At 37.0% G+C, this 72,089-nt stretch overlaps 1 pseudogene; it reads left to right on the top strand.

The window, feature by feature from the left end:
* The first annotated feature begins 32,736 nt into the window (after window positions 1-32,736).
* On the top strand, window positions 32,737-38,839 carry LOC114047779 (annotated as a pseudogene).
* The last annotated feature ends 33,250 nt before the right edge of the window (window positions 38,840-72,089 follow it).

Genomic DNA, 72,089 nt, shown 5'->3' with positions numbered 1-72,089 from the left:
ACTTTTCATTTTTGGCAGGAACTACATTACCAGAGAAAACAAGAAGTGATGCCAGGACTTGGCATTGAGTTTAAAAACAAACAAAACCAACAGCTGTCAATATTAATTTCAATGACCCCATTCAGTGGAGCTTTTCAGTCATCTCCTCTTGCTTGGTAATGAAGAGCAAGACTTGACCGCTAATCCAACAAGGTTAATTCAACCACTGATTTCATGATTGCCAATTTGGGTTATTAGCCTTGTTTAGACCTGGTCAGCTTCTCATTGAACATACGTTTAAGGTAACTTTTAAAACTCCACGTGTTAGACTCTGGGATTCTGATTTTAATGAAAGAGCCTGGGTTACCTTCAAAGTGAAGTTAAGCAGGGACACAGAAGCTCCAACCTTTGATTCAATCCAGGCCTCGTAGCCATGAATTTATTTATTATTTTTTGCTCATGCTGCTGTAACCCAGAAAATAATTTTACCAAGAGACCTATCCACTGAATGAGATTATCTCATTTGAAGTACAGTCCATAGTGGTTTGAGTGCAGTTAAAAAGCACTGAGAAGCAGCGGACATGGAGCATCCTGTGCAAATGTGTTAATGCCTGCTAGAAAGCAGCAGACACACAATATGTGGTGGGGAGGAGTGCAACAAGGTGACATCACTAAAGACACCAGCAGCTCTGCAGTGTCAGAAGCAGGAATTGCCAATCATGTTCCCTATACATGAAACTCTCCACATTGGTGCCTTGGTCACATGTGTTCCCCACACGTGTATTTTCTGTGCATGATCCCTATGCATGTCCACTCTTCCCACTAAGGATATGGGTACGTTCTGTTGTTTAATTACTAGGCTATTTCATTAAATGCTTTTGCTTTGAATTGTGTGTCCTCTGGATCCCTAGTGAAAATAAATAGATGACTGGGGGCTTATGATCAGTGCTTTGGTAAGAATTTTGCCCTAAAACACACCTAGAACCTGAGGTGGCTTTCTGGGGACCCCACCTTGAAAGAGTTTGCAGGGTACTTCACATCTGTCAAAGAATATTCTAAGGTTTTAATACATACATGGGAGACACCATGTTGGAGCAGACCTCTTCTACACTACCAAGTCAAATTCTTATTTGAAATCAAAAAACCATAAACAGAATTTTATATATAAATTATATATATAATATATAATACTACATTTATATAAAATATAAAAATATATTCTGGAAATTATATATGTACAAATTTATTTAAAACATAAATATTTAAGAATTTATATATAAACAGGTCTTACACTATGCATAATTCTTCACTTTTCTCCAGGCTGCCCTCCCAAACTTTTTCTACATTATCTAACAAACCTCGTCATCCTGGAAGTTCACTCCACCTCTGGGATTCCCATGTTGGAAGTACCCTCTGCCTCTTATGACTCTTCCTCTGATTAAGCTGGTTCCTTCTAGGACCTCCATTTTTTCCCTTAAGAAATATATATTCTACTGAAAATGGGTACGGTATGTTATTGTATTGGTGCAAATCAAAACAAATACATTTATGAGATTCTAATTATGTCCCACCAGTACCCCCAACAAAGGCAATGTGCTCAAACCATAACAAATCAAGTTTATTTTCCCAAAAGTTTATTCCTCCCTTTCCTCTACTAACCTCTCTATTCATACTAAAGGCATAACCATTCTCTAATTAAATGATTAAAATAGTAATAATATTATAATTTTTGACTGCTTAAGCACCAAGTAGAACCTTCATTTTTAAGGAGGAGGCCCAGAACAGCAAAGTCTTCATTCTTCTTCAGGTTAACACTTTGAATTTTCTGGACTTTCTCTCCAATGTCCCAGCTAGATACCTTCATCTTTTCCTTCTCCCACTTCCAGCTGTCTTTTATCTATTGTCTTCCCCCATTAGAATGTGAGCTCCTTAAGGGCATGGGCATTGACAGGAATATAGTAATCCCATAATAAATATTTTTTGATTTTATTTGCATACCTCTTAGTTAATTATGTAGCACAAACATTTTTTGGTTAAGGCAAATTGTTGGCCCTGTATGGAACATAGAGCAATGAAAAGAACATCTGGGTTAATGTTGAAATGCCCCAACATTTTAGCATAGGTTGAGGCATCCTTGGTTGGTTGGTAATGGACTTCATGAAGCTAGAGAATTTCAATGAAGTTAAATACTAGAAGTGTCCTACTATACTTAATGCCTAGGTTACCAAATTATTTGAAATGAAAACAGAAGAATGTAGAAAGTAATATGGTATGTATCTTGGCTGTGGAAAATAGAAATAATATTTCAAAGGTTAATTTTTCATTAAAAAAGGTAAAATCAAATTGGGCTAAAAGATGACAAACATAATAAAATAGCCATACACATGTCTTGTATGGGACTGTAACTTAAAAAGGGCATAATTTGAGTTACCTATGTAGCCTTATTGTAGTGACAGTTGGGATGTGAATGGGAATGGGTTCATAGGGCCATCCTAGAGAACATAGTATAGATTTCCACTGGAAGTTTCCAGGGACTCCACGGACATGTGTGACTCAATGATGAAGAGCCTTCTACTTTGGGATGATGGGCCAATATCCTTATTAGTAAGCAGGAAGAACTGAGGGTGTGAGATTTATGGATCTTTGAAAGGGAATGATAAACAGGACCAGTCTCTCTCTTTCTAGCTGTTGATTATGTCAGGACTATTTAAATCTATCTTGGAAGAGTGAAGAAAGAAGCTATTACCCTTCCCTCTATTTGAGTAGCAAGATAACCATTCCCACATGTCAACAAGAGGACATCGGCCTAAGAAGCTTGAGTCTAGATCTCTGGCTGCCTCTTGTGTTTTGTGTTCCTTCCCTGAGCATATGTGGCTGAATACCAATCTCAAGATGAACACATCAAATTTTGGAGGCAATGTTGTTAGTTTGAGAGGACCAGAGCTCCTGAGATCATTGTCTCATTGGCTGTAGCTGAATGATATCAGGGGAAGCTTCTATACTAAAGAGTGCTTGAACCAACATGAAGTGCTACCAACATGAAGAAGATGCCAAACTCTTGCTTAGTTAGCCAAAGAACTTGGATTTGGAAGGAAATGTTTGGACAAGATAGAGCTGAGTTGAAATGTAAAAATGTCTATTCCACAGTCTCCAAATGGTTTACATTTTGATGTTGTTGTTGTTATTTTTTTAGTCTCAGACTCCCAGGATAGTATAAAAATAGTCACAATTACTAAAACCTTTTATTTTATTTTTTAATACTAAAATCCTTTAAAGCCTTTCCATCACTGCATGCTTTGGTTATTTGTTGTTGTTAAGCATTACTTTTTCATAGAGGAAATAAATAGCTTTCCTATACCTGATTCATATTGTACACTGAATACCTTTCTACTCCCTGACTGGGGAGAGCCTGTACATGAACCAAACCTAAGGTATAAGTAATTTTCCCCAAGTTGTTGTGTTGTGTGGAGAGTGTAAGAGTCAAAGAATACGAGAAAAGGAGCCTAATTTTTTTCATTAGAAGTCAGGCTCCCCTAGGGTAGATCCTGGTCACAATATGCACAGGTAGAGAAGAACCTGATTGAAGACAAAGAAGGACAGCCCCAGCCCTTTGGGCCTACCAGCAGGTTCTAATTACTAGGCTCCTGTGTTGCTTTGTCATGATATAAAGTGCAACGTTTCTTTCAAAACTTTTTTATAAGAAGCAGTTAATGATGACAAGGGAAGAAAATGTGTTTTTCTATAAAGGAAGACATTTATTTTTATTCTCAAATGATGTGAGATATTTTCCCTTTTACAGATGAACATTGTGATGCCTAATAAGAGAGGAAAAATAACTTTTTAATTAAAAAATACACTGCTTAAATAGGTGCATGCTAAAACAGCTTTGAAATGGGATTTTGGACAGTTTTGGAGAGAAAGTGATCTGTTGTGTATATCTGAGGACTCAGAACTCATTATAAACAAGGTGGTGTGATCCTTGGCTTATGTGGGAGTAGTTTAATGTTATAAAATGTAAGAGAAAAATATATAATTTAGAAAAAAAACTACAGAAATGTGAGTGTGAAGAAATACAGCATCATAGGGAAAAAGAGACTGAGGTCTTTGGGGAGACTTCAGAACAAAAAAGTTCAATAGCTGTCAGCTAATTTGCATACTCATGTTTTATAACTAAAGAAGATAAAACTAAGAACATGAGAAATCAAATAAACATTTGACGACCGAGGCGTGATTTTTAAGAGCACTATCGATTTAATAGGGGAGTTTGTGGAGCTATGGCTTCTTAATCAACCAGTGAGTCACTGAGATTCAAAGGGTTCTTATTTAGACCATTTGAACATGAATTGCTGCAAAGACAGCAGCAGAAGAAGATCTTAGCTAGAGTAGAAGAGACAGCAGGGGCTGAGAAGCTGCTTCAGCTGACTTATAGCAGGTAGAAGCTGTCCACTGAGCTAAGACTTCACCTAAGTCACTGCTGATTGGTAGGAGAGAAATTATGTCACTGGCCAAGATATCTATTGTCAATCATTTCCATTTAATGTTAGAAAAAGGTGATGCTTTTCATAAAAGCTTGTTTCTCTTTGCTGCCACCTCTGCCTTTAAGAGGGAAAAATAGAGAAGATTTTGAAACTAAGGTATTATGGCAAGCTGGTTTAAAGAGTGAACCTGAAATGAGTTGCCATGAGCTCCATTCTGATTGGATAGTATAGATTCTGAGTAAGTGAATAAAGGGCCAGTCCTGTCTGTATTGGCCAGAGAAAGCCAGTTTGCTAAGCATGTATTATGTTACATTATGTTACATTATATTATGTTATGTTACATTACATTATTTTATATTATATCATATCATATTATATTTATTATATTATATTATATTATATTCTGGCTACGTCAGTTATGCTATATCATATAATATCATGTCATGTTATGTTATGTCATATATCAGATCATGTCATGGCACATCATAAATATAATAATATTATATTATGGTTATGTTGTATTATATTATATCATAGTTATATTATATTATGTTATATTTTTATTATATCATACCATATCATATTACACCAAATTTTCTGGCTTAAAGAGAAGTGCTAGATATAAACTAAGAGCTAACACTTTCTCAGTGTCCTTTAAGATGGTTGGTTAAGTTAAGTAAGTTATGAAGTCTATTTAAATTGTAAATTAAATTAAATTAAAGAAGAAAAGAAACATTCCCCATCTAAAGACTGGTAAATATTAATGGCCAAGCAGTGAGGATGGGAACAGTTTTGTGTGGTTCAGATAGTCCCAAATGGACTGATAATCCTATAGTCAAGGACTATAAGTTTCCCTAAGTACGTTAATTTTGCTTCCTTGTGTGTTCTCATGCCAAGTGTGCCCACTCTGCACCATAACTATTGAGTGCATTGGTGGAAGAATATAATCTGATTTTATATATGTATTGTATATTTGTTATTTATATTTACTTTAAAATTGTGGTATCTACAATATAATTATTTCTTTTAACTTATTAATAAGTAAGTGGTTATGTTTGAGGTCTAAAAGTATAATTATGAATGTCTAGTTATGTAAATATCACATACTGTGTGGAAGCATTGCTTTATGAGTGGTCTGTTGCATAGAAAGAAAGCATTTGTTGGCTGCTCAAGAGCTAAAGGAGTGAGCTTGGGAAGTATATATCAGTATTTCTCTTAGGACCTCAAGGAAGTATGAATGTACCTGTGTGGTGATGGCCTATCTCTGGGAACTTAAACCTATTGGTGTGGGAGCAGGTTAAAATATGTCAGTTAATCCCAGAAAGAAATGGGGTGTCTCACAGACCAAGTTAGAAATTAAGTCATTGATATAGACAGTAAAATCCCTTTGGATGGTTCTCTCTGTAACACGTTTAGATATGTTACCTTGTGGGGGTACTGGAATAGGTTATATACATTAAAGATATTACATTGGCCTCTAGGTGACCTTGGGTGTTCAGAAGCTATGCCAGTGGATTATAGTATCTAGAAGTTTCCACCATAATGGGAAGGCTTCATATATAGTCCCGGTGAGAAATTTGGTCTTCTGTCCTAGTGACTGACTTTCAGAACAGAAAAACTCTCCCTGAGTAGGGACATTATGAGGTGACAAATTCTTTGGTCATGGCAAACCATGAAAAAATAAAATTTAAAAACAGGCTTTAATTGTGTGTGTTTGTGTGTGTGTGTGTGTGTGTGTGTGTGTGTGTGGTGTGTGTGTGAGAGACCCCATTCTAATTCAACAGTGGTGGTAAAGGAGTGATAGAAAATAGGGCAAAGAATCACACATTTTTTAATCATCTATTAATTGCAAGTACTCTAAATGTCAAGTCTTTGTCTAATTGCCAACAAAAATTTGGAAAATGGAACATAAATATTAATATTCTCATGATAAACATAACCATGAGACAAGAGGCAGTTGCACCTGGATGAAAGGGCTGCTCAGAGATTTTCCTTGGAGAGGCAAAGAAAGAAGTTGGCAGAGTTGGTTTTATAAGGTGCCCAAAGGCAACAAGAAACATTATTTCACAGGATGCTTAGTCATCTTATCTTGAAGTCATCACGATGAGCACAAAAATATTTTTTTTAAAACATCACCATGAAGATTATCACAGATTAAGCACAAACTCCTCTTGTATAGGGTAAAGAGATAAAGAAGTTTTTAGAAGAATTGGACAGGATCCTGCAAACCAAGTTGACAGGTTATTTCATTTTTGATGACTTCATTGAGAGAAGAGGCATGGGGGGTTAAGGTGAGATGCAAGGAAATAGGTTGGAAAATAAGGTTTAAGGTTTACAAAATTAAATATTTGAAAATATATATGCTTATAGCCACATGCAAAACTCTCCTGTAGATAGATAGATAGATGATAGATAGATAGATAGATAAAGTTGATGAGTTAGAAGATGCATAGTTGATACTCAAATATCACACACACACACACACACACACACACACTAAAAATAAGAATATCTTAGTAGACAGGAAATGACACATTCCTGATCTGTTAATTATACCAAAATCATCTATTGGCTTCCTGTCAGAACATTGGTTAGTTAAAGCAAAGGTAAAATCATTAACAAATTAAAAGAAAGAGGATAGTGGATAAGCTGGCTCTAAAGTTAGGGATCTGAGTTCAAATTCTAGCTCTGCTATTTATTATCGATGGGATCTTGAGCAAGTCATTTAATTTCCTTGCCTTTCAGGTTCCTCAACTATAACAAATCAAAGTTAATCTAGATTGTTGATTCTATTACATGTGAACAATGAAACAGCTTCAACCTGAACCATTAAAACAGGCCAGGGGTGAGGAACCTTTTGACTGAGTCCAAGTTTTACAGAACAAATCCTTTTATTACAGGGATTTGTTCTATGAAGTTTGGATTCAGTCAAAAGGCTGCACTTGAGGACCTAGAGGACTACATGTGGCCTCGAGGCCACAGGTTCCCTACCCCTGAAATAGTCTACTAATGCCCAAAACACAAGAAACATTATAAAAATGAAATGACATTAATGTTGGTCACCATTTTCTGAAAAAAAAGTTTGATCAAACTAAAGCAATTCTCATGAGGAAAAGGTCAAAAATTACCAGAAATAGCCTTAACCAGCAAATATTTGAACTCTTTATCAAAGAGAGCAAAATGGCAGACAATGGTGACTCTAGCTTAAAATATAAATTTATTTGTTAGAAACTATAAACAAAGATATAATTATTAAGTTTTGTATTTGGGACAAGTAGTATAAATTGCACCATGGGTGATGCAAAATGTACCCTAATGGGAGATAGGCAGATGGGGAGGAGTACAACAGCATCATGGATGTAAGGAATTGAGGGTGGGGAAATCACAATCATCTAGCAGTTGGTTATTATAAATAATTATTCCTGTTTCTAAGTTGCAAAAGAACAAGTTCTGTAAAACCCCTATTAATATAGAACTCTGAAGCAAAACCCTAGTCACCTACATTAGTTATATCTCTGACTAAGAAGGAAAATAGAATATAAGAATTATTTCCTTATCAATAGCAAATAAACAAAAAACAGTGGAAATGAAAATAATGTACAAAGAAAATTGATGTGAGATACAACTGAGCCACACAATCCTGAGATCTTTCATAGAAGAAAATGGGAGATGTATAACAAATAAATGAAAAATAGAAGAAATGTATCTGATTTTCCATATTGGTTAATTTTCTTCACTAGTGAAACATCAGATTTGAACCCTTACAACTCAGTTCCTGCAATATTATATTAAGAAACTGACATAGCACTTAAGACAAAATTGAAAAGAATGGCTAGATCAGAAAGAAGTACATATTTAGGAAATCTATTTTGGATGTGGCACCATCTTGAAAGTATTAGGAGATTATTTTATAAGATAACTCCAGGAGGAGGAGTCATCAGAAGATGGAAAAATATTGGATGGCTTTATCTAAAAAAAGATGATTAAGATAACATCAAAATCTATGGACCCATCTGCCTAATTTCACACATACACATAATACACATATACACACATATACATACATACATGTATACATATATACACATATAGATATGCATATATATGTGTATATACACTCATATATATATATATATTTCCATAAATATAGATCAAAGGAATCTTTGATGAAAATGTGAAAAAGGAATAGGAACAGAAAGGTCTTGCAAATAGTTTTTCATGGCTGACCATGTGTGTAGCACTATGTGTATAGTAACACAGATGAATGACAGGTACATGGAATAGTATATTCCGCAGACTATATTTGTTGATTTAAAGAAATTAAAAAGCTAAAAGGCTCTTTTCCAACAAAAATATGTAGGTAGACCTTCAAATATGAATATATTTTACCTAGGTCTATGATTTTATCAGTGTAGGGAGCTCCTCAGAAAGGAAACTCTCTCTCCCAATGACAGGGTGTATTGACAGTTGGAGTTTCCTCACCTTAAGTTCCTTTTACCAATGGTTGAATAAACTTAAGTGCATTTACTAAGTAACTATCATGTACCAGGTACTATGCTAAGAATAAAAATACAAATGCCCTCAAGGAACTTGAATTTTAATGAAGGGAGACAAGGCATATAGGAGAGGATAGTCAGGGAAGGAAGTTTTGTTCTGGAGAGTGACAGGGATGATGAATAGAGTTATATGATAGTCAACTATCACATCCTTTCCAGAAGCAGGGGAAGTGTTGATTTGATTACTATTCATAGGTAGAAAGTATTAGAAATAGTTGAGCATGTTGTGAGGACTATGGGTTCAGGAAGATGACAAGATGTTTGAGGTTGGTTAGATGGGATGTAAAGCATGATCTGGGGTAAGTTAGGTAAAATCAATTAGATTAGTTTATGCTCATTTTTTACATAGCTATTTTAATGTTGTATCCTCCATTAGACTATGAGCTTCTTGGGAATAGGAACTTTCTTTGCCTTTCTTTGTATCCCCAGCACTTAGCAGAGTGTCTGGCACATAGCAGGCACTTAAAAATGTTTATTGACTGACTGACACCCTGAGTAGGCAAAATGCTGGAGAAGAAGGAATAGAATATGACTAAGGATGCCTTGACAAGAAAAAGAGACACCTCTTAATGTAAGAAAAGGGAGAAGGAGGAGATAGTGGGGTGATGATATCTGAGTGATTGATGTGAGATATGGAAGAGGAGAGCAGGAGATTATAATACACGGCCTCTTTGTTTTTCAGTGAAATTTGAGGCAAAGTCCTCAAATGAGAGAGTGGGGATCAGAGTAGTATTATAGGAATCTTGAGGAGGGTTACAAATGTTTTCCCTATCCCTGGAAACTATGACTCTGTGTGTGTGTGTGTGTGTGCCTTTAATTTTTCTTTATTTATTTTTAGTTTTCAACATTCACTTTTATAAGATTTTGAGTTCTAAATTTTTCCCCAAAATGGCATACAGTCTGACATAGCATACATATACAACTGCATTAAACATATTTTCACATTAATCATGTTGTGAAAGAGGTATTAGAACAAATGGGAAAAAACCATGAGAAAGAAAAAAAAAACAAAAGACAACAAAAGAAAGAGAAAATAGTATGCTTCAATCTGCATTCAGACTCCATAGTTCTTTCTCTGGATGTGGATAGCATTTTCCATTATGAGTCTTTTGGAAGTTTTAGACCATTGCATTGCTCAGAAGACCTAAGTCTTACAAAGCTGGTTATCACACAATGTGGCTATTACTGTGTATAATGTTCTCCTGGTTCTGCTCACTTCACTAAGCATCAGTTCATGAAAGTCTTTCCAGGTTTTTCTGTAGTCCACCTGTTCATATTTCTTATAGCACAATAGTATTCCATTACATTCATATATCACAACTTCTTCAGCCATTCCCCAATTGATGGGCATCCCCTCAATTTCCAATTCTTTGCCACCACAAAAAGAGCTTCTATAAATATTTTTTGGTACATGTGGATTCTTTTCCCTTTTTTTATGATCATTTGGGATACAGACCTAGTAGTGGTATTGCTGGATCAATGGGTATGCACAGTTTTATAGCCCTTTGGGCATAGTTCCAAATTGTTCTTCAGAATCAATGGATAAGTTCACAACTCCATCATCAATGCATTAGTGTTCCAATTTTCCTACATCTTCTCCAACATTTATTGTCTTCCTGTTTTGTCATGTTAGCCAGTCTGATAGGTATGAGGAGATATCTCAGAGTTGTTTTAATTTGTATTTCTCTAATCAATAGTGATTTAGAGCATTTTTATGTGACTATAGATAGCTTTAATTTCTTCATCTGAAAACTGCCTGTTAATATCCTTTGACTATTATTAGCTGAGGAATGACTTATATTTTTATAGATTTGATTCAGATCCCAATATAGAAATGATGCCTTTATCAGAGACACTAAAAAATTATTTCCCTTCTCCATAAATCTGACAGGTAAACTATTCTTTACCCTTCTAATTTGCTTATAGTTTCACCCTTTATGTCTCAAGCATGTACCTATTTTGACCTTATTTTGGTTTATGGTATAAAATGTTGCTGTATGCTGAGTTTCTGCCATACTGTTTTCCAGTTTTTCCAGCAGTTTTTGTCACATAGTGAGTTTTTATCACAGAAGCTGGAGCCTTTGGGTTTGTCAAACAGTACTGTAATCATTGACCACTGTGTCTTGTATACCTAACCTATTCCAGTGATCCACCACTCTATATCTTAGTCAGTACCAAGTAGTTTTGATGATTGCTGCTTTATAATACAGTTTTAGATCTGGTATGACTATATGCCTCTCTTAATGTAGCTGAAGATCACAAGATATGATCACATTCAGCTTTTTTTTGATTGCCATATTACATTGCTGACTCATTTTGCACTCATAATACACTAAACACCAAGATATTTTTCAAACAACTACTATTTTTTCTTACCTCTCTCTTGTCCTACATGTGAAGTTGATTTTTTTTTCTTTTTGCTCCTACATTAAAAGCTATATTTTTCCTATATAGTTTCATTTTAAAAAAATCAGCCTAATTCTCTAGCCTGTCAAAATCTTTTTGGGTCCTGACTTTGTTAACCACTATATTAACTGTCCCTGCTGGCTTTGTGTCTTCTGCAAATTTGATGACAGGGACATCTATTCCTTTATCTAAGTCATTGATCAAAAAAAAAAAAGTGCCACATCACAGAACCAACCCCAAATCCCTGCACTCTTTCACTAGAGATTTGGCGTGTGGTTCATGTTTAGTCAGTAAAATTGAATCACTAACAATCATTCTTTTAATCCAGCCAGTTTTGAATCTAATTGTAATGTTATCTAGTCTAATGTATCCATCTTCACCATAAAGATAGTATGAGATATTTTAACAAAAGCTGTGCTAAAATTTGGTGAATGATATATATCTATAGCATTTCCTAATCCACTACTTTAGGAAAACTGTCAAAAAAGGAATGGGGTTAGTCTGGCATGACCTGTTTTTGATTAAGCCATGATGGCTCTTTGTGATCATTATTTTCCTTTGTAGGTGTTCACTAACCATCTCTTTAATGATTAATGATCAGTTCTAGAATTTTCCAACTGATCATATACACTTACTGACTTATAGTTTTCAGATTCTGATGTCTTCCCTTTTTTGAGAATTCATATATCTGCCCTCTTCAATTTGGCACTACCTCTTCTGTTTTCCATGGTTTTTCGAATGGATCAGCAATCTCACCTAGCAGTTCTTTCAGTACCCATGGCTATAGTTCATATGTACCGGGTGACTTGATTTTATCCAAGGTGACTAGATGATTTCTCCTCATTATCTCCATACTCCTCTTGGCTACAAATGTCCTGTTAGTCATCTTTGTTATCATTTATGATGCAAAACATTATTCTTAGTAGATTAAACAGAAGCAAGAATGTATAGTGGGTACAAGTAGTTTTTAGTATATTGCCAAGGATGATCAGGACAGAATAAGGAATAATGGGTGGGAGACCTGAGTATTGTACTGGTACTCATGAATCATAAAGATACAGAGGATCATATAGGCAGGTAGGTGCTAAGATGAAAAGAGTATTGAACTTAGAGTCAGGAAGACCTGAGTTCAAATTCTCCCTCAGACACTTGCTAGTTGTGTGTCTCTGGGCAAGTCACTTAACTCCTTTAAGTCACATTTTCCTCATCTGCAAAATGGGGATAATAATAGCACCTACCTCACACAGTTGTTGCAAAGATCAAATAAAATGACATATTTAAAGTACTTTGCAATCCTTAAAGCACTATAGAAATGCTAATTGTTCAGACCATATATTTAGAGTTGGAAGGTAGCTTTGTGACCATCTAGCAGCTAGATTTAGCTAATTTAGCCCAACCCTTCATTTTACAAATGAGGAAGCTTAGGCCCAGAGAGTTATGTGAATTACTTAAGGTCTTACAGGTATTGACAGAATTAAGATTTAGAGTCCTCTGACTCTACACCCAGTTATCTTTCCAATGTACCATACTAGAAGGCCTCTAGTACTCTGGCTAGCTCCTGTATGGTCCATTTATGGGTTAATAGGACAAAAATGGCCTAAGACAGAAGGAGTAGATAGTTATCTTCCTCACAGATAGAGAGAATATAAATGTCAATGAGATCATGGAGCCATTCAAATACCAAGTATAGAAATATTTGGATTACATAAGGGTCTTTTCCTTTATAAAATGATTCACCTACACATGGTGAAGCTTCTCTAATGCTTCATGGATATTATTCAATTTACAAATGAAATAATTTACCAGTTATCAATTACTACGTGTGAATCACACTCATATTTCTTAGCTGGCATCCACCTTCCCTCTGTGTTTCCACAGGATGATTGTTTCATATAAGCATGACAAATTCACTATAAAGGGCACTGGGCTTAGGGCCAGCATCCAAATCATTTTGACTAAGTATGTATTTAACATCTTTTATATGAAATAAACTCCTTGAGACTCACTTATATGGCAAAGAACCTACACTCATGGAGCTTACACTCAGGCAGGAGAATGTGACACATATATAGATAATCATAAGACAAAATAGCATAGACATGTATAAGAGAAGAATACAAAATGTTATGTAAAGTTTGAGGGGAAAAAATTTCTGCCTGGGAGGGGTTGGGGAGTAATATCACTGAAAGCTTCATGGAGGAGTTCTAGTCTTTGGATATGTGACACTGGATAAGTTAGTTTTAGTTGTATTTAGGAGTCTCAGTTTTTTCACCTGTAAAATAGTATTATCTGTATTGACTTTCTCACTGGGTTGTTGTGAAAAGACAGGGGGCATGAAAGCATTGCTAAGGTGTGAGATCTATGAGTACAGAAACTATATTCCTTCACTTTAAAAAAAATAATCTCAATGCCCAGAGCAGTGCTCTGTATAGAGCAAAATTTTAATAAATGTTTCTTGAATTCATTAAATTGAATATCATTGATTTAAAAATAATTTAAATGAATTCATAACAAATTTCATGATTTATCTTTCATAATGAAATTATAAAAGAGGAGCCCTAATTAATTTACTAAAGATAGTTTTTATCCCCTTTGTTATAAATTGACCCAAAGCTGGTCTTGAGCAGCAACATATACATATTTAAATAGAAACTTTGTAAATTTAAATTTGGCAGCAATATACAATATAGTCTCAAAAAAACTGAAACTGAAGGTCACTCAAAGGACAATGGAGAGGTGCATGGTGGGCATATTAACAGGATGCAACCCATTGAAAATAAGGAATTGGGCAGAAGAATCAAAGTAAAGGATGTGATAAAAGCTATGTATGACCATAGAAATTAATTTTTAATAAAAACGGGCTGATTATGTAGGAAGAGCAAGGAAGAGCCTTTAAAAAGCTTTCTTTGTCTACTGGTATCCATATACAATATGAAAACCACTGGAGGAAGAATCTCAATACATTGAGTGGACCACCTACACTGAATTATGCAAAGAACAAGAATCAGGTAGGATAAGCAGAACAAGATCTGTATTATTGGAAGAAACATTTCTAGTTTATACTACTAGAAATACTACTAGAGATCACAAATCCATTTGAGTCTTGGAGCAAATGTTGACATTGTGATAAAAGACAATAACAAATGCTATTTATCATTGTGGGGGGATAGTACTTAAGTGGTATACAAATGGAATGATTTTCTTACATCTTATTTTTGTTTTTTACTTACTTGTTTCTTGCATTTTTCAGCAAAATAATATTTATATAAAGCTAACTCATGGTGTATGTATAAATTAAATTGGGAGAAATTTTGCAAATAAAAGTAACAGCAAATGAGAGCTGGGGAAAGAGGTGATTTTTCCCAGAGTTGCAAAGAAGAGAATAACATTTAGCATTTTCAAACAACTGGCCCAGCCCATCTGACTATAGATGGCACTTTTAATTAGGAAGTCTATTAGATAGTTCTCTAGTGAGCTCTTCAAATACCTTGCCTCTTTTAAAAAAAATTCCTTAATTATCTTTTGTCACAGTCCCCAACAAATCAGGTCCATCCTTATTAGCCTTAAAAGACAAAGAGTCAGAATCCTGTCTGCTACATGAACATAGAGCCAGATTGTCCATAGGACTGAGTTCAATATGAACATCATGTCCCAATGTTGCATAATATTCTAATAGGAAAATCATATCCTAATCATATTGTTTCACTAAAGGAGCATCAAACTCTTTTCTACACATGGTAATTGCTTAATAAATGTTGAACTCAATTGAATATGGGGGGAGGGGAGAGATAATAGAAACATTATCATTGATGAATAAAGAGGTTTATGGATTAGATCTTATCATAATTTATAGTTTCCTGAAACTTCTTAATTCTATTGCTTTTCCTGTCTTTATTTCCTATTTGTCATGTGTATATAATATAATATTATAACAATAATTAGCATGTATATAGCATTTACTACATACCATTCATTGTGATAAGCTCTTTACAATTTTTATCTCAATTGGTCTTTACAACACCCCTGTGAGATAGGTGCTATAATCATTCCCATTTTATAGATGAGGAAATTGAGGAAGAGGTTAAGTAACTTAACACAGGTCACACAGGTAATAAGTGTCTGAGGCTGAATTTGAACTCAGGTCTTCCTAACTCTAGGCTCAACATATTCAATGAGCTGAGAGAGAGAGAGAGACAGAGAGAGAGAGAGAGACAGAGAGAGAGAGAGAGAGACAGAGAGAGAGAGACAGAGAGACAGAGAGACAGAGAGAGAAGAGAAGAGAAGAGAAGGGAAGAGACATTTGTTTACTTATTATTTCTTTTATTAGATTGTGAGCCTCTCAAGGGCAGGGACTATCTTTTGCTTTTTTTGTACCCCTTAACACAGTGCCTGTCACATAGCAAATAATGCTTATTGACTTGCTGACACATAATCATTTGTTATATATTATTGATTCTATGCTTAAATGATATATTCCTCTCAGTAGAACATAAGCTCCCTGAGAGCAAGTGCTGTTTCTGTCTTTGTATCTTCAAACACAGTGCCTTGAATATAGTGGGAGTTTAATATATGCTTGTTGAATTGAACTAAATTAGAAAATCTGTGTTCTAAATAGAGCTGTGCCCAGTCAAATCAATTTCTACACTTTTGCCTTGATCTTGCATTAATGTTTGAACAATTACAGATATTTTAAAGTGCCTACCAGTCTGCAAATTCCATTTTTACATGGAATGACCCAGATCCTGCTGGGAAGAGAATAGCAAGAAACGCTATTATCTCATTATCTTGAGAAAGAGAGTGTCTAAAAATAAGGGAGTGAACCTGTACTGTTTTTGCTAGGCTGTCTCCTTTTGGTAAAAGTTATATTGAGTGAGAAGAAAAATAGATCTGGATTTTAAGAGGTATTTAATGGGACCTTACCTGCTGGCTATGGGTGTTATAAACCTTGTCTCTTTATTGTAGAACATTCTCATTTATATGAGATAACTAGATTCAAGAGAGAACTAGTGCTCCAATATGGGAGTGGATGTTTTAAATTGTAAATAGAGGTACTTGAGAAATAATAAAGTAAAACTTATGCTTTTGGAAAGTGCCTAATAGGTCTACCAGGCAGCTTCCTATAGAGCATTATTTCAATGACCCTTCAGTGACTTCCAGAAGAACCCCTTGTTCTCCAAAGAACTTTCCCCACTGGCTTGTTAATGACTCAAAAAACTATCATTCAACATTTATTAATTACTTTGTCTTAAAACTTTTTCTTTTCTTAAAATGCATTCTTTCTCCATTCATCCCAGCAAGGATTTCCTACTCTGTGGCAGGCAGTACAAGTGTTATTATTCCCATTTTCTAGGCCAGGAAATTGAAGGTCAAAAAAAATTGATTTTTTTTCAAAGTTATATAGCTAGTTAAGTAATAGAAATAGGACTTGGAATGTGATTTTTCTGTGTATGATACCTGGGCTCCTTTGGTCAGTTATTTACATCTTAGTGTGAATTGAAAAACTCTTTCCCCTAATATAAGGCTTGAAAGGAAGTGGGGTAAAATGAGCTTTGAAAATAATGAAATGAGATGGAAAGAAGCAAGGGAAAGGGAAGAAGCTGAAATAGCCTAGAAAAAGAGAGCTGAGATTTATTTTTGAGGAGATTGCATTCTATTAAGGCAGTCAGGATTAAAATAAAGGGAAAAAAAAAGAATACAAAAAACTACATGATGAAGCTAAAATAGCAGAACATAATTCTACAGTAAATCCTGAAGGATTTAGGGATAGAATCTGGTTACCAAATATTAGGAACTTCGTGACTCCCTATCTTATGACTCCTTCACTCTATTCAGGTGTGAAATTAATTTCAATTATGGTTTTAGTCCATTCACACCTTGAAATCAGGTCTAGGTAGGAACAAGAAGTCTGTCTATTAATGTAGAAGGCAAGTTGTGGCTGGTGCCTGACTTAATTCAGTATTAAGAACCAGGATCTGTTTATTAGATGCTCACCTATACCTGTTATGCATACCACCTAACACTAGATGGGGTGCTGGATAACTACCAGGTAGCCTTCTCTGACTTTTACAGAACTGGCTACATCTTTACCCTCAGCTCATTGTGTTTACTTGGTGTTATACGAATTACTAAATCAGATATCAATGTTAGTCCTCATTTTGACTCCTCCTGTTCATCACATCTCTAGTAGTGTTCTTTCAAAACAGTAACAGCAGCAACAACAAAACCTTGAAATATACCATATAAAATTTTAATAAGAATATTAGAAATGAATGAACTAAGTCATAATACAAGTTGGTATTTATATAGAACTCTTGGTTTCAAAAAGCTTTACATAGATTATTTTCTCTAATCCTTACAACTCCAGGAGGTAGATGCTATTAGAATTGCCATTTTACATACAAGGAAATTTAGAGGTTATAACACTTGCCCAAGGTCATATAGTTATTGAAGTCTGAAGCAGGATTCAAACTAAGGCTTTCCTGACTTGAAGCATCCAATGCCAGCACCCTCAGCCTTCATGATCCTCTTTAGAATAGACAACTATGCCATCTGCTCTATACCTTCACAGGACAAAAGCACAAGTCATCCTCTATACTTCTTTATCCCCATTTTCCCCACCTATATATTCTCCCCCCTCTGCCATGGCTACTTCACATGTGGAAAAATCAATAAGTAAACATCTCCCGAAAGGTTAGTGTCCAGTCTATTGAGGTGACTTAGTAACTTGGATAATTATTCTGATAGTTTCTCCTAAGGTGGCACAGACTCTGTAGGTACATTGCACTTGGCACTAATTTTGTATCCAGTCAGTCATGGGCCCCAGTGATTTTCAGGTGCTTTCAACTCTCTCTCTGCCTTTTTCACATCCTGTAAGGATGTAGGCCAAGGAAGGTGGTAGTAGTGGATTATTCCTGACAGGTGTGTGTGTGTGTGTGTGTGTGTGTGTGTGTGCATGTGTGTGTGTGTGTGTGTGTGTGAATTTTTAAAAGCTAACTATATTTCAATATACTTGCTTTCTTCGTAATCCTGTGTATTTTATTTTATGCATTTAAAATATTATTCTGAGGAGTCCCACAGCCTTCACTAGTGGTCTATGATATCCACAGGAAGCTTAAGAACCCCTTCTTACACAGAATACACTGCTAGAAAGTGTGAATACCAGGCTCTGCTAGCAGGGTGTCATTTCTACTCCCATCCTTTATCTTTAACAGTTCACATACTGCCCCACCTCTTGGTCAATAATCTTTTCTCTGCCATCCCTTCAAGTGCATCCAATCTGGAGATGCAAACCAGGTAAATAAAACTTGGATAAAATGTTGATTTATTGTCTGGGGCCTGTTACACAAAGAAACATTTTCTCAAATCCATTTCTTGCCACTCTATCCTGTATCAGCACAGCCTTGGGCTGAGACTTCTTTCCTCTTGTTACCCAGGTCATCTCTTTCAACCCTTGACCTGTTTTGTTTGGTTTTGACCTGAAGTTCTTGGTTTCTTAGGTTGAATTTATAATTCTTTACTCAACTGATTGACTTGGATCTGTGGAACTTGTTTACTCCTTCCTTGGGGTGCAGGCTACATTCCGGGAAGACCAGTACCTCTGGTTGGAGGGCTGCCTAGCCATTTTCAGGACTGCTTTCCACCTTTGGTGTTCACCTGTTCTACCTAACTCTCACCTGTGGCTCCAAGAACCTGTAGCACACACAGCTGCCACACTCTGGTAACAGTTCTGGCAGATGGGCTAAACTAGGTTGAGGGTAACTGAGGAGTCTTAAACCCATTGGTGAGTTAGAGAGTTGTCTACCCCAAGCATGCAAAGACTTCCCCTGGTGGAAGGCAGCTGAAGCAGACGTGGAGTGCTTAGAGCAGTGGTGGGAACCTGCAGTCTTGAAACCACATGTGGTCTTCTAGGTCCTCAGGTGTGGCCTTTTTACTGAGTCCAAGTTTTACAAAATGAATCCTTTTATTAAGGGGATTTGTTCTGTGAAGTTTGGATTTAATCAAAGGGGTACACTTGAGGACCTAGAGGGTCACATGTTTAAGGCCACAGGTTCCCCACAGCAGGCTTAGAACTTGGTTAGACATTGAGACATTGAGCCAAGGTCATTCACTGCATCTTGAGCCATCACCAGTCATCTTGACTCTGTTCTGCCACTGGACTGTGATGACTCTGGAAGAGAAAGTGAGGCTGACGACTTTGTGCAACTCTGCCTCACTTAAATCCAATTTACACATGAATCAAAAGACATCAACCATACCATTTTACAATTTTTACCTATCTCAAAGTCTTGTGGTGACAGGCAAGTGATGAAGCAGCAGGTGCAGATACAGTGGTAGCTATAGTCACAACCCTGAACATAGGTGCCCAGGGCATAGGGTTATCTTCTCACTGGAAGCAGCAGCAGGATTTGGTAGCTCCCTGGGGTCTGAGCAGTCTTTTAAAGATTACACTGCTCACCTCCCAGTGTGAGGAAGGGGCTAGAAAAGGCACCCTAAAAATTGTCTGCTTACCCACCCCTGGCCTGATTACCCTGGAAGGTGGGGATCCAACCTGGTGGCCAAAACATAAAAAAAGATGTTTCCACTCACCATTGGTACATGGAATGTGCACACACTTATAGACAACACAAAACCCAGTAGACTTGAAAGACAAACAGCTCTTGTTGCTAGAGAACTCGGTAGATATTTCATCTAAATAGTAGTCCTGCAAACAAGGCTGGCAAATAAAGTCCAGCTTACTGAATGTTGGAGCTGCATACACATTTCTGGAGTGGCTGTAGTGAAGGGCAGTGCTGTAAAGCTGTTGGAGGTTTTGCAATCAAAACTAATCTAGTCAGCAAGCTTGTATGGCTACCAAAAGGAATGAATGACAGGCTCATGACAATGAGATTGCCACTTGCAAGAAAACACCATGCCATCAAAACCAGTGCCTATACTCCTACCATAACAAACTCTGAAGAGGTCAAAGAAAAATTTTATGAAGACTGGAGACCCTCATCATCAATGTGCCAAAAGAAGACAAGCTTATAATTCTAGGAGACTTTAATGCTAGAGCAGGCTCAAACTACCAGATATGGCAGGGAGTCCTAGGGAGGAATGGAGTTGGAAACAGCAACAGCAGTGGTCACTTACTACCGAAGATCTGTGCATCTCGTGACCTCATCACCAACACTGTCTTCTATTTATCTAAATGCAATAAAACTTTGTTGATGCACTCTCACAGCAAACATTGGCAGCTAATAAACTATGTTATTGTAAGGACAAGGGACAAGCAGAATGTGAAAGTGACAAAGGTAAGGTGTGGTACAGAGTGCTGGACTGATCATAGCCTTATCTTCTCTAAGCTAAATATTTGCATGCAACAAAAGTGGTGGCCCCAAGGCAAAATGGCTACCAGAAGAATCAATGTCAGCAGACTTGAGTGCTTCTCTGAGCAGGAACAGTTTGTTGCTAACTTGGAGGGAAAGTTGAGCCAATACACAGTTGGCAACAGTGGAGCAGAAAAGGAGTGGGCAGCTTTCAGACACTTGCTATACAACACTGCATTTGCTCATCTGGGTCAGAACACTGACAAACATTAAAACTGGTTTGACAGAAATGATAGGGAAATTCAGAAGCTGCTAAATGAAATATGAGAACTCCACAGGGTTTCCCAATAGGATAGTTCATCCATCTCTAAGAAGGAAGAATTTAATGCTATCAAAGGTAAATGAGAAGTGAAGCTTAAAGAGATTCAAGATTCTTGGCTCAGTAAGAAGGCAAATGAAATTCAGTTTTATGCTGATAGTAATAATCCAAAATGCTTTTATGATGCCCTAAAAGCTTTTTATGGTCCAAAGACCTAAGGTGCATCTCAACTACTCAGTGCTGATGGAGCCACATTGATTAGTAATAAGGACATGATCCTAGAGAGATGGACTGAACACTTCCATAGTGTTCTCAACAGATCATCCTCAATCAATGCTGAAGCCATTGACTGTCCACCTCAGCTTGAAGTCAATCCCTCCTTACCTGAAATTCCAACTACAAAAAGAGATTTTGCTGATTCTATCCCAGCTGAGATTTACAAGGTAGGGGATCCACTGCTCCTACAAAAGTTGACTGAGATTTTTTGGATTATATGGCAAGAGGAGATTATCCCCTATGAGTTCAAAAATGCCTCCATTGCCCATCTCTATAATTATAAAGGAAATATATTGTCCTGTGATAATCACGAGGTAGGTGTCTGTCTACTCATCATTGCTGGAAAGATTCTTGCCAGAGTCCCCGTTAATAGGCTGATCCTTCACCTGGAAGATGGTCATCTACCTGAGAGCCAATGTGGCTTCAGAAAGGGCTGAGGAATGATTGATATAGTGTTTGCTGCCCAACAACTCCAAGAGAAATGCTTGGAGTAGGTCTGTACACAACATTTGTAGATCTGAACAAGGCCTTTGGTACTGTCAATCATGAAGGCTTATAGAAAATTATGTCAAAATTTGGTTGCCCAGAGAAGTTCATCAGCATTGTACATCAATTCCTTGATGTCATGCTTGCCCGGGCTCTGAATAATGGACAATGCTCACATGCTTTCCTAGTCACCAATGGAGTGAAACAAGGCTGTGTGATTGCTCCCATGCTTTTTAGCATGATGTTTTCGACTATGTTGTCAAATGTCTTCAATGAGGAGGAACACAGCATCAAGGTCAGCTACTGGACTGATGGTAAATTCTTCATCTTGAAAAAGCTATAAGCCAAGACCAAAGTGGAGGCAGTGTTAGTATATGATTTTCTGTTTGCAAATGAGTGTGCACTCAATGCAGCCTCTGAATCTGTGATGCAACAATGTATGAATCAATTCTTTCCTGCTTGTGCTGATTTTGGCCTAATGATTAACACCAAGAAAATACAGGTGCTCCATCAGTCAGCACAACACTATCCATATGTGGAGCCATTGAATACAGCAAATGGAGAAATTTTGAATGCTGTGCATAAGTGCACTTACCTTGGAAATATACTTTCCAGGGATGTACACATTGATAATGAGGTTGACAAACCTTTTGCCAGAGCTAGCTCAGTGTTTGGGAGGTTCTAAAGGAAAGTATGGGAAAAAAGAGGCATTAGACTAACTATCAGACTAAAGGTATACAAAGCCATTGTGCTGACCTCATTGTTGTATGCCTGTAAAACCTGGACAGTATACCAGTGCCATTCCAGGAAACTGAATCTCTTCTATTTGAATTGTCTTAGGAAGACTCTGAAGATCACCTGGCAGGATAAGATACCAGACACTGAGGTCCTTTCTTGAACTAAACTGACAAGAATTCAAACTCTACTGTAAAGAATGCAACCCTGATGGGCTGGCCATGTTGTTTGAATACCAAATATACACTTGCCAAAAAGACCATTTTATGAAGAACAAGCATTCATATGGTGGTCAGAAGAAGCAATACAAGGAGACTCTCAACGTGTTTCTTAAAAACTTTGGAATTGATTGGGTGACATGGGAGACACTGGCACAGGACTGCCCAGTATGGCATGCCCACATCAGAGAATGTGCTGTGCTATATGACCAAAGCAGAACTGAAGTAGCTCAAAAGAAACATGAAACATAGATTTAGAGAATCCACCGCAATGTTCACATGGACTGCTTTGCCAGACCTGTGGCAGAGCATTCCAAACTTGTATTAGTCTGATTAGCCGCACTCAGACACACTGTAACTTGACTCTAACATAGTGATGTTCTTTTGGTCCTCTTCAAGAACAAAGGACCACAACAAACCAACTCTTTCCTCCTTCTGACCTGACTCTATTCCACATGCTTTAATAGTAATATTAGGATAACGACTAGATCTGTGGTTTTGCAGTTCAAGGAAAGTCTTAGGCAAGTAAACACCATCCACCAATGTAGATTGTCACTTTTTGTGTACCTGCTAGTCTTTGAGAATTGCTGAGATCATTGAGAGGTTAAGTGACTTGTCCAGTACTGCATAGCCAATCTGTTTTAGATGCAGAGCTTCATCCTACATCTCCTTGGCTTCAAGAATCACTCTCTATCCACTAAGGTCATATTGAATAATAATTCATTTATATGGTAATTTATAGTAACAAATCAACTTCTATTAATTATCTCCCCTGACCCTTGAACAAGACTAGGAGGTAGATAATGAGTATCTCACTTTACATCATCTCCATTTTCTAGATGAGGAAAGTTACATGACTTATCCAAAGCCACATAGCCAACAAGTGACAGAACAGGATATAAACCTGAGTCTTCTGACTCTAATACTATTCAGATTGGTGTAGTGGATAGAACACTGGACTTTGTGTCATGAAGACCTGAGTTCAAATGTTACTTAACTAGCTGGGTAAGCCATTTAACTTCTCTTGGCCTCAATTTCCTCACCTATAAAATGGGAAGGGTTGAATTTAATGAACTCCAAGTTTTCTTCCACCTCTAAAACTATGACTCTATAATCCTGTCATCTTGTCACTTGCTCTCCTATCTTATTAAAACTCAAATCTTCTTCAACCCTAGTCCTTTTCTGTTGTCACTCAAGTGACAATGCATAAGGTTGGAGTGAGTCATGAAATAGGTGTGTATCTCTTAAATTAAGTTTTTAAGGAAGCAATAGGGTGGCTTGGCAGATAGCAAGGTTAGAATAGTTAGGTCAGAATAATGACATGTGCAGACACTTTGTGTCCTTAGTAACAGAGTGGAAGCAGGTGATCACAAGCCTAATTCTTCATGGCCTTTACATCAGTTGAATGGATCGTGCTTTTAGTGTAAAGGTTTGACTTTCTTCAACATATCCCTAGGCACATATCTATGATGTAGCTGCAGATTAAGAACATTTCTCTTTGGAAGAGACATTGAACATCATCTTATGTAATGATAATATTTTACAGATGAGAGAAGATGAGGTCCAAAGAAGGAAAAATCACTTGCCCTATGTCACACAGGCAATTGATCAGTCACAAAGCAGAAATGCAAACCCTAGTCTTCCAACTCCAAATCCAGGACGAGTTCTTCTACATTGCCCTGGGTTAGAGTATACTTTCCTGCTCCTAAACTTCCAGGAGGATGAGGAGGAGGAGGGAGAGGAAGAAGAGAAGGACAAGTGTCAAGTGGTTGACTTGTCCTGGGCCTGGGATTGTTTCCTGGGTTAACCCTTATGTCTTCAGATGAAAACCTCTACATTCAATTCAGTAGCCCTAGTTTTGTTTGGAAATCTTATTTTCTTTATTCTGAACATCAACATCAAGAATGAGCTTTTCCAAACACACACAAGAATGTAAAAAAAAATATTTTATGTAAAATTGTAAATCTTCACTTTTTAAAGTATATAATAAATTCTACACTTTATTTTCACAACTTTCTTGCTTGTTTGGATTTCACTCTGTTCTATTCTGGGCATTTTAAAATATGTCACAGTGCTCTCTCTCTCTCTCTCTCTCTCAATCTCTCTCTCTCTATTTTTCTCTGTCTCTCTTCATCTCTCTCATGACTGTTGCTAGCTCTTCTCTGTTCCCCTCCTTAAAAACCAAGAAAAAGAAGAAAGAGACAAAGGAAAGAAGCAAGGAAAGAAAGAGGAGGAAGAGGAAGGAAGAACATTATAATCGATAAGTATTGTTAAGCAAGATGAATACACACAGTGTCTATGTCCAAAAATGTCTCTCTGAACCATATGTCTATCAACTCTGTCAGGAGATAACTAAATGTTATGCTTTTGAGTTACATGAACTCACAGAGAAACTTTAATGCAGCTGAAGGTTCTTGGTAAACTTTATCATTTTGGTGATTATTTAAAATACAGTTATTATTTGTATGATTTTGTTTAGCATTTGAACCAAAATGCAATTTCAAATTATTTATGTGTAGAAATGTTAATAAATAGAAACACTTTGGACTATTTGTTTTTGTGCTGGTATGTGTACTTTTTAGTCCCCAGAAACCCCGGAGGACAAGTGATATACAAGAATGTTTGCCCAGCTGGAATGGAGAGACTGAGAATTAACAGGGTAAATTCCATATGAGGTTAGAGTTGATAGGATCCATCGAGTTTCTACAATCTATTGTGGCCTAAAGAGGGTAAATGTTCCTGCCCAAAATTACAAAGTTAGTGACAGGGTCAATTCTACAATCCTGGTGTCATGACTCCCTGTCTTCCAACTACCTTGTTTCCCAATTCTATCCTGACTTGTTTGTTTATTTTTAGTGCTTAGCTTCCACAGCTGTGCTTTCAATTCTGAGAGCAACTTTACAAATAACAAACTGTTCTTAATAATAATAACCAGCATTTATATAGTGCTTTAAGGTTTGTAAACTGCTTTAAGTATGAAAACTCATTTGAGTCCCAAAACCACCCTGTCAGGTAGACGAAATTATTCTCCCTCTTCATTCACTCTCTCCTCATCTCTATCTGACAGAATGCCTATTTTCTTTCTTTTTTTCTTTTTCTTTCTTTCTTTCTTTCTTTCTTTTTTTTTTTTTTTTTTGGAGGCAATTGAGGTTAAGCGACTTGCCCAGGGTCACACTGCTAGTAAGTATTTGAGGTTGGATTTGAACTCAGGTCCCCCTGACCCCAGGGCTGGCATTCTATCCACTGTGTCACCTAGCTGCTCCACATATCTATTTTCAAGGATCAGCTTAGATGCAACTTCTTCCATTTAACTTCCTCTGCGGACCCAACTTCCCAATGAAAGTTGGAGTTGGGAGTGGAAGCCTAAGAAGCCTATACTGTACAGGCAAATAACTCTCTTTCCAGTTCATGCATTCATTAATCAGTTAGATGGTCCATGTAACAAGGGCTAACATACAACTTTGATTAAAGAGAAGATGCAAAAGAAAAAAGGCGGGGAGAGGAGGGCATTCTTTTGAAACATTGATCTCATCAAATCTATCTAAACTCATAGCTCCATTACCTTTAGCTGAATTGTTTTCTTTTGCTTGAAGGAGTAGGTCAGAAGGCATAGGTCAAGGCCTAGATCCAGTGACACTGATCTAAATGCTTTTGTGGACTAGTTCTGAACATACCAGCATCTCTCCCACGTGAGCCAATGTAAGAACTAAAACTAAACTCTATTGAAAATGGAAAGACAAAGAATTCTGGAAAAAAGATGTCTATTAATGCTTACCAGAGAATCATAAAGGCAGAACTAAAAACTAACAGGTAATACAGTTAATATCTGCATGGATTAAATTGATTGAATTGAACTGAATGGATTGAAACAAAAGCTATTTTATAGATTTTCTATTTATAAAATGAAAAATATTCATTCAAAAAATGAGATGCCGCTAGAAGGAGACAGACATAGGGGAGAGGCTAAGGAGACGCCATGTAATAATACAGCTGTGGACTGATTTCCTGAATGTAGACAATTGCCATTAGTTGAAATTTGGTCCTTCTTTCTGTGGTGTTCTCCTCCTCCTCCCAGAAGGACTCTTTTCTTTTCTACTACTTTCTGACAAAACTTTAATTTCGTATGGTGTCTTCCTATCTAGCCCAGAGAGTATATCACCCTGAGTTTTTCTGGTTTTCTATGTGTGTGAACCATTCCAGTCTACCTCAACCTCCATTTCAATTGTCTTCTTAACACTGTTATTAAAATTAGTTTTTATTGATTTTTTTACATCATCACAATTTTTTCTACATTCCTTCCCATCCCCCTCCCTGTGAGCTATCTCATAAAACAAAACGTATTTTTTAATCTACAACAACAAAAAGAAAAGCAAAAAAAATAACTATAACATCAATATATTAAAAAGGCTAAAAATATATGCAACAATTGTGGGCCTCCCACTCTAGAAAGGAGAGGTGGTGGAGTGTCTCCTCGTGTCTCTTCTTTTGAGTTATACTTTTGCACCATTCATTTCTGACTGTATGTGTGGTTGTTCTTTCAGTTTATATTGTGTATATGGTCTTCTTGGTTCTTATTGAGTCTCTCTTGACAGTTAATCATTTGATCATCAGTGAAAACTGGACATATCCCGTTCCCATAGAGAAAGAGGCACAACACGACAGAAATGGAGATAAAATTACCCATTAGTTAGCAAGACCTGAATCAGGACACATTTTAATTTCTGCATCTTTGTATTTGTATTCACTATCTCAATAACATCCACTTCCCACTTTGCTTGTCGATTTTTTTTCATTTAGTTTTTAAGCCTTTGACAATTTTAAAGTATGCTCATTGTCGATTTATTTACAAAAAATAATTAAAATTATTCTTTTAAAGAGCATTTGACTTTTGAAGAAGCATAATCATTGTCTTTTATCAGCAATAAATTAATTCAAATCAATAGAGGGCTAGAGCTTGTTAGAAAATCTGAAACCTGGTACAGGGATACATTCTAAATTTAGAAAAAAAAGGTTCTTTTGTCTCTCTACTCTTTAAATATTTATGGACAATAAGTGAAGGTCTTTCTTTTCTTTCTCTCAAGAAATGTTACATATTTTACACTTCTTAATCTTTCTGTCCTTCTATTCCTCTAGCACTCTGCAACACACACCATTTTGAGCTACAGACTGTACTGAACTTTACAAAGTACTCCCACTGCCTGATTTTAATCAATATCTTTTAAAATATTATTTTTAGTACCCCAATTATCTGTATACCCAACTTTTTTTTCTTTTCTAACAGATTTTTCAATAAAGTCACTTTTATTTCAAGGATAACATTTAGTTTTCTGTCTCCATTTAGTGGTTTTTCATTTTCTTGAATGGATATACATGTATATATGTATATATATATATGTACATATATATAATTTTTAAGATGGAAAATTTATAAAATGCCTTATTTTGTTTCAATCAATTTGGAAGATATTAACTATATTAACTGTTAGTTTTTAGTCCTGCCTTTATGCTTCCCTGGTAAGCCTTAACAGTCTTCTTTTGCCAGAATTTTTTTCTTCTCTCTCCATTTTCAATAGGGATTAGTCTCAGTTCTTACATTGGCTCTCATGGGAGAGACTCTGATGTGTTCAGAACTAGTTAACAAAAGCACTTCGATCAATGGCTGGATCTGGAGTGTCATGCTGTATAACCAATAGCACCTGCCCAAAGGGAGATTTATTCTGACTCTGAAATGCTGAGCTTTCTGCCTCTTCATCACATATGATTTGCGGTTTCAAAAAAAGTAACAGATGAAGAAAAATAGTCTACAGGTAATTTTGTTCCTGTTCTTATTTGTCAGAATAATGTGCACCAAAATATTTGAGTATCTATCCCCCACATAAATATTCATTTTTAAATAAGATAGGGATATAAATTATGCACACATTATTTTTCATTTATATCTATTAAAATGTGTTATCTAGAAACAGTAGTATTAATTCTTACCTTTGAACCAAGTGTAAAACCATCTAAACCTCCCAGGGCTGCATTCCCAACTCCAAATAGCACTGGAGGTTTGGATCCTCAGAGGTCAGCTGAACACTTCTCCCCTATGTATTCTAAGGGTAGCCCTAAGGCATTCATGCTGACAGATTCTGATCTAGTGTATTTCCCATTGGTTTTCAGCTGGATATAGTTACCTTTTCAGAATAGATAGTTTTATAGTCAGAATAATTGGTACAAAATACACTCCCTCCAAGCTTAAAACACACTATACCACAAATACTTACAGATTCTAGGGCAGGGATGGGGAACCTGCGGCCTCAAGACCACATGTGGCCCTCTGGGTCCTCAAGTGCGGCGCTTTGACTGAATCCAAATTCCACAGAACAAATCCCCTTAATAAAAGGAGTTGTTCTGTAAAACTTGGACTCAGTCAAAAGGCCTCACCCAAGGACCTAGAGGAATAGTGGGCTTCAATTTAGACTACAATGGTAGTGAGGGCCTATCAATGATAGGTGTGGCCAAAGAATAGCCTCACACCTGCTAGTGGTAAGGCAGTGACTGGTCAAGGAGATAGAGTGCTTGCCTCCAAGTCAGGAAGACTTGATTTTATATTCTTCCTCAGATGCTTACTAGCTGTGTGACCCTAGGAAAGTCACTTAACTTCTTTCTGCCTCAGTTTCCACAATCTTGAAGGTAGGAAGCTATAACAATAGCACCTATTACCAAGGTTGTTGTGAGGCTCAAATGAAATATTTGTAAAATGCTTAATTCAGTGCCTGGCACATAGTAGATATTTAATAAATGTTTGTTTCCCTCCTTCCTGGTTACCAGAAGACCTTTTTAGAGTCCACAGCAAAACTTCTTTTCTGGTTTAAGAGTCACACACCTTGAAACAGTGGATATGCGTCTTCATCCTTCTGCGTCCACCCTGTATATCTCTACCACTGCTTTAGAAATGTCTCTTACTAGTCCAGTATCTTCAACAGCTGATGGGCAAGTGAAAAAAGACAAAGAAACATTTTCCCACCCATAAAAGTGATTTTTTTCAGGGGAGTGGCTCAAGCTAGGTTCTTCCAACATGAAGCTATATCTCTATGGGGACATGTAAGCTCAGGGGTGTGCTCATCTTTGCTTTCTTTCTTTATGCAATCTTCACACTTAATAAAGAGATCATAAGATGTAAATTGTCCTGTCTATACATTTAAAACTTCACATTATTCCTTGATTGATTTATTGATTAATTGATGTGGGGGAAGAACCAGATTCATACACAAGGAAGTTACTAGCTGAACATTTTCTCAAAAGAGAGAAAACTTCCATATTCTACCAAGCTTGTTCGGTCATTTTTTAGTCTTGCCCAACTCTTTGTGACCCTATTGGCAAAGACATTTTTTGTCTTTTGCCATTTCCTTTTCCAGCTCAAAAACTGAGACAAACAGGTTCAAGTGATTTGCCCAGGGTCCCACTGCTATTAAGTATCTGAGGCCAGATTTGAACTTAGAAAGATGTGTCCTTTTTGACTCTAGGCCCAGCACTCTGTGCACTATGGCGCCACCTAGCTGCCATCAAGTTTACATAGACTTGATCGTACTATAGAATATCTTTGCTTCATGACTCTCAGAGTCAGAAGGAGATACATCACTAAAAAGGTAGAAAGTATGACACAGGCAGGAGCCAGCCTTAGGAGTCATCAAGAGAGGAGATGCCATGATGATGGACAGCCTTGGCAGCAAAGAGAAGGGCAATGGCCAACAAATGGACTTCCTGTCCTTGTCCTAAATCTGAGTGATCATGAAGAGCTCCCCTGAAGTGTCCTGCATCAATCAAGATGAGCTAGTGCTCATGCATTTGATTAGTACCTAGCCACCCATTCCCAAAAACATGACAGTGAAAAAGATAATTGACAGTGATTTATCAGTTATTGCAAGAGAGCCAGAAACCTTTCAATTTTTTTCAGATCTATTACCAAAGAAGATTTTAGTCAGTCAATAGACTGGCTAAATATGTGATATAAATATGTAATATAAAAGCCTGGGTACTGCTACCTACTCTGCCTCTGAACCCACTTCCTTTTCTACTAAACTAAATACAGAGCTAATAAATTTTCACTCCTTAACTTTTCTAATATTACCAATAGATTATACTTTTAATATAATTTTATATCTAGTCCATCTTTTCATTTCAACTCAAGTGAGTAAAACAAAAGTCTCTAATTTACTTGATCTACATTACATTTAAAATTATCACTGAGCTGTATATTAATTCTAAGATCACTTTTGGTGTATTAGACCAGGGATGGGGAACCTGTAGCCTTGAGGCCCCATGTGGCCTTTTAAGTCCTTGGGTGTGGTTTTTTGACTTAGTACAAGTTTTACAGAACAAATCCTTTTATTAAGGAGATTTGTTCTGTGAAGTTTGGATTCAGTCAAACGGCTGCACTTGAGGACCTAGAGGGCCACATGTGGCCTTGAGGCCGCAGGTTCCCCACCCCTCCACTATACACTGAACTTCTTTGTCTTTAAGGAAAATAAACATGAAACTCTTATATTTTTCTTAAACTGATATAGATGTAAGCTCTATTGATAGTAAAGGTAAATTAATACATGTATATTATAAAATCATTTTACTCATGGATCAATTCTCATTTTCAGTTAAATATGTAATTTATAGGTGACATATGGCAGACTAATTGTTGTATAGCAAGAAACTTTTACTGTTTGATAAAATATCAAATTTTGATGATAAATAAAAATTTCCCTATTCTGTATTTTTAAATTATACATAATTTTACCTAATAAAATATTTCATATGATCAGGAAAGCAAGGAAAAAAACAAGAGAAGGAGAGAGAGAAGAAGAAGAAGAAGAAGAAGAAGAAAAAGAAGACGAAGAAGAAAAGTAACAAGAGAAAGAAAAAAGAAAGGAAGGAAGGTGGAAAGAAGCAAGGAAGGAAAAAAGAAAAGAAGCAAGGAAGGAAAAAAGGAAGAAAGAAGAAGAAACTGATACTTTCTAATTGAGGAGAAAATCAAAAGAATTGCTATAACTGTGATATTTTTCCTAACAAAGGAGACTGAGGAGTGGTCAGATAGATAGAAAAGAAGACTATCACAAAGGCTCAGAGAGAAGAAAGTTTCTAGGAGGAGGAATGGGCAGGATATTAAAACCTACAAAGAGGTAAAGAAGAATGAGGACTGAAAAGGAACATCAGATTTACAAGTAAGAAATTATTGACAACCTTGTAGAAAAGTTTCAGTTGAGTTTTAAGATCAGAAGTCAGATTGTAAAGGTTTGAGAAATGAATCAGAAGTGAGGCAGCAGAAGCAATGAGTATTGATAGGTTTTTAAAGGAATGTAGCTGTGAAAGGGAGGAGATAAAATGACATCATAAGCGTCATTGTTTCCTCTTTTTTTAAACAATTTTTAACAAAAAGTTTAACAATTTTTTCACATTTTTTACACAAAATTTAACAATTTTTTTAACAAGGAAAGATCTGGGAATATTTGTAGGCACTTGGGAAACAACCAGAAGATTGAAATAAATACAAATAAAATTTACATTGGCCAAATCTTTGTCAAATATTAGAAGGAAAGAGGAAATAATGGTGAATAATATCTTGGGATTTTAATGTATAAAACAGGGAAGGAGAAGCAGCTCATACAGATTTTATTTTATTAATAAGGAGGAAGCAAGGTCATCTGCTCAAAAGAAGTGGGAAGGATATGATGTAGATAATTTGAAAGGAGATGAAGGGTATATCAAGAAGAATAAAAGGATTATCATTTCACGTTGAGTATAGTTGAGGTTAGATAACACAAAGTTGTAGTGGAACTAGTTGGCATAATTTCTTGACTTCCTTTAGTAATGTCTCCATTTGGTAGTGTACAAGAAGAAATGGAGAAGGTGCATGATAGTAGTAAGGGTTAGGGTTTAACAGTGCATAAGTAGCAATAGTGCAAAGGTGAAAGGAATTTATAGTTGGATTGACTAACTACAGGGATGAGATTGTAAAGGAAGGAAATTAAAGTAACAGAAGGCATGATGGATGAACTGAGAGATGAAGGAGAATCAAAGCGACTATAGGTTTTGATGAAGATAAAGAACAGGCTTAGGAGTAAGTCAGGATGGGGTGAGAAATTATGGTCAGAGAGAAATATTAGTGGTCTAGAACATTTAGTTGGAACTGTTGTGGCTGATGGTAGAAACAAGGTTATTATTATTATTCCAGTGGGTACTTGATGTGGAGTGAAGGAAATTATGGGAGTCAAGTAGGTTAATTCAAAGAGGCTAGGGTATTTGAGGTGACCCCAATATGTATATTTTGGGGCAGTTATGTAGCACAATGAGTAGAGCTCCTGGGCTTGTGTTAGAAAGACCTGAGTTCAAATCCGGCCTTAAACACTTACTAGCTGTGTTACATCAGGCTAGTCACTTAACTGTTTACCTCAGTTTCCTTATTTGTAAAATGAGCTGGAGAAGGAAATGGTAAACCACTCCAGTATCTTTGCCAAGAAAACCCCAAATGGATTCACAAGGAGTGAGACATGACTGAAAATTACTAAAACAACAACAATATGTATGTTAAAGTCCTTAAGTTTGAAGGGAGGGATTGGGGTAGAGAGGAAAACTGAGCCAGGTATTGAACTCTTTAAGAAAAGAGAGAAGATGGTCTGGCACTAGTACACATTTGGACGTTGAGTCTGCATAGGGTGTCATATTTGAATGGAAGAGAAGTTCATAGAATCACACTGTAGATTTAGAGCTGGAAAAGATATTGGGATATTAGTGGTCACCTAATTCAACCCCTTCATTTTGCAGATGAAGAACTTGAGACTTACAGAGTATAAGTTATTTGCTCATGATCACATAGATTCTTGAATTATAGTAGTGGTGGGTGAATGGGGGTAGGTGGGACTGGCTAATAAGAGAAGAGAAAACTGGCAGTTTCAGAGAGGTGCAAGGAATATGCCTATTTCTCCTCCTGGTCCCTTGTATGTGAGAATGTGCACCTAGTAACAGAAACTCTGGCCAGAAGGCAATGTCTTCTGGGAAAAGCTGATTTTCTTGGAAATCAAGAAAGTTTCCATCTAACAAAGTAAACTATTCATACTTCAAAATCATTCATTATTCTTTGAAAGATATAACAGAGATAACTTTATTCAATGACCCTCTGATCATAAACATCAAATAAGGCATGAGATGCAAAGATACATTTACCAAAGATATTTGCCACTATGATAGAGGACAGGTAGCACAAGGTTTAAACTGAAGAGGAATTCTGTATTAATCATAAGGTTGTCCAGATGTTCCTGTTTGTGGATCAATCAATCAAATTATGAGCCATTATTAAATACTTACTATGTACCAGTCACTGTCCTAAAAGCTGGGGATACACACAAAAAAGGTAAAAAACAGACCTTAGTTTTATATATAAGGATTAGCAGGGGAAGCTGCGTGGCTCCATGGATAGGGTACTGGTCCTAGAGTCAACAGGACCTGAGTTCAAATCTGGCATCAGACATTTACTAGCTGTATGACTCTGGGCAAGTCATTTAATCCCAATTGTCTTAAAAAAAAAAAAAGATTAGGTCTACATCATACAATGTTTGTGAGAAAAGTAGAAGGGTACAAGTGACAAAAAGCTTTAAATATCAAAGAGACATATTTATAGATGATCCTAGAAGATCACTAAGTAAAATAGAATAGAGGGAGAAGAGAAGAGAGCCCATGACATAGTCTTGGAGAACCTGGAGAGATCTGTGTCATGAAAACCTTATGAAGAGAGAGTATCCAGGAGAAGAGGGTGTCGGCAGTGTGGAAGGAAATAGAGGGGTCAAGAAGGGTGAGCACTAAGAAAAATATGTTAGATTTGACCATGAAGCAATCATTAGTAAGTGGAGAAAGCAATGTAATTGAATTTGAGTTTGGAAACTAGATTGGAGAGGGTTTAGAAGGATGTGAGAGGAAAAAAGTGGAGACATCTAGTGTAGATAGACTTCTCAATGAGTTAAACTGAGAAGGGTAGGAAAGATAAGGGATGATATCTAACTAGGATCAAGCAAATTTGTTTTTGTTTTTGTTTTTGGATGGGCATATAAACCTTTGTGTTCTTGTGGACATCTGAGAATGAGCTTATAGGTAGACAGTGATTGAAAATAAAAGAGTGGAGCTCATAGTAGGGGCAATCTGCTGGAGAAGATGGCAGGGGATGGGTTCAAGTATCTCCCATAACAGGGAGAAGAGCCACTTCTTAATTTGAAACCTGAGTTAAAAAGAAATTGATAGCAGAAGATGTCTGAGAGATAGGAGATGAGAAAGAGGAGATGGATGGATGGATGGATGGCCTCAATATTTTGGTGAAGTATAAGGTGAAGTTCTCAGAAGGTAGGATGAGAAGTGGGGATGCCATGGGAGCCTTGACAATAGATGAGAACATTTGGAACACCAACTGTGCAAAGTGGTACTAATGAATTAACTAAGGAGGGAGAAGTAGAATAATTGCCTTGCTTTAATGAGGGCCTAGTTGATATTAGATCACACAAATATGTAGTGGGTTCAGTACATTGTGCTACTTACATCAAGCCCCAGAACATTAGAGAGCTTCCTGGAACTCATTCTAAAATGATTCAAGAGAGTTTAGCTTAACTATCCACACAGGAAAAAACAAGTGGATGACAAAGGTCCATCATCTAAGTTAGGTCTTTACACAGATAGATAACTTGTAGAGCAAGTAAATCAGCATACATCTATCTATCTGTCTATCTATCTATCTATCTATCTATCTATCTGTCTATCTATCATCTATCTATCTATCTTCTACTATCCTTTATAGACAGCCAAGATAGAGTAGCATTTAACAGAAGAATAGTTTTTGGAAATTGCAGAACTCCGTTAATGTCATGCTGCTTTGAAAGTCTCAAATACACAGAATGAATTTTCTTTTCTTTGAAAATCTGTTTTCATTATAAGAGTAAATGTGGCAATGTCAGAAGTGTCAAAATGTTGGACACAGGAATGAGTTTTCCTTGTTTAGTCATAAATGCTACTCTAACACTTACTAAGAAAACTCCAGATGCAGTCAAAGGAAAATAGGGTGCATTGCTACTCAGGCTTGAGAACTGATCACTTAATTGTTTCTTGATATGATATAAGGCTTCTCTCTAATATAAGAGATTGAAGTGTTTTTTTCAAGAAGTGTTATAGTTTCAGGAAGAAAGAAGGATCAGAGTAAATATACTCTTTTTAGGTCAGAGAGTATAATAAACCCTTGTTTATTTAGCACTGCAATTTACATTTCATTACTATTTTTTGAAAACCAGGAATATATCCTCATGTAGAGTTCTTTCATGGGTTACTGGGTACACACAATTTACATGATATTCTTGAATTTTCCATTTGCTCTTCTCAAATACTTGGGAAATATTCCTTCTGGATCATAGAATCTAGAACCTTAGATTTTTAAAGATTATGAAGTCCATCATCTTTTATACACGAGGAGACTGAGAAACACACAAGGACACAGGTAGGAATTTTTTAACCTAAGGCAAAAAATACTGAAGGTAGAGGAGGCTAATTGTTCACTGGCAGCATAGGAAATAATCTGGGACGGTGTGGGAATGGGTTATGTCCATAGCTAGATGAGGAGAAGGGGAGTTGCAATTCTGTGCAGCTCCTTTCTACTGGGAATTGTGCGCCTGAAAGGGGCCCCAAGAATTTCATTGACAGGGGACAGGCTAGAGGACAGAAGAGGAAATTGCTTCTCTCAGCCAGATGTGGTATCCATGGAGACAGCATCCATTCATCCCCCTGGTGACTTTGCCAGAAGTTATCCAGGGGCAATACGTAAGCTACCTCATTGTTGTTACAGTCCTGGACTCTTAGATTTCAAACACGCATGATATGAACACTGGTGTTCCTCTAGTTTAAGAGAATAGAAAACAGGTCTTTTTCTACTTGGTCCTTGCAGCATAAGACAAAATTATGTTTGGTGCTAATGGGAGTATTTGTAGGTAGCTAGTTCATAGTTGGCCGGGTGATTTGTGTACAGTATTGATTATTTGAACAAATATATCAAACTCTTCCTCTAACTCCTACTGATTCATTTCCTCATTAAGTCTCTCTCTGGGTTCATAAGGAGTCTGGGGTATGAATATCTAAGAGCTTTGTAATATTTCAGAAATTCTCTAATCAGCTAACAGCTCCTGGGCCCAAAGCAAGTAGCACAAAAACACCAGTAAGCATTAAAAATAACAGCTTTCTACTTGCAGGCCTTGATGGTTGTGAGATAGGGGTGCAAGGAAGATCAGAAGGTGGGGTTGGAGGTCTTCCCTTTCTCCACTTCTCTCATGCATCAGAGGGGAAGTAGGAAGTGAATTGGTCAAAAGAGGATAAAAGGGAGTCAGTTTTTTGTTTGCTTTTTTATTTGTTCCCCTCTGCCTGCCCCTCTCCCTATGTTGTCTTCCAGGGAAACAGGGTACAAGGTAGGTATTATCAACTGGATTTTAATAGTCTCATCAAATATAGTCTTCTAAACTATGTAATTGGGCAGCTGGGTGACACGGTGAAATATTGGGCCTTGAAGTAAGGACAACTCAGATTCCCAAGTTCAAATCTAGCTTCAGACACTTACTAGCTGTGTGACCCTGGACAACTCACTTAAAATTATTTGCCTCAGTTTTCTTATCTGTAAAATGAGCTGGTGAAGGAAATTGCAAACCACTCCAGTATCTTTGCCAAGAAAACTACAAATGGGGTCATAAAGAGTTGGACATGAGTGAAATGACTGAACAACAACAATGGTCTCATCAAATATAGTCTTTTAGACCATATAATTATCTCCAATCTCATATCTTTCTTCCTAACTCAATGCATTCTTTGCTATACCGGAAGTTATTGGTTTTGTTTTCGGCACTATTTTGTCTAAAAGATAATGCTCAATGTTTTCTTCAACCTATCTTTCTGTCTATCCTTTTGATTTCCTTGAAAAGTGGCTGTGTAGCTTTTTGGCAGAAAGGAATTTTCCCTAAAGCGATCCCCGCCAGCCACCCCAGTTTAAGGAATATATGTGTTCCCAAACCCAGATTCTCCCACTTCACTGTTACCATAGCCAATTCTCTTTAGAAGGGATTATCTATAAACCAAGAGATGAAGGTTCACCTACAGTTCAGAGGAAAGTTGTATTTCCAGGCATTCCATGAATAGTTCTTCACCTAGGATGGATAGATAGATAAATAGATAGAAAGAGAAAGAGAGAGAAGTGTATATGTGTAAGCATGTATGTATATATGTATATATACATACACACCCATATATACACATATATAAACACATTCACACACATATTCACACACATATGGATATATGCACACATATATAAATGTATATGTATGTGTAGATATGAATGTATATATGAATATGTATATAACCACATACATATCATACATACACACATATATAACTATATTTCAATATAATTGATTTCTTTGGTTATCCTACGCATTTTATGGTATGTATTAAAATATTATTTTGAGAAGAGGTCTGTAGGCTTCATCAATCTGCCAATGGGGATCCATGACCCTTAAAAAGATTCAGATCTCCTTATCTCCTCCAACTCTTCCCCCTTCCCTTTTTCTCCCCTTCCCTCTCCCCTCCCTGCCCCATCCCCATCCTTCCCTCCCTCCTTTCTCCTTCCTCCCTTCCCTGGCCTAGATGATGCCATGGTAGAGATGGCTGAGGAAGCCATGAAGACAGCTGAGGAGGCCATGGAACCTGCAACGGCGGCCATCACGGGGCTGTGCCAGGATGTGTTCTCCAAAATGACCATATACCTGACAGGTGAGCTGACAGCCACCAGTACAGAATACAAAGTTCTGGAAAATATGAACAAACTGACTAGCTTGAAGTATCTAGAAATGAAAGATATTGCAGTAAACATAAATAGAAACTAAAGGACCTAAACCAGAAATCTGCAGCACTTCAGCCTTATCTGGATCAGATCACTTTAATTGAGGAGCAAGTAACAGCTCTTGAGCAGGCAGCTTACAAGTGGGATGCATATTCAAAGAAACTAGAAGCAAAGTACAAGAAGTTAAAGAGGCGATGAAAAAAATTCTTTAGCACAAAGAGTTTAACTACAAGAATGTTTCATGAGAGCTAAAATAAGTGGGATGGAACTTGTTACTATGCTTCAATTCCTAAAAGGACATGGTGCTGCTTATCCAAGGAGAATCCCAGGCCCCACCTTGGTTTGGATCTATGACTCTGGCCATCCCTTGATGTTTCCTAAATCTGTAGCCCCTGGAACCTCATCTTATCGTGTGCTTCATTGTCTGCCCTGGACCAAGGCTCTGAAATCAGGATCAACCCCTGCTAGAGCAGACACACATTAGAAGCTCTCATCTCCCTGTCTCCTCCCCTCTCTTACTCCCCTAGGGCTGTACCTTTGACTCTGCTCTGAATGTGCCCCCCATCCCCTTCATAACCTGTTCTTGAACTTAAATAATAAATACCGACTTATGACCCTCAAAAAAAAAAAAGGTTCAAATCTATTGCACCAAAGGCTGAGGTTAAGGCAGAAACCAGGAGCCAAATAATTGAGCAGGACAGTCCAGCTAAGTGAGGATATGATGAGGAGATGAGGCAAACAAGGGATGTAGGAGACCAGTTTTGAGAACGAGCTGAAATTGGGGTTCAAGTAGGTGCAGAAAGGGTAGCTTATGGGGTCTCTTAGGCATTTTGAAGTAACTGCTATAAATAAAAGTGAGTTGAGATTACATAAACCAGAGATCACACATATTAAGTGGCTTCTTATGTGACTAGTGGGCCAGGCCTGTTGCATTCATAGATTTTTCATCTTTTGACATTTTTTTTTACTTACCATGAATAGAATGCAAAATGTAGTGCTTCTATCCTGGCAGGCTTTTACCTCTGCACTGTTTTGGCTCTCTAACTCAATTTTATAAAGTCCATGGCACCTGGAAAATTTGAAGAATGGATGAAAGGTTCATGCTAGGTAAGATGAATAGAAGTTTAGGCCATAATCTCTAGGAAAGGGTGAGGATGGCACCTTTCTCACTGGGCTTTTATCTCCTCTTCTTGGTTCATTCATATTTCCATAAGTGCTGGTAGAGAACAGAGAACATAAGTGTTACCAAGGACTCTACCACACAAGGACGATAGAAGGAATTGCTAAAAACAATTCCACAGTTGTCCTAGCTTTCAGGTCTAATTATAGGCATAGGAAAAAGAGTCCTTTGTCTAAGATGAGAACTCAGATAATTATATGAGAAATACAAACCATGCTGAGATTTATCAGGCTTCTGAAGAACATACACTAAGTTGCTTACTGGCATAGAGATGGTCATAATCATTTCATAATCACTTTCATTTCTATCACCAGTATCTATTTCTTGAGCACCCATAGAGTACATGTACCTAAACTAAATGCCATCAGTTAGGGCTCAGAAAAGATGACTGCAGAAAACTTGGGGGTGGGTGGGAAGAGAGTTAATTATATGTGGACTATCCACTTCAAAGATTTGTAGTGAGGACATTGGTTTATAAACCTTAAATATGGTATAGAAATACATATGTGCTAGTCAACAATTACATCAAAATATACAACAATCCTGTGATCCATGATTTCATCAAAATAGGAAACTCCTGCTCTAGAAACTCCCTTCATCAATGAAGTTTATATCCTTTGAATGACTTAGCAAGTAAGACCTAGAGAATTGCCTGAATCATAGCAGTGGCTGAGTGACTGCCAAGAGTCACAGAGCTAGTATATGTCAAAAGCAAAATTTGAACTCAGTCCTCCTGACTGAAAGCCAATTTGTGTTTGGGTCTTCTTGACTCCAAGTCCAATATGCTATCCACTATACTACACTGGCTTTATGTTATTATTATTGTATTTATTCTAGGATAGGGATAGGACTGAGACTTATGATTTAATTGATATAAGGAATTTCAAAGTAGGGAAACTCCCTTGACCAACACAAGTTGACATCTTCTCTGCAACTTAGAGTCTTAGAGACTTGCCAAGAGCCCTGGGAAATGAAGTGACTCGCCCAGAGTGACACAGGAGAATGTGTCAGAGGAGGGACTTAATCTCATTATTTCCTAGTTTAAGGTCAGCTCCCTATCCATCATGGTACCTTTCCTCTTATATTGTTAGTGTTAATACTGATATTAATATTAGTATTATGGTTTCAAATACATGTCGTAGAATATACTTTTTTTCTCTTTCTGTACTTTGAGAGGGTTGGCCCAAGCAATGTGAATATACTTCTGTCATGTATAATAAAAGGTTTGGAAATGTACTAATTTTTATCTTCATAGATCTGAAAAAAATATACAGTCCATGACATTTATGAAGAGATGTTCTCAAAATGAGGAAAGTTGTTTAATAATGTTCCCATACAGCAACCCGAATTTTGGTCCTTGACAGCCTTACAAAAGCCAGGAAACAGAGAATAGAAGCTGAGAATGTGGCTTAGCAACACAATATTCTTTTAGATAATAGGGAGAGGCTGACTCTACATAGAGATAAAATAGACAACAACCCACGCAGGATGAATACAGGACTCCAGGACTCATCCTATCCAAAATATTTTTGCCGCAATGCCTAAAATTTCTATTACTAGAGTCAACAATACTTTAGATTAAGGCTCCTGGAAGAACTTTATTAACTGTTATCTAGAAAGATTGATGGTTTGAGAACCAGTAAATATATTATCATGGATTCACTTTTCAGATTAACTAGCTGTTATTTAAAAGAGACTAAGGCTGGCAAAGTTTAGATGAGGTATGAGTAAGGCAAAATTAGGAACATTGAATATTCTGTCTCTCACAAGTTATGATCCCAGGACACTGGCCTTCCTGTGGGTCTTTGCATGGGACACTCTATCTCTTTCCTCCCTTTTCACTGGCTGTCCCCCAGGCTTGGAATGTTCTCCCTTCTCTACATTCTGGCTTCCCTGGCCTCCTTCAAGTCACTGCTTCTTGTCGGAGGTCTTTTCCATTTCTCCTCACCTCTAATGCCTGCCCTCTTAGATTGCCTCCCATTTATAGATTTAAAAATATTGCATGTACGATATCTTACATATTGTCTCCCCCAATAGAGTCTGAACTCCCTGAGGGCAGGGATGGTCTTTTTGCTTTTCTTTGTTTCTCCAGGACTTAGCTTAATGCCTAAAACATTGGGAAGCACTGAATTAATGCTTGTTGACTTATTGAGGAAATGAAGGCCTAGAGAAAGTTGAAATGGGACATTTGGAGCACATAGGGTCAATATGAGGACAGTGGGTAGTTGGCAGGGCCACAAATAGGGCCTTAGAAAGAGAGAATGGGAAGGTTACAAAAGACAATTAGGATTGGCTTTAAAGAGGACATAGCATGTCCTACATGACAGAGAATTGTTATTCTGCCATCTATTACCTGTAGCCTAGGTCACTGGATTCCACTTCTACAAGCCCAGACACACCTTCCCAAAACAGGACTAAGAAAATCTCAGAAAATACAAGATTTGGGTAAGTGGTATGAGAACAAATCTAACTGATACTTTTAAAAGTTCAAAAATAGCAATGCCAAAGATCCAGAATACTATTGGTCCAAATGGAAAAGGAGGAGAGTAGTTATCTACTCAAACTTATTTCCATAGCATTCTGCACCTCTTATAAAATCCCTCCTCTAAAGCCCATCTTCCTCTGCTTCTTGAAAAGTGGGGCAATTTTCCCTTACAGAGAGTAAATATTGTTTATTGCATTTGTATGTATCCCCAAGACCTAGTATAGTGTCTGGTACATAGTCAGCATTTAATAGATGCTTATTGGTGGATTGATTCAAGGTTCTGAATGAGGGAAGCTGTTTCGGGCCCAAATAAGTGTGAAGGAAGGGAAGGGTTAGAGTAGAAGACTCTTTTGCTGTGAGGAGCTTCTAAGACTTGAGGAAGCCTCTAAGATACCAAATTGTGATCAGGTCTCTCCACCCTCCCAATCGAACTCCAAATTGAACACAAGGTCCTCTAAGGCAGGTACTGTTTGTTACATTTCTCTATTGTATGCATAAAGCCTCAATTAATATTTGGCACATAACTGTGTTTTTTTGATTGACTCTTGCTGGCTGAGAGTGGGAAGAAAGAGTGGGAAGAAAGTATTAATGTAAATGCTTTCCAAATCTAACATTTTCGCTTTCTTCCTCCCTCCCATCCCACAGTTTCTTTCTGTTGTCCCTGCTCCATGCTACCCATCTAATAGAAGACCAATGAAAGCCAATACAATTCATCCTAGTCATCTGTTTTTGCCTGGGACCATTCAGAGTATGTGTCTTCTGTTCAGATGTGAGGCCTCCCCAAGCCTGTTCCCAAGGGCAGAAGAGTCATGCTGCATTCTAGCCCCCATCCTTCTTTCACACCCTGTGTGAAACATGTAAAACATCTTCCCTCCTTGAGAACCTTCAATCAATTCATCAATAAGCATTTATTAAGCAATGACTGTATACCAGATAATGTACTGGGTGTTGAGGCTACAAATTGAATTAATGGAACAATTCTTGATTTTATAAGATATTATAATAGGGGAGGGGGAAGCACAGCATATACATAAATGAATATATACAGTATAAATACACAATTTAACAAGGTAGTAATACCAGTTACTGAAAAGTCAAAGATAATATCTCAGTCCACTCTCCTTTTGACCTAAGCTAGAAATAGGGGCAACTAGGTGGCTCAGTGGATTGAGTGCTGGCCAAAGAGTCACGAGGACCAGAGTTCGAATCAGGCCTTAGATACTTACTAGCTTGGTGACCCTGGGCAAGTCACTTAACACTGTTTAACTCACTTTCCTCATCTGTAAAATGAGCCAGAGAAGGAAATGGTAAACCACTCCAGTATCTTTGCCAAGAAAACTCCAAAAATGGGGTCACAAATTGTCGCACATGACTGATCACCTAAACAACTACAATAACAAGAAAGAAGAATACTCAGATTTCTCATCTCAGCAGGAGCATTTGCAACAAAGACCCAAAAAACTTAGGCTCTCACATGGATAACCTAGGTTGAGGCAGTAATAATAATAGTAATAACAATAATCTAGATTGTTAAGGTTTGCATAACACTTTACATGTATTATCTTCTTTGAGCGCCAGAGCTGTGTCAGGGACATGCTGGTATTGCCCCCTTTTTTATTGATAAAGAAACTGATTCTGAGAGAAATTTAGTGATTTGCTGTGAGTCACAAAGCTAGTTAAGTGTTTGAGGCAAGGTTTAAATTCTGGTTTTCCTGACTCCAAGTCTAGCCCTGCCTCCCCTACATCACCTAAAGCCCCTCTCTGACCTCCTTTGGCAGTGTGTGTCCTATACTCACTCTCTATGAGCTCCTTTTACTTACACTGAGCCCAACCCTGCCCAGCTTCCACATCTGTAAAATGGGGATAATGTTAATACTTCCATCACTGGGTTGTTGTAAGAATCAAATGACATAACAGATATAAAGAGCTTTGCAAACTTTTAAGTGCTATATAAATGCTTTCTATTATTGTTAATATTATTCTCTGCATACTCCCCAGAGGCACCAGGTGGTACAGTGGATAGAATACTGGACATAGAGTCTGAAAGATCTGAGTTCAAACTCTGCTTCAGATATTTACTATCTGTGTAACCCTGGGCATGTCATGTAACCTCTATTTATCCCAGTTTCCTTATCTCTAAAATAGTATAATAATTGTATTTACCTCTCATGATTATTTTGAGGATAAAATAAAATGAGAGAATATTTATAAAATTGTTCACAAATCTTAAAGCATTATGCAAAGTTAAACTATTTTTTATCATCATCATCATCATTATCCTCAGTCTCTCTCTCTTCTCTGTTTTTTTTTTTTGCATGAGGCAATGGGGGTTAAGTGACAGTTAGTAAGGGTCGAGTATCTAAGGCTGGATCTGAACTCAGGTCCTTCTGACTCCAAGGCTGGAGCTCTATCCACTGCGCCACCTAGCTGCCCCAGTCTCTCTCTCTTCTCACTCTTTCCTCAAACCTACAATCTCCCTCAAATCAAATATTTTCAGCACAAATACTGTGATCCTGTCCTCCTTTCATCATATCCAGCCCAGTTTCCAACCTCTAAACCTGCCAAGACGAGAGACTTGTTGATTTTCCTAAATAGGCTCAGGGGATAACTGGTAGACATATGCACCTGTAGCCACAGGCTTACAGAAGCTCTCCTTGAGCTGGTCAGCACCAAAGAGAGCACCCTGGGCCTCTGACTCTCAGTTATGTCCAAACTGAAGTCCTTTTAATCGATGATTGTAAAAGAGCTTATTTGGTTAGAAAGAATTGTTCTTTGTAGTTATAGATTAGTTTTCTCATAGAAAGAGTTTGCAATGATAAGTGTAAAACATTAAACATACTGTCAATTTCCCAAATTAAAATGAAAGGCTGATTTGGCCCCAGGAAAGTGTGACATCTTGAAGGGGCCTAATAGCCCTGCCTGAGACTGCTTCCTTTGAATGATGCCTTTTGGAAGTGAGACCTCTCAGTATCACCATATCCAAAGGCAGCAAACTATGTTTAAAATTCACTGTGTAAGGCAGGCATCAGGGGTGGCTGAAATTTATGAACTCTGGCTAAAATATATTTTCCTTTCCCCCTCTTTCCTGACTTAAAGTACCACTTGTTTTTCACCCCTCTTAAAGGCTCATCATGTGTTATTTCATAAAGCAATTATTTATTTGTGTATAGTGTGGTATAGTTGATAGAGTTCTAGATTTAGAATTGGAAGATCTGGGTGGAAAACCTGGTGCTAACACTTGTCAGCTATACTACAATAGGCAAGTTATTTAATGTCTTTTTAAAATTAATTTATTTATTTTTAGTTTTCAACATTTACTTCCACAAGATTTTGAGTTCCAAGTTTTCCCCCCATCTCTCCCCTTCCCCCACTCCAAGATGCATGTATTCTGAATACCCTTTCCCCTACTCTGCCTTCCCTTCTATCATCTCCCATTTTCTTATCCGCTTCCCCTTCTATTTTCCTGGATTGATTTTCATACCCCATTGCCTGTATATTTTATTTCCCATATGCATGTAAAAACAATTTTTAACATCTGTTTTTAAAACTTTGAGTTCCAAATTCTCTCCTTTCCTCCCTTCCCATCCACCCTCATTGAGAAGGCAAGCAATTTGATTTAGGTTATGTATGTGTAGTCATGCAAAACACTCCCATATTAATCATGTTGTGAAACACTATCTAAATTCCCTCCATCCTATCCCACCTCCCCCATTTATTCTATTCTCTCCTTTGAACCTATCCCTCCTCAAAAGTGTTTGCTTCTGATTACCTCCTCCCCCAATCTGTCCTCTCTTCTATCCTTCCTCCTCTCTCTTATCCTCTTCCCCCTTATTTTCCTGTGGGGTAAGATAGATTTCCAAACCCAATTGAGTATGTATGTTATTCCCTCCTTAAGGCAAATCTGATGATATTAAGATTCACTCATTCCCTCTCACCTCCCCCCTCTTTGCCATCCATTGTAAAAGTTTTTCTTGCCTGTTTTATGTGAGATAATTTACCCCATTCTACCTCTCCCTTTCTCTTTATCCTGGTACAATTCTCTCTCACCCCTTAATTATATGTGTGTGTGTATATGTGTATATATGTATGTATGTATGTATGTATATATATGTGTGTGTGTGTGTGTGTGTTCCCTCCAACTACCCTAATACTGGGAAAGTCTCATTAGTTACAAGTGTTGTCTTTCCATGTAGGAATGTAAACAGTTCAACTTTAATAACTCCCTTATGATTTCTCTTTCCTGTTTACCTTTTCATGCTTCTCTTGAATCTTGTATTTGAAGATCAAATTTTCTATTCATCTCTGGTCTTTTCATCAGGAATGCTGGAAAGTCCTCTATTTCACTGAATTTCCATTTTTTCCCCTGAAGGGTTATGCTCAGTTTTGCTTGATAGGTGATTTTTAATCCTAGTTACTTTGACCTCTGGAATATCATATTCCAAGCCCTCTGATCCCTTAGGGTAGAAGCTGCTAAATCTTGTGTTTTCCTGATTGTGTTTCCACAATACTTGAATTGTTTCTTTCTTGCTGCTTGCAATATTTTCTCCTTGACCTGGGAACTCTGGAATTTGGCTATAATATTCCTAGGATTTTTCCTTTAGGATCTCTTTCAGGAAGTGATTGGTGGATTCTTTCAGTTTCTATTTTACTCTCTGATTCAAGAATATCAGGGCAGTTTTCCTTGATAATTTCTTGAAAGATGATGTCTAGGCTCTTTTTTTTTATCTTGGCTTTCAGGTGGTCCAATAATTTTAAAATTATCTCACCTGGATCTATTTTCCAGGTCAGTCGTTTTTCCAATGAGATATCTCACATTGTCCTCTATTTTTTCATTCTTTTGATTTTGTTTTATAATTTCTTGATTTCTCACAAAGTCATTAGCTTCCATTTGCTCCATTATAATTTTTAAGGAATTATTTTCTTCCATGAGCTTTTGGACCTCCTTTTCCATTAGGCCTTTTCTGCTTTTTAAGGCATTATTCTCTTTGTTGGCTTTTTTGGACCTCTTTTGCCATTTGGGTTAGTCTATTTTTTAAGGTGTTATTTTCTTCAGTATTATTTTGGGTCTCTAGCAAGCTGTTGACTTGTTTTTCATGATTTTCTTGCATCACTCTCATTTCTCTTCCCATTTTTTTCCTTTACTTCTCTTACTTGCTTTTCAAAATCCTTATTGAGCTCTTCCATGGTCTGAGACCAATTTGTATTTTTCTTGGAGGCTTTACACGTAGAAGCTTTGATTTAGTTGTTTTCTTCTGGTTGCATGTTTTGATCTTCCTTGTTATCAAAGTAAGATTCTATAGTCTGAGTTTTTTTACCCTCCATTTGCTCATCTTCCCAGCCAGTTCTATGACTTTTTAGCTCTTTGTTAAGGTAGGCTCTGCTTCCTGTGTGGAGGGTGTACTTCAAGCTTCAGGGGTTTTGTGCAGTTGTTTTCAGAGATACTTCTAGGGACCCGTAGATTTTCAGTTCTTCTAAGGTGGTATGATCAAACAAGAGGTGTGCTGTGGTTTGTGAGTGACCAAAAGTGCTCTTTCTCTGCCTTTGAACTGTGAGGAGGATTCCCTCTCCACTGCCACCACAAGCTCTGCCATGCCAGTGCTCCTTCTCACCCCAGGACTGCCACCCAGAACTGTGACCCAGATCCAAGCACTGGCAAAGCAACAGAATCCTGCCTCAGCTCTAGCAAAGAGATCCCTGCAATCCCCTTCTGATCAGTCACTCAATCACCCAACTGTCTGTGGGTCGAAAGCTTTGGAAGTAGCCACTGCCAGCCACCACTACCCTGGGGCTGTGCTATGGCTGGGGCCAGACTGTGTTCCTCTCTCGTCCAGGTCTGACAGATCTTTCCTACCGACCTTCTAAGTTGTCTTTTACATTTGTGAATTGAGAAGTCTGGAAACTACCACAGCTGCCTGTGATTCAGTCCCCTGAATCCTGCTCCTGGTTTGTTGCGGCCCTGTCTTTGCCTGCATGCTTAAGCTGAACTGGGCTCCTCTCCTAGCCCAGAGCAACAGACCTTTCCCATCAACCATCCAGATTGTCTTGGGCTAAAAATTTGTTTCCCTCTGTCTTTTTTGTGGATTCTGATGCTCTAGAATTTGTTTAGTCATTTTTTACAGGTATTTGGAGGGGTTTGGGAGAGATCTCAAGCAAGTCAGTGCTTTTACTCTGCCATCTTGGCTCGACCACCTCTATTTAATCTCTTTAAGCATCAGTTTCATCAGCTGTAAAATGGGGATAATAATACCTGTAGCACCTATCTCATCAGGTCATTGAGAAGTTCAAATCAGATTATATATACAGGCTATCTCAGAAGTCTTACTATAGTTTTAAGCTTGCTTTAAAACTGCACTAAACCATTTGTTTCAGTGTATAAAAAGTGCTTTTCAAATCATACAGCATTATATAGATGCCACTTTCTATCATTCAGTTTTTAAAAATCTCTATTGGTGCCTAGCATAGTGCTCAGCAGGCAGAAAAAATTTAATTTTTTTTCCTTGAAGTTTTTAAAAAGCTCTCTTGAAAGTTCAATCTGGTGTCTCTACCTGAGGTGAAAAAGTTCGAAGTGCTTTTGTGATGAGATATTAATAGACTCATACTTGTTCCCACTTTCCAAATGGTATCTTTTCTCATCTCAAAGAGCAAAAAGGAAATAATATCTAGCCAATTTTATATTATTTTTCAGATATCAAATTGTCTATTTGGGTTAAAAGGTGAAGACACATTTCCAAGGATCTCAGCACCTCCTGTCATCCATTCAAGTCATCTGGTTGAGAAAGTTATAGTATGTAACTGCCTCACTGTAATGACAATGCACATTGTCTGGGACCTGACAGCGGGGCTTCTGGGCCAGAGTAAGGATGACAAATTTCAAAGATGATAAAAATCAAGACAACCCTGTGATGCATGCACCACACTAGCCATCAAGGAAGGGGCTCTGAAAGAGAAAAAAGCAATTATAACTTATCAAAATGAAGATACTATTTTGGGTGATTAAAATCAGAAGAAAGGAACAAGAGAAGGGGGAAGTTTAGGAAAGAGGGCAGAGTGTGGCTAGGATTTCTGTGCCTTTATTAGCATCTTTGACAGGCAATGCATGAACAATGGAATATGCTTTTCAGGGAGATCGCCACACTGTCATATTCACTAGGACTATAGGTGTCTGAAGGTCAACGACTTCTTCCTTACTCATTTCCCTCAAAAGGTATAGTACTCTGCTCAAAATGGCAGCTCAGAAAATGATTGAAGTACCTGGTGCCAGTATTCAAGCATATGTTTCCTTAATAATAACCTTTAAGTAGTATGCAGCATTGCCTAATGAGTAGAGCACTGTCCTGGTAAACACCACTACCTGGGTTCATGTCCTGCCTTTGCCACATATGGTTGGGTGATCCTGGACAAGTCCCTTACTCTCTCAACGCATCTCTAGGCAGCTCTATGAGACTATAAATGACAGAGAAGGTACTAATCTTTCTTAGAAAAAGTTATTTAATGTATACTTCTTACACAAATAAAATCACAGGACCAGTCATTATCCATACTTTTATAAGATTTGAAACTTTGCAAAGCACTTTATACATGTTGTCTCATTTGCTTATCACAACAACCATGGATGGTAGATGCTATTACTACTGCCCCCTCCTTGCAGGTGGAGAAACTGAGGCTGATAGAGATTAAATGATTTACCCAAAATTAAATAGCTAGTAAGTACCTGAGGCAGGATCCAAATTAAGGTTTTCTTGATTCCATGTATAGCATTCTAATCACTTAGTTACTTAGCTCCTTCAGAGGTTGAGAAGGCAGTTGGTGGGATGTGAAGCCAGATTCCTTCTACACTGGTCAATTCAAAACTCAGCTATAATAATAAGAACAAGCCATGTCAGACAAGGATTAATTTATCTTCCTCCACTTTCTTGGTAGACTGCCTCCCCCACAAATCCTTTCTGTTTTATTCAAATCAAATGACCTTGAACAGGGTTGCTTCCCACCCTACCCCATTAACTAGCCATCAAGAAAGGGAATCTGATGGAGAAATAAACAATTAAAACTTTTCAAATATGGGTACTATTTGAGGGGATTAAAAGTAGAACAGAGGAACAAAAGAAGGGGGAAGGTTTGGGAGGAGAGAAGAGGATGGAAAGTGTTCCTGGCCTTTAGTAAATCATTTGAGACTGTCAAGCTACCAAGTTTCAGTGATTTTTCCCTAGCATTATCCTCGTGTTGTTTGACCCTGACTAAAGGTGGTTACCTCTTAGGTCAAGTTGCTTCCATATGTAGCTTTCTGCAGAAATAGTCACCTGTTAAATGGCAGTGTAGGTTTTTTTTTCCCCTAGTTTCTGATGAAGCAAAAGAGGTGGTCACCTATTGCATGATGTTCCCTGTTGGTGAAACCTAAACACTTTTTAAAGCTAGCACTAGATGAAAGGTTACAAGAAAGATGTGTCTTATTTTCCATGCACATGAAAAAGAATTCAGCTCTGCCTTTGAAATCATCCTTCTCTGATGAGGGTTTGTAGTGAGTATCTAGGACAGCCAGTGTTGTCCTCTCACTTATTCTGAGTGAGGCAGCAACTTGGTGATAAGAAGTAGGTGGAAAGGTAGAAAAACAGATTGGAATAAAGAATGTTGGCTCCATTGCATGGGGAAAATGCTTTTGAGTACATGAGATGCTAAGATAGAAATGACATACAGTGTGATGCAAAGGGCACTGATTCTAAGGGCAGGACACCTGAATTCTTGCCCTAGCTCTGTCACAACAGTAACTTGCTGTGGCATGCTAACAGCTTCACAGTACTTCACTGATCCTTAGCTTCTCATCTGTGAAATTCAGAAATGATGGTGTCTGAGATCTTTTGTACCTCTAACTTTCTATAACACTATAAATATTATTGACCATATGACAACACTCTTGAATTTTTTGGTTCTCATAATGACTTTCAAATGCACTGTGGTCCAGGGGAAGAGGGTACTGGATGTGAAATCAGATTGCCTGGTTTTGAATCCATTCATTCATTCAATAAATGTTTATTAATCATCTGCTATGTGCCAAGTACTCTGCTAAGTTCTGGGGATAGTTCCTGCCCTCAACGAGTTTACAATCTAATTCTTTGTGGTTGTGGGCTAATCATCTGACCTCTATGATTCTCAGTTTATTCATCTGTAAAATGAGGTGATTGAATTAAATACTTTAAATATATGGTATGATAGTATTACTTGTAGTATTTTAAATATTATTTATATCCCACTTTTTAGAGATGGGAAAACAGAAGCACAGACAAAATATCTCACATTTATTTGGCACTTTAAGGTTTATAAATCACTTTCCTTGAAGTAACCCTTTAAAATAGTTCAAAGATTATTATTCTATTTTTTTGTAAATGAGAAAAAAAAGTTCAGTAAGGTTGCCCATATTTCACATAACTATCAGGGTGAAAATCTGAACTTCAGTCTTGTGCATCCATAACTTAGATTTTTCTGCTGTCCCATTTATTCAAGGCCGTGAAGTCATTAACATGGCTACAGGATGAAGATACTGACCCTGAAATTAAATGAGGCAACTTGTAGTTTTACTGTGTAAAGAATCCTTCAAAATTTTCTCAATGTGGGTGAGATAAACTTTGTTTTCTCAGAAAATTGTCATGTGAAATGAACTGAACCTAATTTGGAGAAAAACCAGTTAAAATATGACTACAGTTCTTCCTCTCTCCTCTCTCTTTTTGCCTCCACCTCTCTTCTTTCTTCCCTTCTCCCCTTTCCTTGTGCTTTATTTCATTTTAAGTATTTTTGTTTCTTGACACATTAGAAGTGAAGATATTCTTTATAGCTAAAAGATGATCCATTTTCCCAGGGGCCAGGAGACCAGAATTACACAAGATTTCTAGTATGACTATAGCTAGGGATGACATTCAATGAATCCTTGAGGACCCTGAGGACCATTCCTTTTTTGAAATGAAAATATTTTAGATAACTAATTGTAGTGTCCAAGGAGGAAGAAACCACTTTTTTTTTTAAAGGAATGTTCTAATGTCATCTTTTAAACTGGTTAACACCATTTTCAACAAATAGTCCATATTTTACTTAGATCACTTTGCTCTTCATTTCACATCTAGTGCTCTGCCTGGTTTCTACTCCAAGGAAAGACATGTCCCTCCCAGGATATACTCATCACCTCTAATCTCATCACCATGCTAACTCAAGTCTTGATTACACCTCCTCTCCCCTGTGATTGGAGGGCTAAAGTTAGAATACCAAGCTCCTCCTACTGCCTTCCTTTGTAAAGGACAGAAACTGAACTTTCAGCTCAGTCCACTTTGCATCTGCTAATATCCCTGGTTTCAATCCTATGGTACCCGCCGAACCATACCCTGAGCCCATCCCCACCACTTCTTTTAGAACATAAAAGGAAGAAACCCAAAACTAAGGGTTCTGGGATGTAGAAATGTTCTTGTCATTAGTGTACAATTTACCACTTAATTGTTCTCTAGTTATTTCATGTGCTGATCTATAAAATGAGAGGATTGGACTAGTCAGTCTTGAAGAACCCCTTTAACTTTAACATTTTATGATTAATTAGTTAAAATATTTATTAATTGCAGTATGAGTGCCTTGGAACCAGGCATCATGTCATATATCTTTTTTTTTTTTAACAACACCTTCATTTCTTTTTTTTTGTTTTTGTTTCCATTTTTTAATATTTATTTTATTTTTTATTTTTGTTACATTTTGAGTTCCAAGTTGTCTCCCTCCCTCCCAATCCCATACTAGAGAACACCAACATGTGAAACCATACAGTACCTACTTCCATATATGAGTTCTTTTTCTGGAAGTGAATAGCAACCTCCTTCATAAGTCCTTTGTAGTTGATTTGAATATTCATGTTGCTCAGTCATTCATAGCTACTCTTTGAACAATATTGCTGTTACTCTATACAATGTTCTCTTGGCTCTGCTTATTTCACTCTTCATTATTTCATGAAGTCTTTCCATGCTTTTCTAAAATCAATCTGCTCATCATTTCTTAAAGCATAATAGTATTCCATCACAATCATATGCCGCAACTTATCCAGCCGTTCCTCAATTGATGGGTGTCCCCTCAATTTCTAGTTCTAGTTCTTTGACACCACAAAGAGTACTGCTACGAATATTTTAGAACATTTAAGTTCTTTTCCTTTTTCCCTAATCACCTTGGGAAACAGATCTAATAGTGGTATTGCCCAAAGGGTATAAATAGTTTTATAACTCTTTGAACATAATTCCAGCTTGCTCTCCAAAACACAGTTCCATCAACAGTTCATTAGTGTTTCAATTTTTCTGTACCCTCTCCAACATTTGTCATTTTCCCCTTCTATAATATTAGCTAGTCTGATACGTGTGAGATGGTACCTCAAAGCTGTTTTAATTTCTATAATCAATAATGATTTAGAGCTTTTTTCCAACATGACTATATATAGCTTTTATTTCTTTTTCCAAAAAAAGTGCTTGTTCGTATCTTCTGACCATCTATCAACTGGAGAATGACTCATATTCTTATATATTTAACTTTGTATACTTCTTTTAGATCATTCATTCAATAATTAGTATTACAGAAATGCTTCAGGAGAAACAGGAAGTTTATAATCTAGTAAGAGAGGCAAATCATATATATATGTATATATAGATGCATATACATATACACACATGTGTGTATACATATACATACATATATACATACATGTATAATATTTCAAGTATTTCAAGGCAGAATGTATTAAGTGCCACAAGAGAGATGGCCATAGAATGAGTGCCCAATAAATAGTGATTGAATGTTGGAAGGGCTAATAGCAATACCACCTTTCTCTATTCCCAGTCTGCTATTTTGATCTTTAGGGGGAAAAAAAGGGCAAGAAAAGCACCATGATCCTGTGCTGTGCGTAACAACAGTAGCTGAAACAACACAGAAACAACAGAAAATGATCAAGCAAGAAAGCAAGCATTTATGAAGCATCTCAAATGCACTAGACATTGTTCACTCAAATGGATTTATGACTTCACTGATTTACATGCACTCCTCCCCCCCAACAAAGCAGATCACCACCCCTTCATGCTTGCCAGCCTATGTGACTTTTTCTTCCCAAAAATTCTCCACAGTGAGTCCCCTGGATACAGAATCTTTCTGGATTCCTCTTCCTTCTTTTTGCCAAACACCTTGCCACCCTGAGAAACCTTCATGCGGGGACCTCTTCTTATTGGGGATTCTTTTAGTTAGGATTATTTTAGTTAGTATTCCAACCACTCTCTCCTACCCTCTAAATACTTCTCTTCTCCTCATCTGCCACATAGCCCCTATTACCTTTTTGCTCTGTTCCTCTCCAGTGCCCCTATATGCATTGTATTGCCCATTTGAATGTAAGTTGATTATAAAGGAAGGACTTTCTTATTTCCTTATATTTGTATCTCCAGAGTTTAGTTCAGTTACTGGAACATAGTAGTGGTGGTAGTGATAGTGATAGCAGTGTTTTAAAAGTTTACAAAATGCATTACAAATATTTTCTCATTTGAGTCTCACAGAAGTCCTGGGAGGTAAGTGCTATTATTATCCTCTTTGTATTAGCTGAGGAAACCAAGGGAGATAATTAAGTGACTTTCCCAAGTTCACACAGGTATTAAGTGACTGAGGCTGGATTGAACTCAAGTCTTCCTGTCTTCAGGCCCACTCTATTCACAGAGCCACCTAAGTAAATATTTAATAAATAATCTCTCCATCCATTAAAGGACAAGCTCTCTAGGTTGTCCATCCAATTGTATGTCATCATTTGGTTATTTGCTTTCTCCTGTGTGGATGATTATGCCAAACTCTTTTGAGAGGTTACAGATCTCTTCCAGGGAGCTCTGCAAGATTCCAGTGTTTGATTCAATCAGAACTCCAGGCAAATCTATTGGATATCACCATCCATATACAGAGAATCTCCTTGCAAGTTGGACTCTGCATTGCATCACCTCTGTTACAGAGAAAAAATCTTTGTATACCTCACTTTTTATGTCTCAAGTGATGCTTACCATCAGAGGGCTGCCTAACAGAGTTTTTGTGTGTGTGTGTGTGCGCGCGCGAGCGCGCACGCGTGCTCACGGTGGGGGAAGAGGAGGATCTACTTATTATGTCTCTCAAGGACTCAAGTGATTTTTATGCATGAATAGGAGACTTTTCATTGAAAAGAGACTTTAAGGCTGCATTTTGTTACATCAAAACAAACGCTTTTTCATAACCAACACATGGTAAGTACAGTGAGTCTTTATATTCTCTATATCTTTCAGTTGATTAAGAAAAGATGATAAATATATGGTCCATTGTTGAATATCACTAGCAAAAGCCTGTTTATTTCATACTGACACTCTCAGAAAGGATGCCTTCATTTCATGTAAAGGTGACTATAAAAATTTTATATAGGTAGGAGAGTAGGAATATCAGTCAGTAGATGCTGATGTTCTCAGCCTTTTTTTTGTATTAATAAATTCTAAGCATTCTTTTTCACAACTTCGGTTTCTTCCTTTCTTTTTTATACCTTTTGTAAATCTCTCTCACAATTGTGTCACCTCCAGGGGTTTTTTTCTATATGCAGTTGGTCCATCTATCAAAGCAGTTAGGTGGAACTGAGCCTGGAATCAGAAAGACCTGAGTTCAAATCTGGCCTCAGATGCCAACTAGCAGTGGGACCCTGAACAAGTCACATTCTCATATTTTCCTCAGTTTCCTTATCTGTAAAAATGACCCAGAGAAGGAAATGGCAAAGCACTCAAGTATCTTTGCCAAGAAAAGCCCAAATGTGGTGACAAAGAGTCAGACATCACTGAGAGGACTGAATGACAATAGCATCCTGTCTATTTTGATCTCTCTAGTTCCATTTCTACTTCTTCTAAAAGCATCATCAAGACTGTAATGGTAAAGGCCAAGTATAGTGACTTGATTGTACTAGATGGTTAAAAAAACAAACTGTTACAATAATCTTTGCAGATTTTTTCCATTTTTCTCCTGTTCACTTTCCTCTTTTCATTTTTGTCCTTTAATGACCTTGAGATGACTTGGAATGACTTTGTTTAGTTCAATTGCTTGATGAACTTTATTTAAATTGATTTCACCCTCCAATGATTCTTTATGCTTTATTAGATGACACTGCTTCATGCTTCATGACATGACAATGCTGATAGTCATCCATTATGCTACTTCATAAATATTTTTTTCTTCTTTTTTGATGATCTACTATATTTTATTATTGGGTTAGGTGCAGGTATCACATTGTAAGACCTAGGACTCTGGATCCTGCTGAGTTGAGGGCCTGGGTCATGTTTAAGTTCCATCCTTCTCACTTAGGTGGAGATTTGGTGGTTTTCAGCAAGGCATACTGGAATATTTGTCACGTTACTTCTCAAAGAAGTGAATTATCTCACAGTAGAAGGGCAGGGTGGTTGGCACTTACAACTCAAAGTTCCTGTTGCTAAAGGCTTAAAACAAGTCACCCTGGTCTTTCCTGGCATTAAGTTTACAAACACAGAGTCCACATTTGTTTTTGCCTACACAAATTCCAGTGTCAATCAATGACAAACTATCCTGATTTCCTTGGCGCATGGTCCAGTAGATTCCCATCCAAATACTTCTCTTTAAGCTGCTTTTGGCCTCCCTGCTCAGTGTTTTTGCAAACATGGAGGGACTCAGGAGCACCAGAGACAGCTCTGAGGTCAAAGTTTCAGTATCTCCCTCTTGATTATCATGATGTCTCTATAGGGAATCTATGGATGTATGCCATGGAGAATCTGCTGGTAGCCATGACAGCTGCAAATATTCTTAGTTTTAATTCTTACATTCATATTTATGATCAAAGGATTATCTAACAAGTTATTTCTGTTGGTGCACCTTTCAAGGAATCCTCTATAATTTTAGCTTATGAAAGGGAGGCACCTTATTAGAGAAGAAAGAATCTTTTAAGTCTCAGAGAAATTGTGTCATAGAAACACATAGTTTATTTTCCCATGTAGGATAAAAACCTAAAAACCAGAATCCAGCTCTTTTGTCTCCTTAGTCCAACGTTTATTTGCTTGCTTATTTGACTGTTTTCCTCAAAAGTCAAGCTGCTTTTCTTAATTTTACTATAATTGTGGCTCTCAAGACTCATAAGCTAAATTGTTTATTGTAGGGGGCTGATATCATGTAGATAATTGACTCAAATCTGGGCTTGGCTTTGCTGATAAATATTTAACCATCTAATCCTTCCCTTCTCTGGCCCTCAGTTTCCTATCTCTAAAGTAAGAAGATTTTACTAGATACTGGTTCCTTCCAGACATAAACCCTACCTTTTTTATGTGAAGCCAATGTTTCCTTTGATTACCTTCCTCCACTGGGGATAGAAAGCCAAAAAAAAACAATCCTTAGCTTCAAAGAACTTGCATTCTTTTTTTAATGTTATTTATTTATTTTTAATTTATAAAATAAAACAAGCATTTCCATAACACAGTAGAATAAAAAAAAGATTGCACATGAAACTGTAACTTTATTATGTACACCTTGCTATTCCTTTTAACTATATGGTAACATTATCATGAAACTTTTTTCTCCTTTATCAAAAATTCCTTCTTCTCCCACCTTAGAGATGGCTACCATTAGACACAAATGTGTTTGTGTATACATACGTGTCTCACACATATATATGTATATATACACATATATGCACACATGTGTGTGTGTAAAATCATTGTATTCATACTTCTATTTATTGCTTCAAAGAGCTTACATTCAATAGGCAGCTGGGTGGTGGAACAGATAGAGTACTAGTGCTGGAGTCAGTAAGTTTAAATCACTTGCCAACTATTGACTTTGGGTAACAAACTTAACATCTCTCTGCCTCAGTTTATTCAACTGTAAAACAGAGATAATGATAGCACCTACTTCCCAGGATCATTATAAGGCTCGAACAATATAATAATTATGAAGATCTTAGCACAGTGCCCGGCATATAACAGACACTTAATAATGCTTGTTTCCTTACTCTCCAATTGGAATCAATCAAGACACACAAGTATAGACAAAATAAATATAAGGTGCCTTGAGGTGGCGCATTAGTAGACAGAAGGATCAGAAAAGATCTCAAGCAGAAGGGAATATTTGAGCTGAGCTTTGAAGGGATACTGGATTCTATGACATAGAAATGATCAGGGAGTACGTGATGGGTTTGGCCAGGGGTGGGGGTGTTCAGTGGGCAAGAAGAAGTCCATAAAAAGACAAAGATGGGAAATAAAGTGCCGTTTATAATCAATAGCAAGAAGACCATTTTTTCCTGACTTGAAACTTGTGAAGGGAACTGATATATGATAAACATGGAAAGATAAGTCCAAACCAAGTTGTAAAGGGTTTCAAATACCAAACAGAGGAGTCTGTGTTTTAGCCTAGAAGTAATAGCAAATCCGAGGGCAGTGAGTGGAAAATGTTTTCTTCGCAAAGACATATTAAACCAAGTTCTATATTAGCACTCAGATATGAATCATAGACATAGAACTGGAAGAAACCTCAGAGGCCATCTAGCTCACCCTCTATATTTTACAAATAAAGACACAGAGAATAGGGACATACCCAAGGTCATGCAGCTAGTAAGAGTCGGAGAATAGATTTCAACTAAAGTTGTTTGATTGCAGAGGCAGAGTATTTTTCCACCATACCATGATGTACTAATGATATAGGCACAGAGAAAAATTGTGTTGAGTGCTTGTGTACAGTTTAGGCATTAGACCCTTAAAAAAAGTTAGAGTTAGTCATAATAAATGTGAATACATCAGAAGAACTTTCATGTGTTGGGGAAAGTGAAATGGAGGTGGTACAGTAAATTGAGTACAGGCCTGAGTTCAAATTTGGCCTCAGACACTTACTAGCTGTGTGACCCTGGGCAAGTCACTTAACCCTGTTTGCCTCATCTGTAAAATGAGCTGGAGAAAGAAATGGCAAAACACTCAAGTATCTTTGCCAAGAAAACTCCAGATGGGGTCATGGAGAGTCAGACATGATTGAAACAACTCAACAAAAACAACAAAAGTAAGGGTTGAGAGTAGGGCTGTTGAGGTGGTCATAGTAGGGAATTCTTAGCTGTTAAAGGATGCAAGGACAGAAATGAGAATGCTCTCTTAGGAGCCATATTGAGGAAAGCTAAGAAGAATGAGGCCATTAATAGATGTGGAAAAAAGTTAAATGTAATGTGTTATCGTAGCCAGAGTATTTTATGTAAGCCCAGTTCAAAAACATTTCTTCCAGCCTCTCCCACACTTATATCAGCTAAGTGATGATAAAGCAGATGACTGAAGAAGAAGGGGGAAAAAAACACAACAAAAACACCTTCATAGGCTTATGGAGCAGCAACGTTGGAAGAGCCCATCTAGTTCAACCCTCTCATTTTACAAGTAAGGAAATTAAGTCATACAAAACTAATGGTAGAGTGAAGAGTAGTTTTATACACTTCCAGTAAATTGATGCTCTGATAGATTGGAAGCTTCTTGAAGGCAGGTACAGATTCTTTTATGTCTTAGTATCTCTAAGCTGATACTGATTGGCATTCAGTATCTGTAAAAGGGCTGGACCTGTGATTTCATTGATATAGGAAACACTGGGATGAGAAAATTCCCTCTACTAATATCTCTGTTAGAGAATTGCCTAGAGAGGTTAAATGAGGTGCCCAGAATCACACAACCAGTATATGTCAGAAGCAGCACTCAGGACTTGGCCTTTCCTGGCTCTGTAACCAAATCTCTAACCATTATGTCATGCTGCCTCTGGCAAACAGTAGTCACTTAAGACTGGGGACTTTATAATTGCTTAATTGATTTATCAGTCCATATGTAACTAAAAAAAACCAACTAAAGAAATTCTTTCTTTCTTACACTACACAAATTCTCATAGGCTTAAACTAATTTCTTCTGGACCCTGGACCCTAGGGCTTATGGGAATTTGCATTCTTATTTTCTCAACTCACAACACCACCTGGAGAAGAATTGAGGCCAAGTTTATTGACTCCATTGCTCTCCTCATTGGAAAAGCAAGTTTAAAAAAAGGATAGTGTCCTAGAAAAAGGACATTGGCAAATCTGAAGCAGATACTTACACTTGGAAGTAGATGGAGATGAGAAGACATACCTGTAACTTTACACTAGTGTTAGGATGCAAACATTTCATGACATGTTTTTTTGACATCATGTTCTTTACTCACTGATGTTTTACCACTTGTGAGCACTGTAGATGATGGTAAATACTGCCAATAAAGCTTTTCTATTGTCAAATTGTGTTCACGTGTCCAATATTTATAACTATCTCTGTGCAGAGAGACATTTAATAATGACTCATCTTGGAAAGCACCGTCATTCCACGATCCCATGCTACAGTGCGTAGTGTTATGAGTTCTCTGAGGTGGTGGGTTTGAATCAATAACACTAAGGTAATTTTTTGAAACTAAAGTATGAATCAGAATCTGACTCAGTAAAAAAAAACAAACAAAAAAAACCCCTTCATCTCCTCCCACCACCTCCACTCAAGATCTTTCACCTATATACATACATACACATACACATGATTATTATCCAGGCAACAACATGGGAATTCAAATTTGAGACTTGTGTGCATTCTCTTGCATGGGCTGACCTTCCTTCTACCCTTAAAAAAACAAACAAACAAACAAACAAAAAAAACTTCCTTTTCTTTTGTATACTTACTCTTCCTTGAACTTCCAGCACAGAGCATGGCAAGGAAGGGGTAGGGGAATTTTTTCTCACTTCCTCCCACCTCCAATTTTAACAACAACAACAAAATATCCACCTAGATGAGAAATATGTGACAAAGATAACCATGACTATATGGCCTATGCTTGTACAGGCAAGCCTGAGTCTAGAGTTTCTAATCATTCCACTCTTGGTTACCATCTTCTACCTTTCTGTTTCCTTTTTCAAGCATAGGTCAGACAGTATCAGTTCCAAGAATGGACAAAGAGTAATCTCTCTCGGGCTACCTGGGGAAGTTTTTAAGTCAATTAAATATTGACTTTTGCCAATTATTTTTCTACCAAGGGAATCTGTATAATATAATAAATCAATTTTCATTTATTAAGCATCTATTATGTGTCAGGTACTTGTGTAGGCCCTGTGTATACAAAGTGATGAAGTCCTTGCCTTCAAGGAGATTACATTACGTAATGTAAGAGCAGCAAATTGAGAGTTAGGAATTCTAGACGCAGATCTACTATTATCTAGCTGTGACCTTAAGTAAATCATGCTTATTTGTTAGGAACACTACTCTAGGGAGAGATTTCCTGGTCCAATTGATTCTTGGATCAATTGATTTCCTGGCTCTTTCCCAGAAAGTAACCAACTTTAGGCTTGGAGGACAGAGAAAGACCTGAATGTGTCTTCTTTATATTTTCTATGCTATTTCTTAAGTAATTATATAATTAGCTTTTCTTTTGGTAGAGTATCTACAGATTACTCTCAGCTCCCTCTAAAAGTTGGGGGTAAAAACACACCTATATTTTAAACTGTCTAATTTGAATATCACTGTCCCCCTTTAAGGGACAGGTCACTTAGGAACTGAGAAGGTCAACTCCTATAAACAAAAGAAAGCTTTCTCCTAAGCTTAAATTCTACCATATTTTCTAAGGCAAATCATACTACCTTGAGTGGTAAGACTTAGGGCCATGCACATCTTCCTTTAAAAAAAAACTAGAAAGAAATAAGTTATCAATTAACTGAAAATATCATCAAGAATAGCTAAGCAAACAAGCCCACTTGATACCTCCCAGCTCTAACATGATTCTATGAGCTGCTAACAAAATAAAGCTGTATTCTAGGGTAAACATTAGCATTTGCACCTGTCATGAAGGTGGGTTATTGCCAAAATAAAAGTTATTGCCAAAAGAATATTATGTTGGAATAGCACAAAAATATCTTAGCTAATCAAGCTTCACAACTTCCCTAGAAAAGAGGAGAATAGCAAATTCTATTCTATCTCCTTGTAACATAGAAGATGAAAGTGGAGAGTGATTAAAGATGTCTGGAAGGTCAGTGGTAGAGCTCATCAAAGAATTCAGGCTTAGGCTAGTTTTGAGGAAGAACTCAGAAGTTTGCAAAGCTTTGTGCAAAAAAAAATGCTAGATGCTAAATAATATATGGCAATTCAACTTCTGCAAGAAGTTTTCCCTAGTAATAAATGACACATATAGAGTACTTTAAAGTTTTCAAACCAGTTTATAAATACAACTAAGGTAGACCAGGAGAATTTCTGATGAAATCGGATGAGTACCCCCTACAACATGGTGACATTAGATCATAGACTTTTGTCAGAAGGGGCACTTTCCATGGAGATAGACTTATACTCCAGCTTCTTGCGGGTAGGACACAGGAAAATTTTCTGATTGGTCTCCAGAGGTTGGGGCTATTCCCTGCTAATTGAGTGAGTGAGCCACAAAAGAACTGTTTCTTCTTTAGGGAACCACCCTCTCTTAGTCTATAAGAGTGCCCTGTAGACTAGCTGCATCTTTTAAAACCCTTTTCCTTTTGCATGCTTTCTTCCTCGGACATCAGAGAAAAGTAAAGTAAGTAGGGTGGGGAGAAGAAAGGGATTCCACTCATCTTCCCATTCCCTAAGTCCTAATGGCAGAAAATGGATATTTGGAGGAGACTCACTTCACTATTTTGAGCAGTACCTTTGTTTGGCAGCTTGTGAAGTCCCTGGGCATGCCAGTACTAGCTGCCTTCTTCAGCCGTTCTATTTCTTTTTCTGAACACAGTTCAGAGACTATCAACCCTGAGAGCTGATAAAGTGCTTTGTAAACTACAAAATACTCCATAAATGTCAACTAATATGAATCACTATAGTCATTCGTTTATTCAAGCATGTCTAATTGGGGGAAGGAGGTAAGTCATTCTCAGGGTAAGAGTGAGGGGTGGACAGCCTAACTGCTGTATTGTTATCTATGAATTATTTAAAAGCCTAAAAAAATAGCCTCAAGTACTTTAGGTAAGATCTTCTGAAGAGAATTTAAAAGAAGATATGAACAAGAATAGCACAAGATGAGACTGGCATGAGAGGGTTGTAATCTGAACTAGTGGAGAAAGTAACCACATCAAAAAAATCACTTATTCATTAAAGTATCATCATGTGGTAGTAAATAACCAATGATCAAACCCCTGCTACCTGCATTGGCAGCGACAGTTTTCTTACCAGAGTTTTCTGGTCCATTCCCTATCCTTATCCCAGTGTTCAAAGCACTATGATGGGCACTGGGGAAATAGAAATTATCTTTAATACAGAGTCACTCATAAATGTTCATATTATATTAATGTTACGTTAATGTGCACTGTTATTTTGTTTTACAAGTAACTTCAGATAATAAGATAATTTTCAAGTATCTCATAAGTTATCCTTTCTTATCAGTACAGTACATACCCTTTCTTTTAGCGACTAGCTTTTGACCTCATCGAACCCAAGATCTATGTCATGCATTACTCTGGCATTCCTTCATGGTGACTATTCCAGTGCTTAACCCACAAAGGCACTTGAGAAATAGTGCTAAATGACTGACTTGTAGATAGGGAATACCACTATGCACTGCTCAGGGGGCAAGCACGGTGTGTGCTGGGCTGATAACGGAGTCTCCCCTTGCTGTTGAAGGGAGCCTGAAACAAATGAGGACAGCAGTGGCTTCACTGAAGTGGCAGGAGCAAAGGTTGGTGTAAATGCACACTGTCATGCATGTAGTGGATTTCATGCATCATTGTGGATAGATAGCTGGACCAGAAGAGGGGAGACATGAGTCTTTGTCTGGTTTTTGCCTTTAGCTACAAGGGCTCAGTTTCTTCATCTGTAAAATGAGGAAGCTAAAGAAGATAATCTTTATGATCTCTTTCAGCTTCAAAAGTCTATGATTCTTTGCTGGAAGCTATTGATCTTAGTTTGACATGATTACACCTTGACTGTGAGCTATCTACTTCTTACCATCATCTGAAAATTACCTAGCCACCTTGCTTTTCATTTAGAATGGAAGGAGATGACTCTATTACCTGGGTAATAAATTGCTTTCTTGCTCAGTTTTTCCATTAAAAGACTAATAAAGGCAACAAAAAGGCAGCTTCCCTAAGAACCTAGATCTACAGCTTTCAATAAAGAAACCCATGAAATTCTATAGGTATTTTTCAGTATTGGTTTTTAATGTCAAGTAACAAGACTTGCTCCAGCACGTATTTTATATGTCCCATAAATCAAGACTTCTAACCAAATAGTTTTCATCCTAAGTCTATTTTGTTAGTATTTTTCCTTTGTCTACACACAGAGTTCTCTTTTATCCTACCAAGGGTAAGCAAACATCACTTTTGCTCCTGTTTATTTCCTGGTATAAATATGCTGACAGCTTTTGTTTCCCTCTGGTCTATGTCAAGGAACCGTTTTATTACACCAGGAAAATATATGTCATAATGCTGTCCTAGACGCAACTTTTGTTCCCGCTCAGTGTTGGCAGGGAAATACCATGTCTTGTTTTAAGACCTTACATTTCCTACAGAGTTCTTACATAACTCATCTCCAAACTCCTCACTTCTTCACCTACCTCCCAACGCACACACACCCCAGTATAACAAAGACAATGAATGAGAATTAGAAACATAATCTATCCATCTATCTATTATATATATATGTGTGTTATACATACATATATATAAATACATACATATATACATGTATATGTATATATAGATATTTTGTGTGTGTGTGTGTGTGTGTGTGTGTGTATAATGGTGGTAGGGCCATCCCTATGGCTGGGGGGGAGGGGAGAAAAAAGGAAAATAAAGAAATTTATATGATAACTTTGTTGTATATTTGAAAGGAATAGCAAATCATGCATAGTAGATTTTCAGTTTTATATACAGTCATCTTTTTATTGTACTATGTTATGGAAATGCTTATTTTATTACATAAATTAAAAGTACCATTTTAAAAAATGAAAAAAAAAACCATACCTGTAAATTACAATAGCTTAGCAAAGAAAATAATGCACTTAGAGAGTAGACTTGGAAAGTCAGAAAGATCTACATTTGAATATTACCTCAAATGCTTACTAATTCAGTGACTCGGGGCGAGTCACTTAGCCTTTTGGGGTTTAGTTTCCTCTTCTGTCCAATGTTGGGGTTGGAATCATTGACCTTGAAAGTCCCTTCGAGCTCTAAATCCATGATTCTATAAACTCATTTTCTCCAGTTCATTATAAGGATATGAAAACACTGGATTTATGATTAAAAGGCCTGCTGATGAGATGCAAAAACTAGAGAAAAACACTGGGCAAGGTGAAACAAAGGTCATAGACTAGAAGGAAGTTTCTAAATCTCAGAACTGCTAAGCCATTTGTGAATTATTCAGTCATTTGGATAATTGTGGCAAAAAGTGGTAATGGAAAGAAGTTCCTGTGTGTTTCTAAACCCTTACAGGGTCCCATTTCTACCACTATCCAATTTTTAATGGGACTGGTAAATGAAAATATAAGTGCATGTTAAGACTGTGAATTTCTTCTAGAAGACTGTTACTTAGCAATAGAAAAGAATATTGAAAAATATATTTTGAATTTCAAAGATTTCTTTACTCAAAGCTGGAGAAGGTTCTCAGAGAAGCAGCCTTTGTATTGTTGTTATTATTCCTTTAATCAGAAAGCTGATCAAGAAAGCCACTTATTACCAAAGTAATAGAATTGTCTCCCTCTGCTCTAAGAGCAAGGAGGCTTAATAATTTTAAGATGCCCTTGAGCAATTGGTGAAGGGTAATTTGGTTCATATGTGCAAGTGCTGATGGATATGGTACAAGCCTTCACATCAACCATCATTCAAAAACCTTTCTTCCTTTGAAGTTGATCTAAGTATATCACCTTGTATATATATACATATATTATATATATTATATATTATAATACATTATATATTATTATATATAATATTATATATTAACATATAATATATTAAATATATTACATATATAATATATTATGTATTGCATTATATTGTATATAATTATATGTATTATATGTATAACATATATTATATATAATATATTATATTATATATAATTATATGTATTATATATGTATAACATATATTATATATAATTATATGTATCATATATGTATAACATATATGATATATAATATATTATATTGTATATAATTATATGTATTATATATGTATAACATATATTATATATTATATTATATACTACACATTATATTATATATTATATATGTTATATATTATACACATTGTATTATATATTGGCAGTATGTATATTATCCATATTATATATTATATACTATATTATATATAGTATATTATATTATATATCATATAATATTTATATGATATATAATATATATTATATTATATGTACATTATACATTATTATATTGTATATATTACATATATAATATAATATATATTATACACACACACACACACACACACACACACACACACACATTCTTTAGTGTTGCCATTCAGAAGATGTCATAAGCCTTTATCTAACTGTTTGGTTCTATATTTTCTTTCTTTCTTTGTTTCTTTTTTTTTTTTTTTTTGGCAAGTCAGTTGGGGTTAAGTGACTTGCCCAAAGTCACACAGCCAGTAAGGGTTATGTGTCTGAGGCCAGACTTGAACTCAGGTCCTCCTGACTCCAGGGCTGGTACCCTATCCACTGCACCACCTAACTGACCCTTTGTTCTATATTTTCAATATGGATTATCTCTTTTGTTAGTTTTATCTTGTTTTGAGAGGGGAACATTAAATTACAATTATTATTATTTTTTTTGCTACCTATCTTTTTGCAGTTCTGTTAACTTCTCTTCATGAATTTTGATACTAGGGCATTTGTTCCATGTGAGTTTAGTTTTAATATTGGTTTATTGTCTATGATTTCTTTAAGCATAACCTAGTTTCCCTGTCTACCTCTTATGATACACTGAGGTATTTTCCCTTGTCTATTGCAGGATTGCAACTCCTGTTCTCTCATTTTCATTATGTATTTGCCTTTATGTTTTAGATGTATTTCTTGTATACAACAGATCATTTGGTTTTGTTTTCTCATTCATTCTGCTTCTTTTATTTTATTGGATTGTTTAGTCTAGTCATATTTTAAAGGGAAAAAAATAGACTTGTAGGCTTTTTTTTGCCATTTATCTCCTTTGTATAGATTTATATCCCTTTGCTCTTTTAAATCAGTGTTTTATCCCTCTAACTAGTTTTGTTTATTATTTAGGTGCTAGTCTATTAACACAGGCTTCTCCCTCATCCCTCACTTCCATTTAACTATCCTATGCTAAATCATCTAATTTAGCCACATTGTTCCCTCACTAGTTGCTTTCCTCTACTATGTTTATCCAGTCCCTCCACAGCATCCATACTTGTTGAGAGATTGAAGGAATGGACTTGGGAGGGGTATATTATCTATTCCCTCTCTCCCTCCGTCCCTTTCCCCCCAATACTACAACTTTCCACAGAAGATAATTCATCTCTCAGGGATCAGAGAATTTAATCTGTTGAATATTCATTCAAATATTTCCCTCTTTCTCCTCTTGATTCTTTAAATTTCTCTTTAACATTTATTCCCTTAGGGCAGTGGGTTTTATACTTTTTCATTTTAAAATCCCTTTAGACTGTTGAAAATTATTATTGAGGACTACCCAAAGAGCTTTTGTTTATATCTATCAATATCTGCCATATTAGAAATAAAAAATCTTAATGTTATTATAAAAATTGTTTTGAACTCATAGACCCACTGAAAGGATCTCAGGGACCCTAAGGTTCCCAGACCATATTTTGAGAGCCTGGATCTTGGAACCTTTTTTTCTTTTGTTGACCACACAAATTAATCTCTCTCTCTAAAATAAAATAAAAATATCATGTAAACATAAGAGAATTGATTCCCTTCAACTTTTATTGATGATTATATTTTCTTAAATTTATGGTGTTTTGTGTCATTTGCAAATCAAATAATTGTCTTACTTCTGCCAAATTTTCTTTTTTTTTTCAGATTTCTTCTATATACTTTGTGTTTACATATGTATGTGTGCGGGCATGTGCCATATTTGTTATTTCTCTTTCAAAGCCTTGGTTCCTTTGGACAGATTCTCTATCATTTATCCAAGTTTCGTTCTGTGGTGTTTATATTTCTAACTTCTTCATTGAGAGCTTTGATTTGGCACCTAAGTTCATTCCTAATTTTTTCTTTTAAAAGTTTTCGATCTCTTTTGTATCTTTTGTTTGTTTGTTTGTTTCCTCTATTGGTTCATGACCTTTGGGGAGTCTGCAGGATTCTCTTTATTATTGGGTAGTGATTCATTTTCTTGTTTATAATGTTTTAGACTCTTTTTGAGATTTTATTCATTCTCCCTTTTTGATCCTCTTTGTGTACCTACTTACTTGTGAATTATATTTTTATTTAAGTTTTCTCTCTTCAAGTTTTAGTCTTTCAGACTTTCTCTTATATTCCCAATCACTCGCCTCTGTTTCCCCTTCTCCCTCTTTGGTCCCTTCCTCTTGAACTTGAAGACCTTGAGGCTGGACAAGTTAGTTGTCCTCAGTCTCCTCATTTTAAGATATGTGGGGCTTGGCCTGCTCTGGGTCCCTTCTCAGAGCAAACTTCAAAGGGAGCCCTGTCACTTTTTCCTTAGATGTCACTATTTCTTTATCCTGTAGGTCAGTGGTGTTAGACTCAAAAAGAAATGGTCCCTGCTCCCTGGAGGTGGCATATTGACATAAAAAACCCACAAATTAACATTACCTCCATTATGTTATATTATTTATTTTGTTAAACATTTCCAAATTACATTTCAATCTTGTTCAGAATGAGCTGAAGAGTTTGGTAGCCTCTTTTTCATGAGCTTGCCATCTCTGCTCTCAGATCCAGTCATTCTTCTTTCCCCCCATCCCCCGGCTGGGTGGAATCAGTTTTTCACCTCTTACAGATTGGAGGTGGTGGCGGTGGCAGTGGCGGTGATGGTGCCAGTGTAGGTTAAGGATCAGGCAGGGATTGCTAAAGCTGGCCTTAAAGCCTACAAGCTTGCTCTCACTGTTCTTACCATGCAGATTAGGTTGGAGAGGTTATGGGTAGAAGCATTATTGATTTAAGTTCTTAGATGTTACTTCCTGAAGTTTTTACTTTGTGCTATATTTCAGGAGGATTTAGTTTTAGTTATTCCAGATCTTGCACATTAGCCCTTTTTCCATTCCCCATTTGGGAGTTGCTGATTATTGTAGAAAGCAATTATCATCTTGAGGGTCATATGATGTCTTCAGGGCCACAAAATTTCTGACATTCAATGGTCCAGAAAAACTTTCCCACTTCCTTCTCCCTATATATATATATATATATATATATAGATAGATAGATAGTTATCTATCTATCTATCTATATATTTATCATTCTACTTCCTGTCTCTGTATCTTTATCCAGGCTATCTGCTGTTCCTAGGAATTAAGTCTTTCTTACCCTCTGCCTCATAGAATCCCTTGTTCAGTTGTGTCTGACTCTTCATGATTCCACTTGGGATTTTCTTGGCAAAGCAGTTGGAGTAGTTTGCCATGTACTTCTCCAGTTTATTTACAGATGAAGAACTGAGGCAAACAGGGTTAAATGACTTGCCTAGGGTCACACAGTTGGTAAGTGTCTGATGCCAGATTTGAACTCAGGAAGATGAGTTTTCCTGACTCCAGGCCCAGGTTCCACTGTGCCGCCTAACTGCTCCTACTTCTTTTAAAGGTTAGGTTAAGTGCTACTTCCTACAGGAATACTATTCTGATCTCCCCAATTGCAAGTGTCCTGTAACCAGAAATTATTTGTATTTAATTTTCTATGCATATTTTGTTCCTTTCCAATAGAATGTAAGCTCCCTGAGGGCAGGGACTGATTTGCTTTTATCTTCATATTCCTGGCATCAGATAGTGTTTTACATATAGTAGTTCCTTAATAAGTGCTTACTGAATTAAATTAACTTATAGTCTTAAGGATCTTGGTGCCTGTGACATGCATAATGATGTGCTGAGGGCCAGAGCAAATATCATCATCAATAATCATTTATTAAGCATTTACTTTAAACCAGGAATTATCAACCCCTAGGGATACAGACAAAAGCAAATACATGGGCCCTCTTCACATTCTAACGGAGGATGTATCTGGCACACAATTACGTACATACAAGACATATATAAGTATAAAAGGGAAGAAATCTCTCAGAGAAGACATTAGCATTGTAGTGGGAGAAGGGAAAGAGGGAGCAGAAAAAATCTCTAGAAAAAGATGAAATTTGAATTGAATCTTCAAGGAATCCTGGCAAGTCAGAAGGCAGAGGGGAAAACAGAGAGCATTTCAGGCATGGGGGACAATCAATGTAAAGTCTGAGTGAAGAGATAGAATGTTGTGTTCCAAGAACAACAAAGAGGCCAGTGTGCCTGGGCCATAGCTTACCTGGAGAGGAGGGAAGTGTTCGGAGACTGGGAAGGGAGGAAGAGACCATATTGTGGAGGATTTTAAAAACCAGAGAAAGGATCTCATATTTGATCCTAAAAGAAAGTCAGCAGAGTATATTGAGTGGAGAGTATGTGTGTGTGTGTGTGTGTGTGTGTGTGTGTGTGTTTGTACGTGTACGTGTGTGTGTGATTATGTAACTGGTATCCTGTGACCTCCCAGAACGTATCACAACTTGCCTTTCTTTTTCATCATAGTTCTTAATGCATTGTATCTTCCAGTGCACTACTCTCCCACGTGAAGAGCCTAGAGCAGTGATCTCAAGTTCAAGTTATTCTTTCGGTACACAGTCATTGCATATAGTGGTCTATGAGCCCCCACCAATGTGTTTATTTTCAGTCAATCAGAGGTAATGGTTAGTTCAAAGTGAAGGTATTTAATAAAATAGCATAGCAAGATTTTCAATAGAACATTTTCCCTCCCACGAACATACACATCTTCAATGGCAAGAGTGAATGCACATAAAGTCCTCAAGTGGTTCAAAGTACTAGGGAGGGAGAACTAATAGGATATCTCCCGGTGACGTTAGTCTGCTCTTTATTGGGTTCGGTGTCTCTTCTGTGTATGGTATTTTTTGGGCTGGTTGCTAGGCCCTGTTCATCCCATGGCAACAATTGTGTAGGTATTGTCTGCTTACAAGTCATTTTGTTGGTCTCATGGGTTTGGGGTACATTGTTCTACTGGTCCCTTGATTTTCCCATTGGATGCATTTCTCTGTTGCTCTTCTGCTAATCCTTGTGGGTTTTATCATCTGAAATGATTGTTGTTCTGGTAGAAGCTGGGTATGTAGTATAGTGTCTATCTTCTGGATTCATCTCCTCAGAGCTTCCCCAGTCATTGCAGCTTAAGTCTGCTAGTGGCTACATTTTAGAATCTTTCCCTCATAAGGGCCAGATGACAGCTCGTTAGCCACGGCCACCAAACTCAGCTCCCAAGGACCAGGCAGAGTGCCACCAGACTGAGACTATGCCTTTCTGTTTCAACCTTTGAGTCTAGGCAGAAATCAAAGTTCTTTGTTATGGGTGATCATCTAAGGTTTCTAATATTCTTGATTCAAAATAATCCATGAAGTAATTAGTTAAAGAATTTTTATCCTTATTTGACAAATAAGGGATCTAAGTTCAAGTAAAGAGACTTACCTAAGTCCACACAGCTAAAATGCCAGAGCTGGGACAGGAACTCATCACTTCTAATTCAAGCCTCAGTGTTCCTATCACCGTGTCACTTCCTCTCTTGCCT

The sequence above is a fragment of the Vombatus ursinus genome, unplaced genomic scaffold (assembly GCF_900497805.2).
Source record: "Vombatus ursinus unplaced genomic scaffold, bare-nosed wombat genome assembly UNPS02001419.1, whole genome shotgun sequence".
NCBI classification, from domain to species: Eukaryota; Metazoa; Chordata; class Mammalia; order Diprotodontia; family Vombatidae; genus Vombatus; species Vombatus ursinus.
The sequence above is the reverse complement of the archived record's forward strand: the minus strand, read 5'-3'. Positions and strand labels throughout refer to the sequence as shown.